The 72,089-nt window shown below is 34.1% G+C and overlaps 2 protein-coding genes and 1 pseudogene across 2 annotated transcripts; 1 reads left to right on the forward strand and 2 right to left on the reverse strand.

Moving 5' to 3' along the window:
* Window positions 1-20,417: 20,417 nt before the first annotated feature.
* LOC141656174 (AAA-ATPase At3g28580-like) lies at window positions 20,418-23,604 on the forward strand (annotated as a pseudogene).
* Window positions 23,605-29,626: 6,022 nt separating this feature from the next.
* On the reverse strand, window positions 29,627-32,063 carry LOC141655579 (uncharacterized). Its single transcript, XM_074462652.1, has 3 exons — window positions 31,395-32,063; window positions 30,170-31,291; window positions 29,627-29,992 (listed from the first exon to the last, which is right to left on the reverse strand). Exons 1-3 carry the CDS (start codon window positions 32,061-32,063, stop codon window positions 29,627-29,629), a joined length of 2,157 nt encoding a protein of 718 aa, XP_074318753.1.
* Window positions 32,064-37,877: 5,814 nt separating this feature from the next.
* On the reverse strand, window positions 37,878-50,249 carry LOC141655580 (uncharacterized). The gene is made up of 6 exons (XM_074462653.1): window positions 50,181-50,249; window positions 49,595-49,862; window positions 41,110-42,350; window positions 38,751-38,767; window positions 38,421-38,643; window positions 37,878-38,243 (listed from the first exon to the last, which is right to left on the reverse strand). Exons 1-6 carry the CDS (start codon window positions 50,247-50,249, stop codon window positions 37,878-37,880), a joined length of 2,184 nt encoding a protein of 727 aa, XP_074318754.1.
* Window positions 50,250-72,089: the final 21,840 nt, after the last annotated feature.

Consider the following 72,089-nt stretch of genomic DNA (forward strand, 5'->3'; position numbering starts at 1 on the left):
GATATGCGGGTTGTGTACGAGGCTACTCAAGCCTTGTCATTGAAGGTGCTTAATTTTGAGCGGTGTCTCACGGCACAAGCTAACCATGTCCGTTCATGCTTTGATCGTCTTGACTCTCTTGAGTTTAGGACCCGTCCCAGTTATGTCAACCCCAATGTCGTGAAACGTGACATTCCTTAAACCCTCTTTTCCTTGCCTTTTCTTTTGTTAGACTTTATATTTTGAATAATTGTCTAATTCGGCCCATTTTGGCTTGCTTTTCATTCGGCCCATTTGGCTTAAAACATTTGTTCCTATTCGGCCCAATTGGCAATTAGACTAGTTTGGTTTGTAGTACACTTATTTTCTATTTGGCGTGTTAATGTAGATTATTTTCTCGTTTTCTAATATTTCCTTGCATGCTTAATACGTGTCTCGACTCATATCATTCTAGTTGTTTTATGTCTTTTCTCGTCTTTTCGATGATGTCAAGAGGGGGAAGAAATCCTTGTGACTTAAGTATTTGCCTAAGCTTGCTCCTTGTCGGAATATTTAATCTCTTAAGGTCCTTAGATGCTATCCTTTGTATATAAGTGCTTGTTCTTGCGTTCAACTGTCTATGACTTTTATAGTATTATGTTGAGGGGGAACTTACACTTAGTCACAAATCTTAAGAGACTTGTCATCATCAAAAAGGGGGAATTTGTTGGACCATATATATGATCGAGTTTTGATAATGACAAGTATGTGCTTTGTTTTATATAAACTCTTGCCTGTAATCGTTTGTTTAGTCTTTGTTAGATTAACTTAGGTTTACAAGTTAGCAAGTGATGTTATAGCATTCTTAGCTATAACATTGAAGATTTGTGAGGCATCATTCAAGTAATGTTATAGCAGCTTGAGCTATAACATTAAAGATTCTTAAAGCGTCATAGCAACTGTAACAAGTTTCAAGTATGATGATCATTCAAGCAAAAGGCTAGATCAAGTCTTTAACAAAGTTCAAGATGAAGAGCTTTTGGTCAAGATAAAGAGAAGATCCTTTACTGAAGATCTCCAGGAAGATTAGTTAGTATAGGTCTTCATCTAATGACGGTATCTTAAGATAAGAGTATTGGGAAAGTAAAGTTATAGCTATTTCACCTATAACTTTACTAACCAAACTTAAAGTTATAGCTGTTTCTACTATAACTTTAGGTAGCATTTTAATGGCACGATTTTAATAGTTTTAAAATCATTTTTCAAAGGATAAAATTCTTTAAACGTATTTCGAAATCATTTGTGTATATAGTAGAGTTGAATTATGGGATGTTATTATAGGTGACTTGCATATCTCTATTGGTTAGTAAAACGACTTATGGGTCATCATGCTACCTAGGGTTTGGTAGTTTATTTAACCTAACCCTAATCCATGAAGATAGGTTTTTTATCCAAGATGGGCACGGGCCTAGGGTTTCAGCCGTGAGCTGCAAACCGTTGGGGCGTGTGAGGTTGTTATGGTTAAGTAAACTATCTAATCAAATCTAGCTTATATTTATATAAGATATTTTCCTATCTTTGTAATATATGATTTGATTTGTTTACTTATCCTAACATCTTAAAAGATATAGTTTTAGATAACAAATAAGATTTACTTTTATCTTATTTACCTAAACTATGATATCTTGGATTTAATTAGGAAAGAGATCAAGATTTATCTCTTGAAGTCTTTCCCGCCTATCTCACGGCATCCTAGGGTTTCGTGCAAACCCTAGTTCTCTCCTCTATTATAAATACAATTGATCATTCCTTATTTTAGCAAGCTTTTCGAAATACAACAATCTTTGCAAAACATATTTGAGTTTAAATCTTAATTGTCTTATTGTTTTGTTTTTGAAAATATTGCGAAAAGTCGTGCTCTTCAAATTGCTTATCTTTCTTAAGATTACGTCATAAGATAATAGTACTTCATATTGTTTCTTACTCGTTCAATTGTGTGAACACTTAGAAGAACAATCAAGTGCTTTCTTAGTAACTTAAGATAGTCAAATCGAATATCTAGTGATATTCAAATCGAGTTATAGTTAGAGTTAACTATACGAGTTGGGTTGATAATTTTGTAATCCGGAGTAAGGTACAAAAATTATTAATCGAGAATAGTGGACGTAGGCTTCGACGTGTGAAGCTGAACCACTTCAAATATCGTGTGTCCTTGCATCTTTTATTTCAGTCATTTCATTACGTTCATAATCATTTGATTAATTAGTTAAAGTTTAATCAATAAACTTTAAGTAATTAATTACCTTGATATAAAATAAAAAGTAGGCATAATTTTTAAATACTCAATTCACCCCCTCGGGTGTGATAGACTCTTCAAACTCCCACTTGTCCTCACAAGTGTATGTGCGATAACCGATTCTCATATCCTAAAATTTCTCCCACTCAATGTAAAACAATTTGCAAAATCTGTATTCACAAAGGTCGTATTTTACAAGCGATGCGTATCAAGAGTGGTTTTCCCGACTAGAGAGTAACTTAACTGATAAACGAATCAACATTCGAGCATGGCCATGCATTTCAGTTACAACTCCTCGAGTGGCCCTGAGAAATAACTATACCTGATAAGGGTTGGATATTTTCCTCAACTCGAATCGTGCAGATGTAAGCACAGTATGAAATGACCCAAAAAAAAATCTACTTAGCCTCCAGTTACGGCAGACCGTGAGAAAGAAACCAAAGTCACCCAAAAACCGCCTTAATCTCAAGAGACAGTCGATAGTCAAAAGAATCGACTCTAGGAACACAATGGATGTCCTATCCACGACCTGGCACCGAATGTTTTTAAACATTTAGGACTCCATTACGTTGTCACAAAAATTTGTCCTACGAGGTATCGTTATAATCTTGCATTTGTGATCGATCAGTCAACAGTTTGACTTATGGCTCGTTGAACCCACCATCAATCGACTACACAATATAATAACCAGAGTTATCAGCTCTTGTAGGCGATTACGGACCAAAATAAAATATAATGTAATTCAGTTCACTTTGTGGCGTTCAAAGTTGTCAGTACAATCCACATGAAAAACAAAATATTATAATAAAACGATGAAGTTATAAATAGTATATGAAAAAGATAATGTATCAAATTCATAATCGACTACTACAAATCAGGAACACGTTTAATTCCCATGGAAATAACGTGCCCTTCATGCTTATCCAAATTCAACGGTTTAGTGAGAGGGTCCGCGATGTTATCATCCGTCGCAATCTTGTCAATCACTATCTCTTCTTTGTCCACGTAATCACGGATCATGTGAGCTTTCCGATGTACATGTCTAGATTTATTGCTAGACTTTAGCTCCTTAGCCTGGAAGATGGCACCTCTATTATCACAATAGATGGTGATCGGGTCATTCGAACTAGGAACTATCGTAAGTCCTTGTAAGAATTGACGCATCCATATCGCTTCCTTAGCTGCTTCCGAAGCGGCATAGTACTCGGATTCAGTGGTAGAATCTGCTACAACACTCTGTTTGGAACTCGTCCAGCTGACCGCGGCACCATTAAGAGTGAAGACGAACCCGGACTGAGATTTTGAATCATCTCGATCCGTTTGGAAGCTAGCATCTGCGTAACCGATTGCGCATAGCTTAGTATCACCTCCATAAGTCAATACCCTATCCTTAGTCCTCCGTAGGTACTTGAGGATATTTTTAATGACTATCCGAGTGTGTTTCACCTGGATTCTTTTGGTACCGACTCGTCATACTCAATGCATATGCCACGTCTGGACATGTGCATATCATGGCATACATGATCGATCCTATTGCAGATGCATAAGGAACACGACTCATGCGCTCAATCCCTTCAGGCGTCGTGGGTGATTGAGACTTGCTCAACTGCATCCCAGACGTCATTGGAAGGTTCCCCTTCTTGGAGTTGGTCATGCTGAACTTCTCAAGAATCTTATCCAAATAAGACTCCTGACTAAGTGATAACGTCCGTCGTGATCTATCTCGGTAGATACGGATTCCCAAAATGCGTTGTGCCTCACCCAGATCTTTCATCTGGAAATGGTTCTTCAACCATTCTTTAACCGAAGATAGGAGAGGAATGTCATTCCCAATCAGGAGTATGTCATCGACATACAATATCAAGAATACAATCTTGCTCCCACTCGACTTGATATATAAGCATGGTTCTTCGACCGATCGAGTGAAACCATACTCTTTTATCACCTGGTCGAAACGATGATTCCAACTCCGAGAAGCTTGCTTAAGTCCATAAATGGAACGCTTAAGCTTGCATACTTTCTTAGGATGTTCAGGATCTATGAAACCTTCGGGTTGCACCATGTACAACTCTTCCTCCAAATAACCGTTTAAGAAGGCGGTTTTCACATCCATTTGCCAAATTTCATAATCATGAAAAGCGGCAATCGCTAAGATTATCCGAATGGAACGTAGCATGACTACAGGTGCAAAAATCTCATCATAATGCAATCCGTGCACTTGAGTGAAACCTTTTGCCACTAGTCGTGCCTTATAGGTATCTGGTTGCGCGTCTACATAATGCTTTATTTTGTAAAGCCATTTGCACTGTAGAGGTTCTACCTTATTAGGTAAATCAACAAGATCCCATACGTCATTCTCATACATAGAGTCCATCTCGGATTGCATGGCTTCGAGCCATAGCTTTGAGTCGGAACAGGCCATAGCACTTTTATAGGTAGCGGGTTCATTACTTTCTAGAAGTAAAACGTCATTCTCCTCGACCATACCAATGTATCTGTCCGGAGGATGAGAGACTCTACCCGACCTCCTAGGTTCCTCAGGAATATTAACCGTGTCATGAGTTGGAGGAACATCTTCCTCCATCCGTTCCTCGGTTGTTGGTTCTGGAATCTCCGACAGCTCGAAGGTTCTATTACTCGTCTTGTTCTCGAGAAATTCTTTCTCTAAGAACGTCGCACTAGCCGCAACAAAAACTCGATGTTCGGTAGGCGAATAGAAGTAATGACCAAATATTCCTTTTGGATAACCTATAAAGTATGTCTTGACCGATCGCGGGCCGAGCTTATCCTCGTGTCTCCACTTGACATAAGCGTCGCAGCCCCAAACCCGAATAAAGGACAAGTTAGGGACCGTTCCCTTCCACATTTCATATGGAGTCTTGTCGACAGCTTTAGTCGGACTTCGGTTAAGTATAAGAGCAACTGACAAAAGAGCAAAACCCCATAATGAATCAGGCACTACCGTGTGACTCATCATGGATCGAACCATATCAAGTAAGGTTCGATTTCTCCGTTCGGACACACCATTTAATTGAGGTGTTCCAGGTGGAGTTAACTGCAAAACGATTCCACAGTTTTTAAGGTGTTGATCAAACTCATTTGAAAGATATTCGCCACCCCGATCTGAACGAAGTGCTTTAACCTTTCTACCCAGTTGGTTTTCAACCCTGTTCTGGTATTCCTTGAATTTCTCAAAGGACTCACTTTTATGCTTCATTAAGTAGACATATCCGTATCTACTCAAATCGTCCGTGAAAGTGATAAATTATATATAGCCATCTCTAGCGGTAATTGACATAGGTCCACAAACATCAGTATGTATGAGTCCTAATAGGTCACTAGCACGCATTCCAACACCTTTGAAGGAAATTCGAGTCATTTTGCCAATGAGACATGATTCACACGTGCCATATGTAGAAAATTCGAATGCGGGAATAGTCACATTATCGACGAGTTTCTTTACGCGTTTCTCATTTATGTGTCCCATTCGACAATGCCATAGATAGGTTTTATCTTTGTCACCAACCTTTAATTTCTTATTATTCACGTGTAATACTTCCGTGGTTTGATCTAAGATGTAAATTCCATTCATGGAAACCGCTTTGCCATAAATCATTTCATTGAAAGAGAAAATACAGCTATTATCCTTTATTGAAAATGCAAAACCGTCTTTAGCAAGTACGGAAACAGAAATAATGTTCTTAGACAAACTGGGTACATAGTAACAGTTATTTAAAAATAACTCAAAACCACTATGGAGTTGGATTACATATGTTTCCTTCGAGACAGCAGCAACTCGTGCTCCATTCCCGACTCGCAGGTCCACATCACCTTTTTCGAGAGGTATGATGTTCTTTAGGCCCTGCAAATGATTACACAGATGAGAACCACAACCAGTATCAAGTACCCAAGTTCCGAAACTTGCATGGTTAATCTCAATCATATGAATATAAGATGACATACCAACAGGAACGACGCGGCCTGCTTTGATGTCCTCACGGTAGACGGGACAGTTCCTCCTCCAATGTCCAGTCTTGTGACAATGGTGGCACTCAATGTCACCGCCCTTGCTCTTTGCCTTGCCCTGTGAGCCACTAGTCTCACCAGGCCCACTCTTACCGTTTCCTGGCTTTTTAAACTTTGGCTTACCTACAGCTAGGTCGCCATGAGCCTTGCCCTTACCTTTACCCTTGTTGGAAATCGTGAGAACATCCTACTTCATGCTCCCACTCAATTTCATATCCTTCTCGATCTGTACGAGAAGGGAGTGTAGCTCATGAGGACTCTTTTTCAAGTCATTCATGTAGTAGTTCGCCCTGAAAAGGGCAAAACCATCATGAAGAGAATGAAGCATTCGGTCAATGACAATGCTCTCACTAATTTTGCAATCAAGTGCCTCCAGCTTCTCGACATTCTCAATCATGTGAAGAATGTGTGGGCTAACCGGTTGGCCCTTCTGGAGTTTCGCATCAAAGAAGCGACAGGTATGCTCATATGTAACGATTCTCGGTGCTTTTGAGAACTCGTTAGTGAGCGTGGTGAAAATCTTGTTCACACCTTCGGCAATGAAGCGTCTCTGCAAATTGGTTTCCATTGCAAAGATGAGTACGTTCTTTATCGCACCCGCTTCCATAACGAAGTCACTATAAGCGAGTGACTCGTTGACTCCTGCATTGGGGCCTGGGTTTATCGGTATTGGCTCGATTAAGTACCGAGCTTACCGTCAAGCAATGGAGCATTCCGTAGTCTTTGCCTCCCGATCCGCAAAGTTGGACCCGTCGTTTTTCAGACGTGTGAACTGATTCATTTGGTCCATGAATATTTTCAACCAGGACTCGCGTCCAAGTGTGGCACTAGGCATTTGAATTGCGTTATTTCCAGACATTTTGTTGTAACAGTATTATCAAAATAAACGTGTTCTACACTGCGAGAAGAAGAATAAAATAATAAGCATGTGCATCGTTTATATTTTTAAGTCTAATGAACTACTGTCATAACGCGAAGACTCAAAGCATTTATACAATTGACCTTCCTCAAGAATTATATAAATGATCCCAAGACTCAATTATCTGTAAATTGATAAGCCAACCTTTTGGCTAATTCTACTGTTAGAATTCTTGGTCGATAAATTTCTGTAAATTCTATCTTTAGTCCATCATAATCACGAGAAACTCTTCGGACTATAATGTTGAGATAAACTAAGTCAACACAAACTACTTACCCAACGTAGAAGGGGTCATATTATGCCTACCGACGAAGAAGAGATTCATAGTTGTTTGCCCTTATAAAGACTAATCTCAATTTCCGTTTTAGAGGAAGATCCCATCAACTTTATTTTAATTCATTTTAAGTGAACTAATATCTAGCATGCGAGAATGAATAAACTAAGGTGATGGCTTAAAAATATGTGACATCTGTATGTCCATGAAAACTAACATACAATCTATATGAGTCAATTTTCATGCGTTTTAGTAGTAGGTTGTTTGGTTTTAGGCGGAATATGATGCATAAACTATCATGTGAATGGAAAGCAATAGGAATGAAAAACGTAAAAGCAATAATAAAGTCCTAGTGTGGCCTATCCTATCAAAATGAACATTAAATACAAGTTTGGAATCCATCCTTGGACACGAGAAGCTTGTCTCGATGTTCCATCTTGATCCATGTAGCGGGAGTGAGCTCCAATCTCCATCTTTAGTCTTCTTCGAAAATTACAATAAATAAATTTACATAATAAACCTATTTATTACATTCTAATTTCAAAACCCAAAACTAAAGGAAAAATAAAGGAGATTCGAGATCTCATAATTACATAAAAATTATGTTTCCTTTCATTACGAAAACATAATTTGACTAAGGCCACACTAAGTATTACAAATTACAACCGATTGCAAAAAAAATACGTAAATAAATTCATTCAACAAAAATAAAATGCATCAACTAAAAATAAATTAAACATACATGACACAATTCCTTAATTATGTTGATTAATTTATCCAAACCACCTATTTAAATTAACAAATTAAGTGACAATTCCTCAATTAATCACATTAATTTCAAACTTAATTCATATTAAACTTGTAATATGAATTTAATCCATCAATATTTTAAACTGCTTTAAAATAATTAGGTATCTATTAATTATGAACCGCTTCACAATAATTAATTTGCCAAAACAAAACAAAATTAAAAACTCCCTTTGTTTAATTGTCTCGGCAAAACAAAAAACAAAATTTTTTTTTTATATATACTGCCCAGTCGTGAACAGTAACAGAAACGAAAAAAAAAAATTTTATCTTTTCTCGGCAAAACCAAGAGGAAAAGCAAAACAGCCCGTTTTTTTTTTCTTCTTGCGGTTTTTCTGTAAAAACCGTAACAAACAAAAAAAAAAATTTTTTATACGCTGCCCTCTGTGTACAGTAACCGTAACAGGAAACAAAAAATTTTCACGGCTTAAAATTAAAACAAGAACCCTAATCCCTCCTTTTTTTTTCTTTTGCGGCAAAAATGCCCGAAAACAAAAAATCGATGAAGAAAATTGTTTATAGTTGCTATTTAGAACATGATTAGCATATGAATTAATAAAACATGATTAATCGTATATGCCAAAAACTATATAGCAAAAACAAATTTTCATATCATCGACATTACGATTCCATTTATAATTTAAGTTAATCTTCATTAAATCAAAAACTACCAATTTATCATATGTTAATTTTAACTGATTAAACAACAATATGAAAAATTGAAATAGAAATAATCATCAAAACAAAGAAAAAAAAACAGAAAACAGGCGGCTAAAAAAATACCTCACGGCAAAAAAAAAAATTTCAGCCGAGACCTTTTTTTTTTCTTTTCGAAATTCCTAAAAATCGTTTACATCCAATTTTATGAAAATCATCAAAATTAAAATTCGTGGCCTTGGCTCTGATACCACTTGTGGGATTTATCTGTATGCATCCCTTTAAATTCAAGGATTATAACGAATAATAAAGTGATGATTACAAGTCATAAAACTAAAATGCATAAACAAAAGCATAAAGGATTAAGAAATAACCTTCGGTCCTAGCAAATACGGCCTAAGAACAATATCAAAGTTGATATTCGCCTATCAGTTGCACCCAAGACGATATGAGATATGCCCTTAACTTGTTGCTAGAATCGATCCCTCAAATTTTCTGTAAAATTAATTAGGGTTTATGTTTTTGTATTTTTAGATGAGAGGCAAGAATCGGAAAAGAATTAGGTTAAGAAAAAAAAAACCCTACTCTCCTCTTATTGTCACCGAAATTAGGGTGAAAGAGGGAGATATTTTTTTTCTCCTAAATTCGGCCCATCTGACCGAAATTAATAAGGAGTATAATTTCCTTATTTTCGGTTATTCCAAAATGTATAAAATGTGTTAAATATAAATTGTCATCTAGTGAGGATCGATCCCACAACCTCTTGGTTTGAGTACCCTCACTATTACCACTATGACACATTCATCTTGTTGATTAAATATAACCGATTACATTTAAGTACGAATTAACATATTAATTCGTCCAAGCTAACATTATATACATTAATTAAATATAACTTATTATATTCAATTTTACGAATTGACAGTTAATTCGTCTCAACTAATATTATTTAATCTTCATTAAATAATTGTCTCATCAACACATTGACTAACTGTTTAGTCATATAAGGCATCAATGTGATTATATTTTCATAACCACATCTCTCAAACACATCCTTTATGTGTGACCTTTAGGGACCAGTTGATCACCGCCATCTGTATGATAATAACGTTAAACTTTCTAGCAAGCCAACCGTTATTAGGTAATCGTTAATCAACTGATAAAATACGAAGTATACCCTTGTGAACCTATAAGAGATTTATAAATGTTATCACGCTAATTTGTGGAGGACACAAGCTCCAACAACCCCATTGTTGTTTTGTAAAATCTGTGGTGATCCATTCGGGCATGGTCAGCAGATTGTGACTGGTGATGATGGTCTTTAGCTTTGGGGACGAGATGGGGAGTCATCACTTCGAGTCTAGTTTCCGCTGTCATGAGATTAACTGTTTAAATTCAGTTGTTTTGAGAACTAGTGAATTTTGTTTTGGTTTTGCCTTTGGAACATGTAATCGTTAACTTTTATTACTTTAATAAATGTTGTGTTTTGGAATGATAACCTTGATATACTAGCCTCGGGGAACCGAGATGGTGACAGTCTCTCATGTTAAGGTGGTCCTTTTAAGGCATCTTAGTATGTGGGGTTGTCACACAGAAAACCCTAGTATTACAGAAGGGGCACACGATGGTTAGGGCTGGAGGAGAAGGGCGCGAGGTCGAAGGGAGTGGGGGTGGTGATGAGCATTCTGACTCGAATAAGGAGATTGTGTCGGTCCCTATGGATAATGCTGGTGTAGGAGAGGGGTTGAGCATGGTTGATGATTGAATCAGAAGGGGGAAGAGGGCTGATGTTGAGGAGCCGAGGAGGGGTTACTGTACTTAAGCATGTGAGGGGGGCAGTGGGGGTCAGGGGGTTAATGGAGGTACATAGACAAGGATAGAAAGAGTAGTCGAGGGCATAGGGGGGATGATGGAGGACAGCAGATTAGGGAAGAAAAGTAGGGAGGATGTGGTTGAGGTGGAGGTTGGTGTAGATAAGAAGGAAAAACTTCTCATGGGTGTCTATTCACATGAAGCGGAGGTTGAGATGACTCAACCCCACAGGGCCGAATGAGTATTTTAAGCCTTAACTGCAGGGGCTTGGGAAACCCCGATGCAGTATGAGGGTTAAGGAACCTTCTTAGGAGGGAGGCCTCTCCTATTGCTTTCTTCTGTGAGACGAAGCCTAGCAGTATGGAGTTGCGGAAGGTTAGGGCGTGCTTACATGGGTTCGAGGGGGTGGAAGTGGATAGTGTGGGGAGGTCGGGGGATCTTGCTTTGCTATGGAGGAAGGGGATGGACTACACGTTTAGATCGTCGTCTGTTCATCACATCAATATGGAGGTGTGTTTTAGTGACAAGAAATGACGGTTTCTGGGTTTTATGGGCTCCCATCGGTGAGTGATCGACATCTGTCTTGGCAACTTTTGAGGTTTCTAGGGGAGTATTATGAGGGTCCCTGGATGTGCATTAGGGACTTTAATGAGGTGTTGCATGCTACGGAAATGAAGGGCGGGGAGAGAGCGCAGTGGTAGATGAATAACTTTCGGGAAGCAGTAAATGAATGTGGGCTGCGGGATTTTATCTTTGATGGGTATGAATTTATGTATAACAATGGGCAATTGGTGAAGCTAATAGACAATGCAGGCTTGGTCGCGCTATGGGGAATGAGGCATGGTTTGACCTTTTTCCGTGTGCGAAACTGGAACATTTACCGCGGGAATGGTCGGACCATGCGCCGTTAAGTTACGGTTGAAGAGGGAGGATAATCAGCGGGGGGGGAGAAGTGATTTCGTTTTGAGAAGGTGTGGGTTGGCGAGGATGGGTGCGAAGCGGCCATTAGGAAAGCCTGGAATAGTGAGGGTAGGGATATGTTAGAAAAATTACATAACTGCGAGGATGAGCTTATGGCTTGGAAGGGGGGGTGAGTATAGGGAAGTTTTTACATGATATTCAACGGAAGAGGAGAAGATTAAATATTCTCAACGTGGGGGAGAGATCATCAGATAAAGTCAGGGAACGTCAAAAGTTAGTAAAAGGAATTGCGATGCTACTTAAGCAAGAAGAGATATTTTGGAAGCAACGTTCACAGGCTATGTGGCAGCGAGAGGGAGATAAGAATACTAAATATTTCCATAAGAAGGCGAGTCATAGACGCGAAAAAAATTTGATCTCTAAATTGATAGATGATGAGGGGAATTGTCGGGCTAGACCTGAGCATATTTAGGAAGTGGCCTGCAACTATTTTGCGACTTTATTCAAATCAGCGAGGCCTGGGGATTTTGAAGAAGTGCTCGATAGGGTGGACAATAGGGTTACAGCGAGGATGAATGGTGTGCTGTGGGGTGAGTATAGGGCAGTGGAAGTTGTGGAGGCGCTTGAACAAATGCATCCTCTTAAAGCTCTAGGGCCGGATGGGATGAACAACCTTTTTTATCAGACGTATTGGCATATTGTTGGTCCATTGGTAATTGAAACCGTTTTGGGGGTTCTAAGGGAGGTGCTTTGTCGGCTGGAAGTAATAAGACCTATATTATGCTGATTCCTAAGGTCAAAAATCCGGGGAAGATGAGTGAGTACCGGCCTATTAGTTTGTGTAACGTGGTCTACAAGTTAGTGTCGAAAGTTCTAGCTAATAGGCTTAAAGTTTTCCTAAGGGAGGTGGTGTTGGAGAATCAGAGTGCTTTTACACCAGGCCGTCTTATCACTGATAACGTTTTGGTTGCTTTTGAAATTTTTCATCATAGGAAAAATACTTGCAGTGGTGAAGGCCATATGGCGATTAAATTGGACATGGCAAAAGCCTATGATCGTGTGGAATGGGTTTTCCATGAGAGGGTCTTACTGCGTATGGGGTTTGATGTAGGATGGCTGAATAGAGTGATGATGTGTGTTCAGACGGCCTCTTTTGCTGCTCTTATTAATGGGAAACCGACAAGGGAGTTTAGGCCGGAGAAAGGGCTTCGACAGGGGGATCCTTTATCGCCGTACTTGTTTATTTTTTTTGCTGAGGTTCTTTCGGGCGTAATGAAGCAGGCTGTTGAAACACTTTGCAATTTATGGCATACGTAATACGAATAATGCGCCGGTGATTTCGGATTTACTGTTCGCCGACGATAGTCTGTTCTTTTTGCGGGCTAATGTGGAAGATGTGAGGGTTGTGAAAAATATCTTATGTTCTTACGAGATGACCTTCGGGTAGCTTGTTAACTATGACAAAACAACAACGTCATTTTGTCGTAGTACTAGTATTGGTAAAATAAATGTTGTTGCGGGGGAGCTGGGTGTTCGTGTAGTAGGGAATCCGGGAAAATACCTAGGGCTTTCAGTGGTTATAGGGTACTCGAAATAGGCTCTTACGGGTTTATTGCAGGACAAGTTGAGTAAGAAACTCCAAGGGTGGCGAGGGATGTTACTTTCAAAGGCCGGTAGAGAAGTTTTGATAAAGCTCGTGTCGCAATCAATCTCTACGTATGCAATGAGTGTCTTCAAACTCCCGAGTAATTTTTGTGAGGATCTGAGATCGCTTATCTCTAAATTTTGGTCGGGCACGGAGAATGGAAAGCGGAAAATATCGTGGATCTCTTGGCGAAAGTTGTGTGAACCGAAGAGCTTGGGGGGGGGGGGGGGTTGGGGTTAGGTTTTAGGGATTTCCATAATTTCAATATGGCTTTGTTGGGAAAACAAGTTTGGCGACTTGTTTCTAAACCAGATTGTTTACTAGCTCGGGTGTTGAGAGCTAAATATTTTCAGGGTAAGTCATTAATGAATTCTTATTTGGGGCATAATCCGAGTTTCACTTGGAAAGGGATCTGGGAAGCCAAGCAAGTAGTGCGTAAGGGGTCACTCAAAGGATATGGAATGGGATGGGGACGAAGGTGTGGGGTGACCCGTGGTTGAGGGAACGAGTTCGAGATGCGTGTTGTCACCGAGAGTGGTAGGGAGTGAGACTATGATGGTGGCTGATTTGATACAAGCTAATGGCAGAAGGTGGAATATGCAAAAGGTTCGTCAATTTCTTTTGCCTTTTGAGCACTAAAAATGTCTAATATTCGTTTTAGTTGTTTGAACATGGAGGACAGTTGATTGGAATTGGAAAAGGACGGAGTCTACTCGGTTAAAACGACATATCGGGCTCTCATGGAAGGGGAGGGAGATGAGCAGGGGTCGTCGGATTTTACGATGGAGAAGAGGCTATGGAAAAGACTATGGACTTCGAACTCAATTCCTCGTGTGAAGATGTTTTTTTGGCAGATTTGTAGTGAGGCGATTCCTACGAAGGAGAATATTGCTCGAAGAATTCGAGGTAGTGATTTTATGTGTCTTATTTGCCTCAGCGAGATGGAGACTTGTCTCTATTTGGTTAAGGGGTGTGGTTGGGTGGGTGGGGTTTGGGATGGGCTGGAGGTGGAGATAAAGAAGGAAGACAAGCATGAGAGGGTGAGGAGTGGGTGGAAGATGTGTGGAGGGAGATGGAGGAGGAGGAGCGAGGGAAGTTCATGTCGGGGGGTTAGGCAATTTGGGAGGCGAGAAATAAATGGGTGTTTGAAGGGAAAAAGGGTCAATGCGCTGGATGTTATTTGGTGTGTCGAGGAGCTAATAACGGAGATGGAGGCTATAGAGGAGGCTGGGTGGTATGTACCAAGGGTGCAAATGGAAAGGGAAGGAGCAAAGGAAGGCGAGAGAGCGGTGTGTTGGGTGAGGGATGGGTGAGGCTTATATGTGATGCGGGTGTGAAAGAAGGATGGGGGTATCGGGTTAGGGGTAGTTTACTGTGCTGATGAGGGCGCTGTTGTTTGGGCGTTGGCGAAGAGATGGAGGGGCTTAGAGGAAGTGGGAGAAGCATAGGCGGAAGCGGTGTTGGAGGGGATCAAGGAAGCGGTGTGGAGAGGTTAGCGAAGACTTGTGGTTGAGAGCGATAGCAAGACGGTCATCGACATTCTGCAAAGTAATAGGATGGGCAGGCTATATCGTTTCGATCATTGATGACATTCGAGTTCTTAGTTCTAGTCTAGATGATAATATTTGGTCTTTCGTTAGGCGTCAGCACTCTCGTTAAGCGTACAATTTAGCTCATTTCAAGGGTTTTAATAGTGGTAAGTGTGTTTAGGAAGGTTGCCTTTCGGATAACCTTGTACCTTTGGTTTTTAATGATAATATTATGACGTAATCCCTCTTTGGGGTGTTAAAAAAAAAATATTGACTAATAAAATTAACAATAATGATAATTATAAATAAATAAAGATAACCAAAGACTTTGTGCGATTTTGGTTCAACAATTCTGGTACATTTCTCATCTATTGCATAGTGTTTTTCTCATAGTAATTACTTTATGATCAGTGATTCCAAAGTATCACATAATCACACTGGTATCTTATACATTTAACTCCTAAATCCCTCCATAAACGTCAGAATATTTTGGCATTATGTTGTTGAATTGCTGCTATAAGCTAACCTTTTGGCTGGGGACATCTGTTTTTATTTTTCCGAGTTTGGTATTAGCTTGGCTTATTATTGGTGTTACTGTTATCATTAATCTTACTGTTGGGAATTGTAACCCCAACATTATTGATAAGCTAGTAACATACGAGTCTTTATTTGTTTAGAGTTATATATGTTATATGTAACTAGTATTTACACTTTAGATGTTAGAAGTCATTAGTAGTAAATATTAGGAGTTAGCTTTTGAATGGAATAAAGACTCTTTATGTAGCTAGATAAGTTAGGACTTAGGAACTTATATAAATAAGGGTCTTAGTCATTGTTGGAAAGTAGAGTGTGTGCTTAATATCCCGAGTTAAGCATAGATTGAAATCTTAGCTAGTTGCTAAGTGTTGGAAGATTGAGATTGTATTATTGTTAGTGTTTGAAGAATAATAATACAAGGTTGGGTTGTGGTTAAATGCATAACAAAATATTGCGAGTCTTTGCATTTTATATTATTTGTACGAAAAACCCCAACAAGTTGTATCAGAGCTACGGCTCGATGGAGAAAAGTTTTGGTACAAAGTTTGAGATGGAGTTGTTTAATGGCAAAAACAATTTCTCGTTATGGCAAAGCATGATAAAAGATGTTCTCATACAACACGGGTTGTATGCGACTCTTGAAGATAAAAGGCCCGATGATGTTCAAGTTCTCAAATGGGAGGACATGAAGTTGCGCGCGGTTAGTACAATCCGTTTAGCCCTTGCACCAGAAATCAAGTATAGTTTGTTAGAGGAGACAAATCCAAAGGAGTTGTGGACCAAGTTATGTAGCATTTATAATGCGAAATCCTTGGCTAACAAACTATTTTTGAAGAAAGATCTTTTCGAGCTCGAGATGGTAGATGACGGAGATTTGAGGGATCATCTAAACAAGTTTAATGGCTTGATCACCCAATTGGCGAGTTTGGATGAGACATTCAAAGAAGAAGACATGGCAATAATGTTGTTGGCGTCTCTCCCCAAAAAGTATAACACGGTTATCACTAGTTTACTTGTGGAGAAGACAACATTGGCTTTAGATGAGACCGTTGTAGTTTTGCTTGAGTCTGAAAAGTTGATGAAGCAAGGAAGTGGTGGCTCTTCATGTGATGGTGGAGCTTTTGTGAGTGAATATCGTGGCAAGAAGAAGGGCGGTTGGAAAAAGCATAATCCTAGTATTAAGTGCTTCTACTGCGATGAGTTAGGTCATATACAAACTGTATGTCCTAAGGCAAAAGAAGATTTGAAAGAGTTGAAAAAGACTCGTGCTAGTGGGGTTGTAGCTATGGCAAAAGTTGATGTTGGTGAGCTCTTAATGGTTCATGGTGAAAAGGAACCTAGTGAGAGTTGGGTGTTAAATTCGGGAACTTCCTATCACATATGTGGAAGAAGAGAGTGGTTCTCTTCTTATGAAGAATGTGAAGGAAAGATGGTTAGTTTGCCAAATCGTGATAAGGAAAAGATTGAAGGGATTGGTGAGGTGAAGGTAAGACTTCATGATGGTCAAGTTAGAAGGTTTGGTGATGTTAGATATATACCAAACATTAGTAGAAATTTAATCTCATTGGGTAGATTAGATGGATTAGGTTGTACCATTCATGTTAAGAGTGGTGTTTTGGAGGTCACTAAAAAGGGTAAGGTGATTCTCAAAGGTAGAAAAGGTAAAACTAACTTATTCACATTTGATGGAAGATGGGTTAGTTCAAGGGGAGGTACTCTCAAGTGAAGGGGAGGTGCTTCCAAGTAAAGGTTGGGTCGCTACGCTCGATGATTGACAAGTCCAAAGTAATGTTGGGCTTAAGGGGAGGTTTGTTGGGAATTGTAACCCCAACATTATTGATGAGCTAGTAACATATGAGTCTTTATTTGTTTAGAGTTATATATGTTATATGTAACTAGTATTTACACTTTAGATGTTAGAAGTCATTAGTAGTAAATATTAGGAGTTAGCTTTTGAATGGAATAAAGACTATTTATGTAGCTAGATAAGTTAGGACTTAGGAACTTATATAAATAAAGGTCTTAGTCATTGTTGGAAAGTAGAGTGTGTGCTTAATATCCCGAGTTAAGAATAGATTGAAATCTTAGCTAGTTGCTAAGTGTTGGAAGATTGAGATTGTATTATTGTTAGTGTTTGAAGAATAATAATACAAGGTTGGGTTGTGGTTAAGTGCATAATAAAATATTGCGAGTCTTTGCATTTTATATTATTTGTACCAAAAACCCCAACACTTATAATTCATCTTTAATTCATACAATTAAACATACCTTAATAGCTGAATATGCAATTAATAATACATATTTTGGAGGAAATTTCAGTAGAGTAATTGTCGTTTCACAATTGAATCCTCTTGTTGTTTTGTTATATTGATGAACGCATGAATGTATTATTTGATGAAGATAAACAAGAGTGTTTGTTATGATATTTATTGTTTTTATAATATTAGCTATATAGTCTAGTTTAAATTGTGAATTACAAGTTTATCCCGTCAATATTGGCGCAAAACGTAAACAACTTTTTAATTATTAACTAGTTTAGATCCCGCGCAATGAATGCGCGGTATTTATAGAATTTTTACTTTTATATTACTTAATAATGCTAAATTAATTCTTCATTAATTTTTCATATTTCATGTCATTATATTTTGATATGAGAAAAAAAAATTAAACTGTAAATTTATTCAAGAAAATCGAGTAAAATTGAACTACAAAATAATAGTGGTATCTAATTAATTGTTCATTTTCTAGTTATTGTATATTTTTTCGAGAAAAAAAAAATAAAACTGAATATTAGTCAAAGAGAATTGAGTAACGTGCTGAAATGTATTTTTTAAAAACTATTCCCTCCTATTCTCCATTTTGTTCACCTTTGTTGTGGGCACAAGATTTTAGGAGGGAAATAAAATATGAATTGTGAGTTGGGTGGGGTTTGGTGGTAGGAGAGAGGAATGAATAATTAGGAATTAAATAAGTATTTGTGAGTTAGGTGGGGTTTGGTGATAAAAGAGAGGAATGAATAAATAAGAATTAAATAAGGAATTGTGAGTTGGGTGGGGTTTGGTGATAGGAGAGATAAATGAATAAAATAAGAGTAAAAGTTTCCAAAAAAAAGAAAGGGAAAAAAATCTGAATAATCCGTTTAAGGAAATAGGGAAGAAAATGGTGAATATGAGGGAGTATTTTTTATACCACAAAGCTAATGATTCCAATTTATTAATTCTCTCATTTGTTTTTGTCATAAAAGTAATCAAAACGATTTATAGTTTTGTTTATACATAGTATGAGTCAAGTCATTCTCAAATAATAGCATCGATAAAAGATTTAGGGGATGTTTGGTTGGAGCTTTTGAAATGGATTGGAATTGATTCAAGCCATTCCAATGTTTGGTTGGAGCATTTTGGAATGGAGTTAGATCACGATGGATTCTAACTCCATTCCAACCCCTGGAATCCCATACCCATCATTCTCCCCAAGGTTCCAACTCCATTCCATCTCACACATTATTATTCCCATTCCCGGATTGAACCAAACAACTTTAAACAGGTATAGGGTTCTAACTCCATACCTCCTTGGAGTTAGAATCCATTCCATTCCATACCTAATGTTTGAACCAAACGCCCCCTTAATAGTTTATAGCTTTATATTATTTATATTTTAAATAAAATACTATGGTTTAGTGTTTAGTGAAAATTATAAAATTTGATGAAAAAGTTAATATTTAATGAAAAAAATTATATAATGAAATACATTATAATTATTAATTACCTTATTTAGTGAATACAATTAAATTATCAATAGTTTCCTTATTTATAAAGATGCTTTTTGGAGGGAAAATTTTGGAGTTCACCTATTCATTTAGTAAATAGGGGATTATTTTCTATTTTTTTGTTAGGGTGGTACCGAAACTCGGTAACACCCGGTGTCGCCCTAGCACTCCCCAAGAAGGAAAATAAGTTCTGAAACAAAATTGCTAAAGACCGCCTCTATATTACTCATCTCGTTCCTATTGTTAATTTCACTTTTCAACTTTGAATTTCACTCTTAAACACTCTCTAAATGAATTTTTATCGATAATTAAAAAAATAAGTGACGGTGACCTATTTTACGATAATTAATAACCAACTACGATTAAATTAAAAACAAAAATGACGATTAGAAACGTAAAACTAGTGGCGATCGTCAGCAAGTTACAAGCTTTCAGCCTAGTTCGGTACAACTGTACAAGTACTATTCAGTATTCGCCTGTTAATAGTCTATAAATGCATGACAGCATGAGCCGTGCATTGCCATTTTTAGTTACGGGTATTTTTTCAGCATTTTAACTGCTTTGAAAATTTGAAATATTGAATTATTGTCCTATGTTTTCTTCATTTCAGTTATTGTCCTTACACCTCTTCATTTAAATTATTGCCCAACCTCAAATTATCGTTTCCGTAAAACCTTAAACCGAGAAAAAAGCCTTCCAAAAACAAAACCAAAATCAACAAACTACAACTACAATATGATGATGATGATGATGATGATGATGATGATAATGATGAAATTGGGTTCATTCATAGCCACCATAGTATTTTTGAAGGCATTTTTTATGAGCAATGCATACCGTACCATTGGAGGGAAGAAATTAACTCTTTTTATAGAGACACTTACAAAGATCATGAATTTCTTCTCGAGATACCACAATATACCCGTAGAAGAGTATGTTGGAGAAAGGTTTAGTCGAAGCGAGGCTAACACAATAATTGAAAGTTACTTGAGTGAAAAAACGTCGGAGAAGGCGGGGGATTTGAAGGCAAGTTTTGTAGAAGATGGAAAAGCCTTGATGCTTGGTTTGGATAACAATCAAGAGGTGACTAGAGCTGATCAAATGGCCCAAGCCCATTGGCTCTACCCGGCCCGGCCCACAATTTTGAAGGGCTTGGGCCTTTAGTTTTGGCCCAAAAAAGCCCATGGGCCGACTTAAAAAGGCCCAAAATATTTTGGGTAGGGTTTGGCCAAGATTTACCCAAATTTTAATTTCTGGCCCGCCCATATTTATTAATTATGAATATGTTTTCTAATAAAACATATTAAAGTAGCGTTAAAGTTAGACCCAAGTCTTTACAAACTCAAGTATATTTTTTTAGATTTATAAAACAAAGTATACATAACATAAATCATATATACGAATGCATGATTAACAGATTAAGCATTCTAAAGTGGCGATGTTTGTCTTTATTTTATTTTAGAGAGCAATTCATATGCATTTCATCATATTTTGTACAATTTTATACACTATGTATATTTTAAAAGTTGTAGCTAAAGGTATTACGCTAATTATTTCCTAGAGTAAGTCGCAAATTTTAGGGCCCGAAAAAGCCCATTTAGGCCCATAAGCCCGCATTAGGCCATAAGGGTCGGGTTTGGGCTTGCTAAATAAGCCCACGCATTTGGCCCGATCTAACCCGATCCACACAAATGGGCCGCTTTTTTTAGAAAGGCCCGGCCAAAGCCCGCATGGCCCGGCCCATGATCACCTCTAGAGGTGACCAATGTTTTTTAGGGGGGTCGTTGTTTGGTGGACTTCTTGTAGTTACGCGCCTTCTGTCCTGGCGACGACAAGCTATGGTTACTGATTTTTTTGTCTCTACTGGTTTTTAGTGCTTCATTCAACTACTTCGTAGTTTTGTTTTATTTTAATTATTTAATTAGATGTGTTTATAGTTACCTATTTGTTGTAGTGGTGGGAATTAATACTATGTTTTTACCCATTTGTTAAATGTTACTCCATTCGTCCCAATTATTTGTTCATGTTTGTTTAAAATAATCCTCATAAAGATAAATGAATGGGACAGAAGGAGTACATAAAAGACTTGGTTTTCTCATCTCGTTATCTTTGTGCGAAGAATTAGAGGAGCAGACAGTAGAGCATCAGTCTACATATCTAATGACTGTTTTAGTGGTTCATTCAATTACTAAATTGACAATTTGTTTTATTTTAATTACTCCCTATTTGATTAGTTGTGTTCACAATTATTGTAGTTTTGTCATTAAACGTTTCAAAAAGACATGATTTAGGAGTATTATTTACTGAATTTAAGTTGACTTTGTCTACATATCTGGTGACTGTTTTAATAGTTGTTATTGCTTAGTAAATTCAACAGGTTTCCTCGACTAACCATTCACAACCGTGACAGAAAGTTTGTTATGAAAACATATGTCAATCACGTCTTAGAAAAAGGCAAATCAATTGCATTAAGAAAAGGCACAGAAGTTATTTACCAATGTAAAGGATGATGGATCATACTATCATAGAGGTATCTTGTGGAGCCATGTTGAGTTCAAACATCCTGCTAATTTTTCTACATTAGGTATATATGCACAATTCAGTTTCACTATATTGCCTTGCGCTTATTTTTTCTCAAAAATCGAGTAGCTAACCGTCAACATAAATTGCTACATACGTAATTTGCATTATGGGTCAACTAAGAAGAACTTTACAATACCACACCCCCATGCTTTATTGATATTGTTAATGTAGGTATGCACAAAATTAGTTTCACAATATTGACTTGTGCTTATTTGTTTTGTCAAAAATCAAGCAGTTAACCGTCAACATAAATTGCTGCGTTATTTGCATTATGGGCCATCTAAGAACAACCTTACCCCATGCTTTGTTAATATTGTTAATTTAGGTATGGCGAAATCTAAGAAGCAAGCAATTATTGATGACCTTCAACGCTTCAGCAAGGCAAAGCACTACTACAACAAAATCGGAAAACCGTGGAAACGAGGTTATCTACTGTACGAGCCTCCTGGAACCGGAATTTCTACTATGATCGCGGCCATGGCCAATTTGTTGGAGTATGATGTCTATGACCTTGAGCTAACTGCAGTCAAGGATTACACCCAATTAAGGAGGCTCTTAATTAACACAGACATTGACAAAGTCCATCATAGTCATCGAAGAAATTGATCGCTCACTTAATTTAACTGGCCAGAGATCAATCAAGGAGAAAGAGGTGAACAGTAAAGATGCTGGAGAAGCTGCAAAAGAAGCTGTAAAAAAGAAGTTGAAGGAAGAAGAGGATGAGAAGAAAAGTGAAGTTACCCTTTCGGGTTTGATCAACTTCATTGATGGAATATGGTTAGCTTGTGGCGAAGAGAGGCTAGTTGCTTTCACAACTAACCATAATGATAAGTTTGACCCTGCTCTCATTCGTCGAGGGAGAATGGACATGCATATTGAGTTATCATACTGTTGTTATGAGTCGTTTTTAGTGCTCGCTAAGAACTACTTTGATATTGATGAGCATCCTTTGTTCGATGAAATTAAGACTTTGCTAAGCAAAACTAATGCCTGCCCTGCGGATGTGGCAGAGAATTTGATGCCAAAATCACTTCATGTGGATGATGAGAGTATAGCGGAAATGTGTTTGAGAAACCTGATTATTGCTCTTGAAAGAGCCAAGGAGGATACTAAATTGAAAGCTCCAGAAGTAGAAAACTTGAAAGATGTTTTAGAAGAAACGAAAACAAAGAATGATGAGGTGAAACAAGGAAGTGATGAAAATAATGAAGTTAGTTGCTAGATTATTTATGTGCTGAACTATGGGTTGATTAGTATTTGGTTTTGGCAAAAATAATGTTGTTATTCTGCCGGAACACTAATGTCCATCAGGTATCAGAGTATTCACCTAATGTTATTATTAACCTCACTTACTTTTCTTAGTAATGCTTATAGTCTTATATTCTTGGTAAAAATAGGTGTTCACCTTAAAATGAGAGAGGGGACTACAATATGGCTGCAAATTTCCACTAAACTTGCGTAGCTGCCCGCTGTTCTATTTTAAAGTTTTGGTGCCGTTTGTTGGTTAAATTTACTGCTCCTATTAGCGCTCCAGTGCTGCAATTTTTTACCAGAATGCTGATGGTGGTTCAAGTGGTACGTGAGTTTGGGCAAACGGGTAGAGGAGCTGCAGGGGAGGGCAGAGGTGGCTCGATGGTCATAGTCGGGTTGCATCGAGTGGCCAGCATTCCGAATAAGTAGCTCCTTGACGGATTTAGGGGGCACAAATTCTAATTATAGAAGGTCACTATCCGTCTATAGTTATGGACGGGCTAAATATTCACCAAAGTATAAGACAAGCAACAAGTTGCATGGTGGAGCCCAAAAATGTCACCACTTTAAGCATATTTGATCCGTCTTTCACTTTAGACGGATATATCCGTCTAAAGTGAGACTAGTTATTTAGTGGGTGGTACCTGTTGTTTAATTTAATTTAATTTAATTAAAAAGTCCATATACGATCAGAACAATTCAACAGTTCACTAAACAACAATAGTAGCTTATATATGAATATGTCGAGCATTTTTAAATTAAAAATATAGATCTAATTTTTTCTCCACTAAATACCCATTTTAGAGCATTAATGAAACAAAATTGTTTCATTTTCATTTTTTGAAACAATATTGTTTCATTTTTGATTCATTTTAAGGCCAAAAGAAACAGTCCAAGGAATGGTTAACAATTGAAAGTGTTTCATCGCTTTTTGAAGTATTATTCCAGCAGGCCTGACTTCCAATCTCTATATCTCAAGTTCTAACGGTTCAAGTCATATGATTCCTATGCCATTGGAAAGCTTAAGGTCTTATCTAAATCAAGGATTTGGAATTACCATCATAGCTATTTTATATCTTGAGTTATGGTTGATGCAAACAGACTACGCATTTCGGAACAACCCATGACCTATGTGCACTAAAGGTTCAATATATCAATATTTACTCAATGATTAAGGTTGATTCCTTTTGGAGATGAAAGCTAACTCATTTAGCTTTCTAGTTAGCTATCATGAGCCCTTAAATTCATTGTGAGCTATGAGATATGCCCTCTACAAGATTCACCTGGTTTCCTGAGACTGCTGTCAAGCCCGGTTTTGGACATCATCACAATTCAAGGTCCAACTCCAAATACGTCTAACAAGATGTGCTATTTTATGACTCTAGACCCTTCTATGATGAGTTTAAGACATTTTTGAGTAAGGACCTTAATCTCAATAAGGTACCTACCAAGTATTAATTGAAGAATCAAAACTGAGCACAAGAGGGTCCCCGGTTTGGAGTAGCTTTGAGTATTGTGTTGAATGTCGCTTTCAACCTTCCCCTTTTGATCAAGCAAGCTTCATGACACCTTTTGCCTGTTATTTGGGTCTCTTCCTACTCTTGGACGAACCTCTTGGCATCCACAAAAGATGTCCACAAGATCCATAAATAAAGCTAGCAAACAAGGAAGCTTGACCATTTGTGACCACTCCTTTTCTATGTCTTTGTTTTTAGCCTTTTATTTTCAGAATTGTAAGGCTTTGTAAGCCCTATAATGTTATGTATTGTCTTGTTAGAATACTAATGTAAGCCCTTAGATCCTAGGTTAGATGGATGGCTAGGATGCTTTTGCTTGGCCTATAAAAACAAGGCTTTCCTCATGTAAAATTCAGATTGAGTGAATTAAAGAATGAGTAAGAAACCAAGTGTTTTCTTCATCAAAATCTATTCTTTGTTGAGTGCTTGAATAGTCCTCTTTGCTTAGTGCTTGAGGTTTGGGTAATTTCTTTGCTTAGTGCTTGAAATTTCCCTTAGGCTTAATCTAGTGGCTTAGTGCTTGGATTAAGTCATATCCCAATCACGCCTTTACTCTATTCGATTGTAGAGTTCTGGAAACCGTGGTTATAAACAGTTCTGTCGACTGTTCGATTGCAGTCCTCGGAGTTTCTGTTAAGTTTTTAGTCGTTTTATCACAATTAAACAGTCCCATTCACTGTCCAAATCGAGTCAGTTTTAACCAAAATCCGAGTCTTGAGCGTTTCACTTCAATTAAAGTTGCAGCTAAAATAAAAATAATTCCCCAAATTATGAATAAATTAAAATTAATAATGTTGAAAGCATATATTTATGTATTTATCCACTAAAAAAAGCAAAAAAAAAAAAAACGCTAAAATTGTTTTAAATTAAAATTTTAAAATGTGTATATCATACATCTTTGTCTTTGTCTACTAAAAACTCATGTATTTAAAAATCAAATTAATTTTATATTGTCGAAATAAAATTAGAATATATATTGTATGTTGTAAATATGCATAAATAAGATTTATTTATGGATTATGAATTGCATGTCATTAAAAGGAGTTCATTTTTTTTACCTAATAAATCTTTATCTTCATTTTTTTCGCAATTCTATTCCAAGCTTAGCTATTGATTGTCTAGAATAAAATTGTTTAAAAGGTAGATAATTAGATGTAATTCTCTGGAAATTGGGAGGGAGGCGAAGTCACGCACTTAGGGGGAAAATGAAGAGTGATTTCGGGTATGTAATAGTAAGATCTTTTTTTGCACAAATTGTTTAATAGGACGGTCTCTTAGCATAATACTAGCCCGTTAACTAGAAGCCCAGATAAAAAAAAGTTAAATAAATACAAAAATTAGATGAAAATGAGTATTTTTGGTAACTGGCTATAACTGATACATTCTAGTCTTCACCACCATACGTCCATATCACCTCCCCAAATTTACAGCTTCATCCCCTTCAACTACACCCTCCCTATGTCAATCTAAAACTCTGCACATACGCGGTTCAACTTCAGCAGCAAAGTCGACAGCATTCTCGCACAATTCCTCCACGTAAATATTCAGCTTTCAAACTAAAAATGCTAGTTGTCAATGTAAAACCATACTCTGTACTACATATTGAAAATAAACTAAATAAAAACCTGAGTTTTCATCATATAATATGAAGTTTCAAAAATAAAATTGAGGTTTTGAAATTCAAAGTTTTTGATTCTAACTTTATATATAGGCCAATTAAAATTGTGTACTAATTGAAACCCATAATTTTCAACTTAAAATTTAGAGTTATCAATATAAAAACACAAGAATTCATGTTATAATAATTGTTGAAGTTTAGAAGGATGGAAGTTCAATTTTAAAGTCGAAAACTTCTAAAATCAAATTCCAAACCTAAGTAGTTGACGTTGACAGAGATTCATCATTCTTCACCTTTGGTTTTAATTGATTGATGGAACCTTGGAAGGATATAAAAGACCGAACAATGGCGACGAAAGCAACGATGACGAAGTGACGAACGTGTGATGATGTGGATTTTAGAGAAGTGGAGCAAGGGGCGGTGGTGAGGATATGACGGCAGGGGCGGCGTAGGAGGCGGTGCTTACAACTGATGAAGACGTTAATTGTAGTTTAGGTAGATGGGTCTGAACTGCAAATTTGTAGTGGTAGCTTAGTAGGGGTTTTAATCTATTTTCATTGTAATTGGGCTGCTCTCTTTTATTGGGCCCGTCCTATGGTATAGGACGGTCCTATAGGAGAGTAGCTGCTTTTTTTGAGTGTTGAGTGGGACGCAGAATTTGAGAGTGAGGATGAGGGAGACGGATTAGTTTCGGGTTAGTGAGTGTGTGTTATATAAGGTTAAGTAGTGTTTAGGGCTTTACATGGATTTGTGTGGCTCGATTTGTAAATGAACTATTTTTTTATTTATGTGTTCGGCCCATGTGAAACATTCTGACCACGTTAGTCTTTGGCCCATTCAAAGGACATCATATATTATATTGTGGGTTTAAATTAGTTATTAATGTAATTGGGCCCGTATTAGCATATTCGGGTTTTTAATCCAACCTGCTAAACATCGTCGACATTTTACAAATTATCGTCGACATTTTTTAATAACTTTCTCAATCTACTCCTCACTCTAAACCTTCCATATTTTAACATTTTTTTTTCAAATACGACATTTCCATCACCACCGCTTCAATTCCGCCACCAAATTCAAGGAATCGACGACAAGTAATCTAAACTAGTTTCATTTTTTAAAAATTTGTAATTAGTTAGTAATTTTACGTGGTTTAGAATAGAATCGTTATTATTAGAACGGATTAGTAATATTATCGATTACCGCGGCAAAAATTAATCTAAGTCAGAAAAGGATTTTTTTTTTCAAAAAAAAATTAAAATAAAATTTCCGGACGAAAAACATTTTCGTCCAGACGAAAATATTTTTCGTCAAGACCTAGGTCCAGACGGAAAATATTTTCGTCAAGACCTAGGTCCAAACGAAAAATATTTTTCGTCCGGAATATTTTTTTTCCGGACGAAAAACATCTTCGTCCAGACGGAAAATATTTTCGTCCGGAAAAAAAAAATTTGGACGAAAATATTTTTAAAACCGTTACTAACTTGATCGTTGTTACCGTATGTTTAAAACCGTTTTAATCGAAAAGTTCGTAAATTAAATTACGATTTTTTTTTCCAAAAAAGCGTCTTTTTTTTGTTTTAGAAAGATGAGAGAGAGACAAGGGGAAGTTAATGGGGGGCAAAATTGGAAAGATGTGTTAATTGTCGACGATAATTAGTAAAAGTGTCGATGATATTTAACACGACCGCTTTTAATGTATATACGACTCATATTATATCCATGTTAATATATTCGGGTTGTAAATTTTCTTTCATATAATTTATCGTTCAACTATGATATCTATAGTTGATTCGAGCCAACAAACAAGACGGGTGATTGATGACTTAATGTAAACACGATCATTAAACAACACAGTTTAAATGACATTATGATGTTTTAAGAAGTGAGTTATCCATCTAGAGAAGAAAACATATTAATAATAAGAGGTACATCAGAAATTAGCGGTTTAAATATGTGTATTTTAATCTTTGAAAAAAGTAATCCAAGCACGCTATAATCAATTAAATATACTCCATCCGATCCAGACAGATGGTAACACTTACCTAAAATGGATGAACCACATCAATGGTAACATACCATATTTGGCATGAAAAATGCCTAAATTACCCTTACATCCACTGCTGATTTACAACTTTGATATCCATTCAACCACTCACCAAGTACTTATTTAATCCACCTAAACTCATGTGACCCCAATTAAATTTTCCTACTTTACCCTACACTTTTCCACATTTTCTTAAATAACCTATTTTTTCTATATTACCATTTGTCTGGATCTGAGGGAGTATAAATTATAAACATGACATTTATAACATCACAAATTCTCATTATTGATGGGGGGTATCCATCTATAGCTATAAACGGGCCAAACATGACATATATAACGTACATTACATATATTTTTAAAGATTTTTATAATAACAATGTTTTAAAAGTAACCCCGCGCAAAATTGCGCGGGTTGAAACAAGTAATTAATTATTTCTGAATGTTTCCAAGTCTAAATTTAGCTCAATGCAAGCCTGATTTAAATAGAGATATTTTGCTGCTTAAATTGAATTAAGTCATTAGCGCTAGTGCTAATTTGCTAACTTTAGAGAAAATTGATGCCTAGAATTGCTAGTTTCTAGAAATAGGATAAACTTGTTAAGTTAAATACATGAAGTTAATAAAATTCAGTCCGGATTGTCTGTCCCGTAATTGTGTCCCTTTTTCTGTCTCATTTATCCTATTGGACCACGTAGCATTAAAGAGAATTATTTTGATAACAAATTTGTCTTTCTTAAATTAATATCACTCTCCCTAAAGCGATTGAAAGCGCACGCGTTACTCTAAATATGCAAAGTAATTAACAGTAGCATGGTCTCCATGTGCCAAACTTTCTTTTCCTTCAGTCACCAACTCCAATAGTATTTGTCTTCTCTCAACCATGCGAGTAAGAATCATGTATCTCCAATTTTCCATGGATCTATGCTCTTCAACACACAAAAAACAAAACCGAATTCCATGGATCTATGCTCTTCAACACACAAAAAACAAAACCGAATTGAAGTTGCTGGGTTTTTCTTAAACACCAAATTCAAGGAACAATTTAGATTTTTAATTCCTCTTCATCTCCCTTGCATACCAACTACATAAATTCAAGACCATTTAAAAGTTCACATAATTTTTGTTCAAGATCTACAACTCTCAAACATTCTCATCAACAATGGTACTTTATTGAAATTACTTGCTTATAATTGGGATAATTCTTAGACTTTTCCTTCTATATTTCGATTTATACCACTGTTTTTTTTTTTTTTGAATTTCCCAGATGCCAATTCAACTGATTAGCATGAATAATTGGATACATCATACATATCATGGGTGAATGCAAAGAAAAAAAAAACAATTACAATGTACCGTGTGCAGGGGCGAGGCCAGGATTTTATTATTGGTGTAGCAAAATAGCACATAGATATAAAGTTGCCAAATTTTGGATTACATAAAACGTAGATTACAGTATTAAACTACACAATTCGACGAGTTCTCATATTCATAAACTCGTGCACAATTTCATCTACCGTTACTTTCAAAAACACATCACGTTCCACAAAAGTAACTAAAATATCATTCAACCATTCATCCCCCATGCTATTACGCAACTTATTTTTAATGAACGTCATAGCCGAAAACGCTCTTTCCATGGTTGCTGTCGCCACGGGAAGAACCAACACAAGCTTCAAAAGCAAGTAGACTTTGAAATGTGTCAAATGCTTCTTCGTCTCGACTAATTTCATGGAGAGCTCATTAAGACTTTTAAGACTCCAAAACCGATCATCACTTTGAACATCATACTTGAATGTATCAAGTTGACATTCAAAAAACAACAAGTCCTGTTCAGAAAATTCAGAAGGATAATATTCGGCGAGTCGAATGAGCTTCTTACTATCAAAGCAAGCAAATCGATCTTGAGGATTAAAGCATGACATACATACAAGTAATTCCTAACTTTTCTCATCAAATCGGTTACCAAATTCATGTAAAATTTCATCGATAAGGTATAAATAAACCTCCGCCTGAAAATGGTGAAGATTTTTCACTTCTCGTCGACCACGTCTATGTCTTCCAGGAATAACATATGAAGCATCCATACAAGGGACCTCAATATTATGCTTAGAGCAAAATTCACTAACCTTTTTCATGTGGCAATCCCATCCATTATCTCTCATATGCTGTAAAGATTTCTTTGTTGCATCCACAAGCCTAATAGCATTCACAATATCTAGTTCTTTCCTTTGTAAAGACAAGTTCAGTTCATTTGTTACGCCAAAAATTTTGACCATGAAATGAGCAACGAAAATAAAATCAAAGCTTCGCAAGGCATATGAAATTGATTCTGCCTTGACATTGTCAGCTCCTGTAGAAGACTCTCCAATAACATCAATGACCTCAAGAATAGCTGGGTACAATGTAAGCACACTTAAAATAGTTTTAAAGTGAGAATGCCAACGAGTATCACCAGGTCTACTCAAACCACGCTCTTGATTCAGACCACTTCCAGATTTAATTTCTCCTACTTGTAATTCTTTTAAAACCTGCTCAGCTTGTTTTACTCGAAGAATTTCTTTACGTTTAGGTGAGCTTCCAACCAAATTTAACAAATTAGTTAGCGTCTCAAGCAACCAACTACAATCATGATTCTTTTTAGCAACAACAACTACTATTAATTGGAGTTGATGAGCAAAACAATGAACACTATATGTAGAAGGAGATTCGTTCAAGATCAAAGTTTTTAGCCCATTTAGTGAACCTTGCATATTGGAAGCACCGTCATAACCTTGACCCCGGAGCCTCGAAAAAGTCAAAGAAAACTTCTTAAATACCTCAGCAATTGCCTTTTTAAGCGTTAAAGAAGTTGTATCACCGACATGTACAATGCTAAAAAATCTCTCCTTTAGTTGTCCTTTCTTATCAACATATCTCAAACAAAGAGCCATCTGTTCTTTATCGGCAATATCACCAGACTCATCAACAAGTATACTAAAAAAATCACCATCAAGTTCTTGAATGATTTTGGAAGTTGTCACCGTTGCACAAGCATTAGCAATTTCTTTTTGAATATCAGAACATGTTAAAATGCAATTTTTAGGAGCTTTGTCTAAGACAACTTTAGCTATTTTTTTCATCATGTTCTCCAAGTAATTTCAATAGTGCAATAAAATTTCCCCGATTTAATGAGGAAACTTTTTCATCATGGCCTCGGAAAGATAATCCTTGTAATAAAAGAAATCGTACTGTTTTGACAGAAGCTTCTAAGCGAGTGAGGTAGGCACTTTTAGTTGCCGCAGAATGATTTTCAAGCCTAGAAACAATAGAACTTTTCTGTTTTTTGAAGTTGTTGAGGTCTCTCATAGCTTTATTATGAGCACTCATATGATTGCCTTCATGAGTATCAAACGCACTAGTTCTACTCCAAGTTCTAAATCCATTATTAACAAATGCATCGCCCCCCACCGCATTTTCTTTCTTAAACAAGTAACAAGCAAAACAGTATGCAACATCTTTTTCTTTGCTATACTCAAGCCAAGACTCGTGATTTTTAAACCATTCAGCCTTAAACCTTCTTGATGACGTTTGGGGAAAATCATGATTTCTAGGTTGGCAAGGGCCTCTACGAATGTATTCTCTTTGTACTATTTCTCTATCGTTAGGATGATAATCGACTATTCTTTTCCTTAATCCAGGGTCTTGGGGAAAAGATAAAATGTCAAATTCAGTTAATCTTACCACACTAGGTTGAGTTGTTGAATTAAAATTACCTCTCTGATCATTTTGAGTTTCTTGATCGCTATTGTTAACTGGCGAAGAAGAACTTAACCCACTTGTCCTTTGGGATGGATTTGAACTTCCTTCCTCATTCAATTTTTGGGACTTTTTCTGGAAAAAAACTTGTAATTGCTCCATCTCTTATTCGTTTTGATTTGGTTTCTGTTTAGTCCCACACAAGAGTATAATTAATATATCAAGCAAATAAGAAAAAATACGAAAACTTGAAATATCCAACACAATTGAATGGCCGCATAAACTCTTTGTCAATATCAAACTTAAATTACCCAAAATCAATGTTTCACATATAAATTACTTTTTACCCAAATAACCAAATTCCCAAAATGAAAGCTTCACAGACTCATAGTTCACATAAACAAATGACAAAGAAAGCTTGAGAATCGGAATTCTATTTTCTAATCATTCACAAATTCACCATAATAGTTCCAGATTCAATAAATTAACATCAAAGAGACAAAGACCACTTGAAATTCAAAGAAAAGGAAAAATATTAAATAAAATATTAAATAAAATATTAAATAAAAGTACCTGCTTGAGGAGGAGATGATCCGGTACTAGTAGTGGTAGAGATCGGAGTACTTGACATTATGATTACAACTTGAGAATTTTGGGTAGAAAATCGTTTATGTGTAAATTGATTTTTCTAGAGGACATTAATTAAGAACTAATTTGAGTATTTTTTGGTAAATAAAGTATAAAGGGAGTTAGGAATAAAGAAGTTTTGGGAATAGAAAGAGTCGATCAAAGAAAGAATAAAGAAGGAATATTAATTATTTTAATATTATATATTTTATTGGGGAGTGTATTTATGGGAAGAGTTGATGTCAGTGCCAACAAAGTCAAGGAGAGCATTTATGGTAAGGCAATTATACACAATTTGGTGTAGCAAAGATTGAATTTTCTAATGGAATTTTTTTCTTTTGGTGTAGCACTTGCTACACCATAGCAATAGGTAGCCTCGCCCCTGACCGTGTGTACTCTAAGTTGATGATTGAATACGGAGTAAAAAAATAGACATACAATATACTTTAATCTTGAAGTACCTTACCATTTTGATCAAATGAGGGAGTTGAATTGAATTGTGCAGGTGTGATTTGACAGGGTAAGAGAGTAGCGCGTAACTTTCACGTCTTTTTATTGTTTTAGTTTGTGAAGGCCAATATCAATGAGCTGGATTCTTTTATGCTACGTGGTCCAATAGGATAAATGGGACAGGAAAAGGGACACAATTGCGGGACAGACGATCCGGACTGAATAAAATTCCTATACATATTCATTAACTATAAGGACCTAGATAAACAACCTTTACCATATTCCATATACACCACTCCTCATGTCCTCCATATAAACATAATTAAAAATTGCTAAATAATTAAACCCCATATGTCTCGTTTAAGATGAGAAGATGCTTATAGACTAAACATGTATACAAAGAGTGTATTTAATATTTACACTAAAGTGCAAATTCTATGCTATTAGTATAGAAGATACATGATCAAGAATTGATACAAAATGATTTTGAAACGGTTTTACAATAAATTTAATGTGAGACTATTTGATAATTTAAAGATAAAATAATAATATTATAATAAAAATGTACGACTCACGCTTAAAGTCAAGATAAATACGTTTATTATGAAAATAAATAAGAAATTTAAAAGTCATTTTAAGTCGCAATAAACGTTAAAAAGATCAAGAAAAACATATAAAGTGGTACCGAAAGACCGGGTCACCCAAGTTTTTTTTGCATTATGGTACTAGGAAAAATACTACGGTGTATAATGGACAAAATTGCTAAAGACCGCCCCTATATTAATCATCTCGCCCCTAATATTCATTTCACTTTCCAACTTTGCCCTTCACTCTAAAACACTCTATAAAGTAATTTTTATCGATAGTTAAAAAAAAAGCGACGGTGACCCATTTTACGATAATTAATAACCAACTACGATTAAATTAGAAAGAAAAATGGCTATTAGAAACGTAAAATTAGGGGAGGTCTTCAGCAAGGTAGAAGCTTTCAACTTAGTTAGGTACAACTGTACAAGCACTATTCAGTATTCAGTATTCACCTGTTGCATTGAAAATTTGAAATATTGAATTATTGTCTTGTGATCTCTTCATTTCAATTATTGTCCTCACACCTCTTCATTTTAAGCATTATCCAACCTCAAACTATCATTTCCGTAAAACCTTAAACGGAGAAAAAAGCCTTCCAAAAACAAAACCAAAATAAAAAAACAAACTACAACTACAATATGATGATGATGAAATTGGGTTCATTCTTTTTTAAACTTTTTTTTTTTTAAAATTTGAAAATCAAAATCGAAAATGAGAGAAAAGGAAGGTAGTGGATGGTATATGGGGTTTTAGTTATTAAAAGGTAAAAAGGTAACTTTTAGGGTGCGAGATGAGTAAAACTAAAATATAACAATATAAGGAAAATTTTGTATTACGAAATTTTATTTCTAGGTTCACCCTATAGAAAATGAATCGGGAATAGAAAATTTTTAAGCAATAATGAAAAATTGGAGGGAATATTTGACTTATTAAGTGTGAGAAGTAGAATCATTGTGGAAATTTATAAATATAATAAAAAAGCAAGACAATTAACCACATTACACCATTTCTTTTTTTTATGAGAGTTTTAAAAACTCACATCATCTTCATTTTATAAAAAAGAAAATGTTTAAGAAATTTGTAGCATTAAATACAAGTTAATGTACAACATTAAAATATCTTTTTTATTTTATTCTTAAAGCAAATTAAATAACAATTAAATATGAGCGTAAATTTTACATTTTAGATTTTTTCTTGTTATAATAATTTATATAAGACAAATAAAATCACGTCACATTATTCAAATTTTTACTTAATCTATACAATATAGTTAAAAGGTTACTTAAAATCTAAGAAAATTATTTTATGTGTCACTTTTACCATTAACTTGTATTTAGCATTTGATTATAATACAATATTGATGGATAATTTTTACTCTAATAAAAAAAATATATTGAATGATAATTGAATTAGTGACCCCACAAATAAGTAAAAGGCCTATTTATGCTATTTGTATTGGTGTTTGTCAATTATAAATCATTTTTTTTTTAAAAAAATACTATATTATCATGTATATATTTTTTCAATAAACAAAATTAAGGAAAAATGTTGAAACAAGAATTAAACATCAAAACAAATTAGTGAATATATTTTGAAATTTTATTTTTAGAATATATTTTATGGATAAAAACATCATTTATTTTATTTAGCGTTTATAGTTCTCACCATATTATTTCAAGATAATGCTAACCATTCAGTCTACCTTTAATTGTAGTTCGCTAATAAAAATATACAAATTTCTATTTTGAAAAACCTTTTTTAGGTTGAATTAAGTACATAACTCAACTCTTTTAATGAAAGAACAATAATAGGCAAAAAATGACCGAGATAGAGGGAGTATAATAAAATAGAATAAAAAATCGAAGATAATCACACCAACAACAATAACAATATTTGTGGCAAAATATTAATAAACATATCAATATTCATGACAAAATACTAATAATATATGGAAAAATTTTAATATATTGTGGACATATACATAACACAAATATAGTTTGAATTAAGTACATAACTCAACTCTTTTTAATGAAAGAACAATAATAGGCAAAAAGTGACGAGATAGAGGGAGTATAATAAAATAGAATAAAAAAAATCGAAGACAATCACAACAACAACAATAACAATATTTGTGGCAAAATATTAATAAACATATCAATATTCATGACAAAATACTAATAATCTGTTGAAAATTTTTAATATATTGTGGACATATACATGCCACAAATATAGTTTGACAATATAGTATGGCAATATATGCATGTATTGATTAATACTTTTTTTTACGAGAGCATTTTGTCCTCATAGGCCAATGCGATCGGGCTTGCATAACAGCACTAATGTGAAAACATAGTTAACCCAATTCATGGATTATACAACCAGTTGTAGAATCATTGTGGGAATTTGCTCTTTAAACAGACAATAATAGTTATTATGTCAAAGGGAGTTAATTACGTACTAAATAAAATGGTGTATAACATGTCTCTTGTAACTACATAACAAAATGAGGGTTAATAAACACTAAATCCGTAGTTTTGAACAAATGATGATAGTATGGATTAGTAACATTCATCCAATAATAATAGTACGAACATGATTACATAAAAAATAAACATTGGAGGGAGCATGCTATTGAGAATAGTGAACACCTGCACTTAAGCTAATCTCAAGTGTTTTATTACTGAAATTTAAAACATAGCTTAACTAAATAAATCCTAAATACTTGAACCAATTAAACGACGAAGATAATAACATGATCCAATAATTGATACTCTTTATCACTTGGTTTTATTTGGGAATCCATGACTATTGCTAGAACCTCCGCCTTTGCCTCTGTCTTTCGCATTGTCATTCAAAGACTGATGCAGCTGTTTATCCACATCAGATTTTGCAAAAAAAAAAAATATAAAAAGAAGAAAAGCATTAAAGTTAAACATAATAAAAAAAGATTGAAGTTTTGCATGCTCTCTAAGGTAACAATCACAACCACACAGACACAATCAAAAGTAAGCTAAGCTAAGCTAATTCCCAACCGTGGACGATCTTGGAAAATTTTACAAGGGGGCAAGAAATTGATGCGATCAATTTTTTCAGAATTACTATTTTCATTAGGTAAAGGCGGAGTAGGATTTTAGTTGTACATGGCTATAAACCTATAACATGTCTAAACCTAAAAAAACGAAAATGAAAAGAAAAAACAACTAAACTCTCTCACAAATTCAAAGAGAAAAAAATCACAAATTTTAAAAAATTTGTTGGAGATCGAAAATAAATGAAACAAATACATACTGTTGTAGTCCACAGTAACCGTTTGATTATTTTTCACTGGGTAAGTAGTCTTATTATCCATTTGTTTGCGTAGAGCGCATATACAATATGTCTGATGTGGGATGTGCTCTTAAATTTACCGAGTATATATAGAACAAATCAACAAAGACTATACGGACAAGAAAACCAAAGTAAAATAAATAAAAGGAAATGTCACGTGTTCATGGCACTCTTCTTTCTTCATCAGTTTTGGATTAGGCAAAAATTCATTTTCACTTTGATCACCATTTCATTTCTCATTTCGTAAGAAACCAGTAATATGACCCAATTTTCAACCCTTTTTTTATCCTTTCACCCATTTTCATGAAAGTGAGTGAATGGACCATTATGGACAGTAGCGGAGCCAGGATTTAAACTTGAGGGGAGGGGGGACGAATAATTTCATAAGGCACCCACGAAAAAATTTCGAAAAATTTAACTAAAAATTGAACTCATCTACATCATTAGACGGATATACCCGTCAACAATGAGACTAATTGATTTAATAAATTTACATCAAGTTAGTTAGTATCATGTGATCTTTATGTAAATTATCTTTGGTCATTTTGTGAAGTTGTTACACAAAAACTGTTACATATAATTACACAACTAGTTTAGAACCCGTGCAAAATTGCACGGGCATATGAATAAAGAACCTTTTTTTACAATTGTATATAGCACTGTAATTATTCATTATATTAGTTTGAGTGTAAAATTTTGCACAAACGAACTACGTTAGCAGAAGTTTTCATTTTAAAATCAACACAAAAAAAACTATGAAATATATTATTATAAACCTCAATGGTCTTAACCTGATTTAATAGTCGATATTTGAATTACCACTGTTAAATTTTTTTCTCATAAAGTCATCATATACAATATTCTTAATCGTTAGAATTGTATACAGGGGCGAGGCCAGGATTTTATTATTGGTGTAGCAAAATAGCACATAGATATAAAGTTGCCAAATTTTGGATTACATAAAACGTAGATTACAGTTTTAAACTACACAATTCGACGAGTTCTCATATTCATAAACTCGTGTACAATTTCATCTACCGTTACTTTCAAAAATACATCACGTTCCACAAAAGTAACTAAAATATCATTCAACCATTCATCCCCCATGCTATTACGCAACTTATTTTTAATGAACGTCATAGCCGAAAACGCTCTTTCCACGGTTGCTGTCGCCACGGGAAGAACCAACACAAGCTTCAAAAGCAAGTAGACTTTGAAATGTGTCAAATGCTTCTTCGTCTCGACTAATTTCATGGAGCGCTCATTAAGACTTTTAAGATTCCAAAACCGATCATCACTTTGAACATCATACTTGAATGTATCAAGTTGACATTCAAAAAACAACAAGTCCTGTTCAGAAAATTCAGAAGGATAATATTCGGCGAGTCGAACGAGCTTCTTACTATCAAAGCAAGCAAATCGATCTTGAGGATTAAAGCATGACATACATACAAGTAATTCCTTACTTTTCTCATCAAATCAGTTACCAAATTCATGTAAAATTTCATCGATAAGGTATAAATAAACCTCCGCCTGAAAATGGTGAAGATTTTTCACTTCTCGTCGACCACGTCTATGTCTTCCAGGAATAACATATGAAGCATCCATACAAGGGACCTCAATATTATGCTTAGAGCAAAATTCACTAACTTTTTTCATGTGGCAATCCCATCCATTATCTCTCATATGCTGTAAAGATTTCTTTGTTGCATCCACAAGCCTAATAGCATTCACAATATCTAGTTCTTTCCTTTGTAAAGACAAGTTCAGTTCATTTGTTACGCCAAAAATTTTGACCATGAAATGAGCAACGAAAATAAAATCAAAGCTTCGCAAGGCATATGAAATTGATTATGCCTTGACATTGTCAGCTCCTGTAGAAGACTCTCCAATAACATCAATGACCTCAAGAATAGTTGGGTACAATGTAAGCACACTTAAAATAGTTTTAAAGTGAGAATGCCAACGAGTATCACCAGGTCTACTCAAACCACGCTCTTGATTCAGACCACTTCCAGATTTAATTTCTCCTACTTGTAATTCTTTTAAAACCCGCCTTTCAGCTTGTTTTACTCAAGAATTTCTTTACGTTTAGGTGAGCTTCCAACCAAATTTAACAAATTAGTTAGCGTCTCAAGCAACCAACTACAATCATGATTCTTTTTAGCAACAACAACTACTATTAATTGGAGTTGATGAGCAAAACAATGAACACTATATGTACACTACAAGAAAACACGATAAAAGCGACAGACATACTACAGTCGCCAAATTGGCGACAGGAAAAAAAAAACGGGCGACCACTATCCGTCGCCAATTTGGCGACTATACCTTTTTATCCAAAATCCGTATGAAATCCACGGGCGACGCAATATTATCCAAATTGGCGACCGAAATCGATCGCCAATTTTGGCGACCAAAACCGTCGCCAATTTGGCGACCAAAAACGGTCGCCAACCCTCTGTTTATTTTTTTTCGCCAATTTCTTCACCCCGTCCCCTTCATTCACTTCAATCAACTTAAAAAAAAAAAAACGCCCCAGTTTGTCCGACGATCCGACGCCACCACCAACTACAACCACCGGACGCCACCACTCGCCGCCGCCATCCGCACACTACATCCCTACCGACCCTTTGTTTATAATAAAGGTTTGTTTTCGACTCAAATCGATTTAATTACTTCAATCCTTCATATTTTGTTTAAGTTGTGATGTTTATTTAGTATCTAGTTGTAATTTATACATTAGTGATGCTTATTATTGTATGTAGTTGTAATTTAATTAGCATTTTTGTTAATTAATTTGAGTTAGGGTTAGAAATTAGCATTTTTGACAACTTGTATAATTAACCAAATTAATTAAGTTAGAATGATTTAATTAGCATTTTTGTTAATTAATTAGCATTTTTCTTGAATAGAATGAGCATGATGTATAAATTTGTTAAATTAGTAATGTCATTTGATTAGGGAATTGTATAAATTTGCCTTATAATTTTGACAACTTGTTTAATGACCTAGTACCCGTTCAAGAATTACTCATTAGGAGCAATTCTTGAATAGTCCCCATTTTGGGATTTGTCTTTGTAACGTTTCAAGTCACTTAGGTAGTAAACACATAGTTGTGATTTTATTAATGAGAAAAGAATTTGGTTGCAAATTTCTCCAATGTTCTCTGAATACATATGTGGAATATGTATCTTTTCCACATTGTGTATTTGGAGAACTAAGGGGAATTTCACGAATTTTTTTCTCATTAATAATTCACAAATGTGTGTTTGCTAGTGACTTGAAACGTACATTGATGGGTTTAGGTTGGAGTGATAAGGACCCAATTGAAATCTTGAAATTAGCATAAAATGGAGGATGAGATAACCATTGCTTTTTTTGTTGAAATTAAATATTATTATTTAAAATGGTTAGTTTGCTATATATTGCTTATAGATTAAAATGAAGAGATCTCAACGTATTTGGATGTACGAAGAAAGAGTAGATAAGAAGAAACGTCCTATCGCTAGATTTGTAAAGGGAGTTCGTGGATTTATTGAATTTGCTAGATGTCAAGATTCATATGATTTGGAACAACATAAACTTAGGTGTCCTTGTACTAAATGTAAAAACTTAAAATATTTATTTGACATTGAAGTAGAAGAGCATCTTGTTACAAATGGTTTTTTTCCAAACTACTACAATTGGATCTCCCATGGAGAAAAATATTATCCCGAAGAGCCTCAAATCCAACAAAATGAGAACCCATATAGAGAAATGGTACTTGATGCCTTTCAGTCTAATGATTTCATTAATGACGACCGTGTACCAATGATTGATGAAGAACAACCAAACCCAAGAGCAAAAGCCTTTTATTTTATGGGCATTGGCGACGGAAAACAGTAGTTTTGGCGACCACAATCTGTCGCCAAAATGGCGACCAACAACTGTCGCCAAAATGGCGACCAACATCCGTCGCCTTTTTTAAGAATATGGAGATGACGTGGATTTTAGTAAAGCGACTAATAGCAGTCGCCTTTTTAGCGACTAATGACAGTCGCCAATTTTGGCGGCAATTTGTCGCCCGCTTTAAAAAATTCGATCGCCAAAATTGGCGATTTAACGCTCGTCGCCAAAAGCGACCAAACCCAGCTACGAAGTGCGGGCGACGGGTCTTAGTCGCTTTATTCTTAATGGCGACTGTTCTCAGTCGCCTTATATGGTCGCCAATTACCTTATTTGTTGTAGTGGTAGAAGGAGATTCGTTCAAGATCAAAGTTTTTAGCCCATTTAGTGAACCTTGCATATTGGAAGCACCGTCATAACCTTGACCCCGGAGCCTCGAAAAAGTCAAAGAAAACTTCTTAAATACCTCAGCAATTGCCTTTTTAAGCGTTAAAGAAGTTGTATCACCGACATGTACAATGCTAAAAAATCTCTCCTTTAGCTGTCCTTTCTTATCAACATATCTCAAACAAAGAGCCATCTGTTCTTTATCGGCAATATCACCAGACTCATCAACAAGTATACTAAAAAAATCACCATCAAGTTCTTGAATGATTTTGGAAGTTGTCACCGTTGCACAAGCATTAGCAATTTCTTTTTGAATATCAGAACATGTTAAAATGCAATTTTTAGGAGCTTTGTCTAAGACAACTTTAGCTATTTTTTCATCATGTTCTCCAAGTAATTTCAATAGTGCAATAAAATTTCCCCGATTTAATGAGGAAACTTTTTCATCATGGCCTCGGAAAGATAATCCTTGTAATAAAAGAAATCGTACTGTTTTGACAGAAGCTTCTAAGCGAGTGAGGTAGGCACTTTTAGTTGCCGCAGAATGATTTTCAAGCCTAGAAACAATAGAACTTTTCTGTTTTTTGAAGTTGTCGAGGTCTCTCGTAGCTTTATTATGAGCACTCATATGATTGCCTTCATGAGTATCAAACGCACTAGTTCTACTCCAAGTTCTAAATCCATTATTAACAAATGCATCGCCCCCCACCGCATTTTCTTTCTTAAACAAGTAACAAGCAAAACAGTATGCATCATCTTTTTCTTCGCTATACTCAAGCCAAGACTCGTGATTTTTAAACCATTCAGCCTTAAACCTTCTTGATGACGTTTGGGGAAAATCATGATTTCTAGGTTGGCAAGGGCCTCTACGAATGTATTCTCTTTGTACTATTTCTCTATCGTTAGGATGATAATCGACTATTCTTTTCCTTAATCCAGGGTCTTGGGGAAAAGATAAAATGTCAAATTCAGTTAATCTTACCACACTAGGTTGAGTTGTTGAATTAAAATTACCTCCCTGATCATTTTGAGTTTCTTGATCGCTATTGTTAACTGGCGAAGAAGAACTTAACCCACTTGTCCTTTGGGATGGATTTGAACTTCCTTCCTCATTCAATTTTTGGGACTTTTTCTGGAAAAAACTTGTAATTGCTCCATCTCTTATTCGTTTTGATTTGGTTTCTGTTTAGTCCCACACAAGAGTATAATTAATATATCAAGCAAATAAGAAAAAAATACGAAAACTTGAAATATCCAACACAATTGAATGGCCGCATAAACTCTTTGTCAATATCAAACTTAAATTACCCAAAATCAATGTTTCACATATAAATTACTTTTTATCCAAATAACCAAATTCCGAAAATGAAAGCTTCAAAGACTCATAGTTCACATAAACAAATGACAAAGAAAGCTTGAGAATCGGAATTCTATTTTCTAATCATTCACAAATTCACCATAATAGTTCCAGGTTCAATAAATTAACATCAAAGAGACAAAGACCACTTAAAATTTAAAGAAAAGGAAAAATATTAAATAAAATATTAAATAAAATAAAATAAAAGTACCTGCTTGAGGAGGAGATGATCCGGTACTAGTAGTGGTAGAGATCGGAGTACTTGACATTATGATTACAACTTGAGAATTTTGGGTAGAAAATCGTTTATGTGTAAATTGATTTTTCTAGAGGACATTAATTAAGAACTAATTTGAGTATTTTTTGGTAAATAAAGTATAAAGGGAGTTAGGAATAAAGAATTTTTGGGAATAGAAAGAGTCGATCAAAGAAAGAATAAAGAAGGAATATTAATTATTTTAATATTATATATTTTATTGGGGAGTGTATTTATGGGAAGAGTTGATGTCAGTGCCAACAAAGTCAAGGAGAGCATTTATGGTAAGGCAATTATACACAATTTGGTGTAGCAAAGATTGAATTTTCTAATGGAATTTTTTTTCTTTTGGTGTAGCACTTGCTACACCATAGCAATAGGTAGCCTCGCCCCTGATTGTATATATCCATGTCTTATATCATGGTCACGCACTTACCCCTATGTCCCATATCTTACACTAATGAATCGGTGGCATATTTGATACATGTATTCATAAGCCGCAAAGTCATCTTACCATGTTCATGATTTCAAATATGAGAATCCATCCGTTCCATTGTAAATTTGTTTTGACTAAGTGTGGAAGATAGTGCAAAAATCGGAAGGATTTCACAAAGGTCAAGTGACATTATGCCCTGATGTAAAGATGGAAATTATGAATTACACAAATATATGATTGATATTTTTCGCCATGAAACCAGGAGCGGATCCAGGATTCAAATGTACGGTGGGCTAGAAACTTTACTCATTGATAATTTTTTTTCTTCTAAAATGCTATAGAAGATTTGGAGTTGGTAATTTTACGCGCTTTACCCTAAACGGCTACATTTTAGCGTATTTTTCGTGATACTTGAATTAAAAATATTAAGTTATGAATTATGAAATTTTAGAGATATTATACTACGAATTACTTTAGTATTTGTGCAATAAATAAGTTTATCCCCTCCGCCCAAGTTAATAAAAACCAATGAAAGAGTAAGAGCCAATTATTAGATTACAATTTGATCAAATTGAGTGTGTAAGCAAATTGTCAATAAAAAACATTCCTAAAATATAAAGAAGAACAATTGACTTAGACACCCCAAAATGGTAAACAATGGACCGGGACGGAGGGAGCATAAAACTATTTTGAATCATTTCGCCGATGAACCATTAAAGATATATTATGTCGAGATTGTATTTTATGCATCACTTTTCGTGAAATTTGAGCCAAGTCATATATTTTAGGTACAAAGGCCTCGACAAAGTATAAATATGCACCCCAAAAATAATATTTTATTAGGTAAATATTTGAATATGAGTATGGGACTATGGGTATTGAGATGGACAGTATGCTGTAGGCCTAGGATACAACTAATGGAGTAAGGAATGCGTGTAAAATTAAGTGAGTACAATAAAAATAAAAGAAGTTTACAAATTCTTTTTGCTGGGATTCGAACTCGCGAACAAAAAATCAGCGGACAACTACTCTGGCACTAGACCAAGTGTGGTCTCCTGCTATAATGTTACACGTTGTAATATATAGGATTTTTCTTCAGAAAAGAGGTTGGGCTCAAGCCCATATAGCCTTTCGGCTGGATCCGCCCCTGCATGAAACCAAATGTGTTTGGTGTGCCGGTATGGTGTGGTTACTCACTTATCTCTAAACCATGAGGTCAGAGGTTCGATCCTTTCCATGATAAGGGACCAAACTCTTTAGCCAGCCATTTACCTTTTTGTGAGAGCACCCGATGCGAGGGGATTGTACACTGTTTACGATGGTCACTCCAAGTTACACCAAAAAAAAAATCGCCAAGAAAAATCACTTTAGTAGACACGTTGCAAATCATATAAATTAGTCTTTTGTAAAACTATTTTATATAAATGTTTTCTAAAACGAATCCAATCGTAGAAATCATGATCTTTATTTGTGGGCAAGTAGTGAAGATTTACTTGTGTATTACAAATCTCTAGTTTTTTTTATGAGTTAGTATTGTGTAAGGCGGTTTTAAAGTAATATAGTTATAAAATGAATTCAATTACAATTCTATTAGTGAGTAAAAGTGTTGCTAAAAATCCCGTTTTACGATTAATGAAAAATTCTTATGTCCTCCCGGAGGACTATTAATGTGTCCTCCCTAAACAATAAGAAGTCTTTATCACGATTAATTTGTGTATAACGTCTCCCACAAGTATTTCTGCTTAAAAAAGTAACCTTGAATTAAACGGAAGTCCACAAAATCCTTAGCGACAATATCAGTAATACAATCAACACGTATCCAACCAAACACGATTAGAGTACTCAATCAGACATTATGAGCCATGTGAGCCACCTAGTTCCCATTCCGTCTCAAAAAACTAAAACACAAGTGAATCAAAAGACCTTATAAATGGAGAATGTCCCGCAAAAAATTGTATCCTTCAAATAGGACACCAGCCGCGTAGAGTCCGACTCGAGAATCACATAACCGACACTCATTTGGCATGACATCTCCAAACCAAACAACGTAGCCGTCGCTTCAGCAATTTCCGTAGGCGAACAATGTCGCACCTGAAGAACATCCGACCCACCAACAAAGCCCATATGGTTCAAAAGTAGCTCTCCTATTTCCAATACTTGTATCACCCATCACCACACCATCTACGTTAACTTTCCACACCCACGGATACTCTGCTCAAGACTCGTAAAATTTTAATGATATTTCAGGATGAGGGATCCGTCCTCCTGGTCTCCCGTATGAAGCACTTTATTACGATCGTTCCACATAGCCCAAGCAATCATGACATATCTGCCTGTCACAACCATCTCCTTCATACTTATTCTAAAGCTTCCCCCACACAGTTTCAACATCAATACCCTCCCAAACTGGCTGCACCATTGGGCAATGAAGAATGGCATAACAATCAATACTCTCCCAAACCACTGCCGGATGAGTATTGTATCACCTAATAGCTACTCCGTATTACACTTTCAGCATAAATTTTAACAACAATATGACAGTACCTCTATTTTTCTCTTGGTCATCACATGTGATACTCGTCTTCCTAGATCATTCCTTACATTGGCATAAAATATAAATTTTTCCCTTGGCATGCATTCCCGCTAATAAAGACTTTCACGGCTGCAAATATCCAAACTTGATCAAAATATGGTTGTTAGGGCCTAGGGGAGACCATTTAAAACCAAATGTCTTTGACAATAAAATCATATAGGCAATATGTTACATATAGTATAGTTCATGTTTTATATGCGGACTCTGATACTTTTAGGTACGACAAAACAAAATAAACAAATGCAAAATTTGTGAAAAGATGATTTTCGAAAACTGAACAACCATACATTTAACTGTACCATGAATAAAAGACAACAAATAGTTGATAACAATTTAGGAAACTGAAATCTTAAAGAGATAAAACTTTGCGGGGCATGGTGGTGTCTACTTTAGACTTTGAGAGTCAACTACAATTGGTACAAACTCACTAACAAAGTCCGCTCTATTGTATACTAGTTTGAATGCTCGTGCGTTGCAACGGGGTAATTAACTTATTTATAATGCAAAAAAAAAATTTTATAAGGTTTAATATTTACATAATTACATTATATGTCTTATTACTTGTTTACATATTATTAAAATATCTCTTTCAAAAAAAAATAAAAGATTAATATATACGTGGGTTAACTCTTATTTATAATCATATAATCACCCCACCTTATACTAATCTTTCGATGTGGGACAATTCTGCTATTTATAAGTAATATATTCACAAAACTTGGATTTTTTTCTGATGTGGGACAATTCTACTATTTATACGTAATATATATTCATCAAACCTGCATTGTTTTTCAATGTGGGACAAATAACATATTCAAAATTACACCATCTTTTTTGCACTTAGTTCGACATCCAACCAGATCTCGAATACCGAATACAGACAATTGTTACTCATTATATCTAATAGTTATATTTAAATATATATATATATATAAAAGAGAGTTTTTTCGAGCGATCTGAGAGCGTCCACATCATCAAAAATAAATTTAGGAAAGTATAATTTTTGATGTAAAAAATAAAGTGGAGAATCTTTTAATTATTATAATATGTATATTTCCTAAATTATATTCAAGTGATATTTCCAATTTTATATCAAACTTTTACATTTCATTTGTCGAAAAAAATATGTGGAGTCTATTGATCGAATACGAAAGAGGGGGAGGGGGGTGAATTGAGTATTAAAAAAACGATGACCGCTTTTTCGAAATATATGATATAAATTAATTACTTGATTTTATTGATTCAAATCAACTAATTAAATTATTAACAATAAATGCAAAATCGAAATAACAATAATAAAGAAAGAGAGAAAGAGAGACACACAGGATTTTGAAGTGGTTCAGTTTCACAAGTCGAAACCTACGTCCACTATTCTCGATTAATAATTTTTAGTACCTTTCTCCGGATTACAAAAATTATCAATCCACTCGTATAATCAACTATATGATTATAACTCAGATTGAGTATCGCTAAATACTCTAGGTTGCTCTTACGTTAATAAGAAAAATACAACGACAAATACTAATCTCACGTTATGCGAGTGAGTATACTATCCTTGTGTATTTAGTATCCTATAACGATTTTTCTTCGAGTGATTGACAAAATTGATGCGTAATTTTTGTATAAGCAAATTTGGAAAATAAGAATTAAAGCTCAAATGATTTATCTTAAAATATTTTTCTCTCTTGAGATTTGTAGATGTGTGTGTCAACAATTAATGTTGAATGAATGAGAGTATTTATAGTAGAGTGAATTAGGGTTTGCAATGTTCTGGAATTAGGGCATAGGAATGTTCTGGAAAGATAAATTCCTAACAACTTGATGAACAAGTAAGAAGCAAAAGGAAGGAAGAGTTTGGCCTCCCTAGGGTTTCGGCCTCCTAGGGTTCGGCCCACCTAGGGTTCGGCCACCTAGGGTTTGGCCGGCCTCTAGGGCTCCTTCGGTCCACTTCTTGTTTCTATAGCCCACAACAAATCGAGATAGAATTTAGTTAAAGCCCTAGGTTGCATGACGATATAAATATCGTGTTACAAACCAATAGTTTATTTAACTTAAATTATTATTAATTAATTCCAATTAAAATAAATACTCTCTTATTTTATAAACCATTAAAAATATATTTTCCAAAAATTAACGCATCATTTTTGTCTAGCAATGAAGTTATGGCTATTAGGTCATAACTTCACTAACCTTTAAATCAAACAAAGTAAAACCATTACCGGATGACGACCTATACTAACTAATCTTCAGTAGATCTTCAGTAAACGAATCGTCTCTTGACAAGTCTCTCATCTTGAGTCTCGTGGTTGATTTCCAATCTTGATCTTGCTTGAATGCATCGATCAAATGTATTTGAAGTTGTACCTCCTTGGTCCAAACTTCAAGCTTGCGTCATTGTAATTGTTCCTTTCTAAATTAAAACTTAAGCACACAATTACATGCATATGTTTATATATTAAGTCCACATACAAATCATTACTGTCATTATCAAAACAATTAATTAGGACTAAAGGTCCAACAAATTCCCCCTTTTTGACGATGACAAGTCTCCTATGATTTGTATCTAAGTCTAGTTCCCCCTCAACATAATACTTCCCAAATTATAGAACAGTTGAGCGTAGAAACTAATAATCTCTTCAAAGTTATAACTATAGAACGCCATGAGAGAATTAACTTTGAGACGGTCGCAAATCATAAAAACAATTCCCCCTCTTGGCATCATTGAAAAGATAAGAACAAACATAAAACGACCAGAATAATATATTATGAGACAATAATTAATCATGAAAAACATATTATATTAAACGCAATCTAGTTCTTAATTAGCATAATAATATTATAAACTGAAATCACACAAGGAATAATGCGGAATTGAAAAAGCTAATATCCATAAGAATGGATTTTTATTGTGAGCAAAAGAATTAAAAAGATAAGGCTAGGTTGAATGGATTAGGGCAAGATGGTCAAGGGTAACGTGGGCTCGGCGGGTTGGACCTAGGACGGGTTCGATATTCCAAGTCCTCGAGTCGCGCATGACAATGGTCTAGGAGTGCAGCTTGGGCAGTCAATTGAGTATCAAAGTTACCAATCCTCAAAGTCATAGCTTTAACTGCTTCATAAATAGTTTGCATCTCAGACCTCATCTCCTTCCCAGATTGCAAAAGCTCATCACCAAACTTAACCAAACTAGCCATACCTTCCTTTATTTGAGTAGACTCGGAGTGAGTTCGTACGGCAGCCTTAAAAACGCTGTCGAGTCGTGTATCAAACCGTGACAACACGGTGTTTATACGAGCCGCGCTCACTTCACTCGGTCCACTAGTATCAACTCTCCTTTCCCTTTTAATTAGGTCAAACAATTCTTCTAATTTCTTGTCTTGTTCATTAATCCGTCCAAGAATAGAAGTAAAGTTTGAATCCATCTTTGAATCCAACATATCAAAACTCACATTGCTTTTTCCTCCTTTTTTTCCTTTTTCTCCTTTTGTCTCAAAATCTAATTCGTTGCCATTAATAACGAGCTTCATATAAGATAGATAAAGATCGCTCATCTCGTCATTTGTGATAACTCCATAACTATGCTTCCCAATTACTCCTTTCTTCTCTAAAATTCGTGAGATCCAATTCCCATAAGGCAAACTTAAAGTAGAAGCTAAATCATCCATCTTAGCCGTTACACTAGCTTGTATAATTTTATGAAACACAAGCAAGGGTAGACTAACCTTTTCTCTTTCAAGCCAAGCCTTCATCATAATCATCTCATGTGCCCCGAATTTATCTCTACCTTCTTTTCGAGGGACAATAGTATTCCAAAGAAAGTTCAAAAAGAACCTCAATTTTGGCGACAACTTCGCAGTTAAGATAGTCTCAAACGAAGTTGCATCTTGTTTGAAATACCGTTTCACAATCAACCTCTTTTCGGGTGTCAGACCTCCCCATTCTATGCTTGGATTGATTTCGATTCCTCCTCCAGGAACTCGAGCCAAGTCGCAGAAATCACCAGGTGAGACTTTTATTGAAGTCTCATTAACCACAGCAAACAAATTTCCTTCCTTAAGATGAACAGAAGAATAAAATTGATATACCTCAATAGGAAAGACAGGACCACTTACAGCAACAATATTTTCCTATCCTTGATCCTTAAGAAAATTTCTGAAGAACCCAAGTGCTTTGTATTTCTTTAACCAATCAATCGAATATATTCGTCCTGCGTGAATGCGATATTGAGCAACTTGATTGACATCTCTTCGTTCTACTTGAGTTAATCTAAGATTATTCAGTCCATTGTTGGTGTAATCATCCATATGCTGTGCGTAAAGAACTCGTGAAGAACCATCTTGAAGTATATAATTTTCAGTCTTTGAACTTACCTCAATTTCCGAAACCAACTTTCCCTTACCCTTAAACAATTTCCGTCGCTTCTTGTCGTTGTCGGGCATGTCGGCGGTGGTCCGTGGGGAACGGGGGTTGTCGGCCGGTGAGGTGGAGCGAGTTCTTGGCGGTGATTGGGTTACTTTCTTTCTAATAACAACATGTTTCTTGGATTGAAAACGGGTTGTAGGTTGATTAGTCATTATTAACAATAAAAGATAGTAGCAAAAAGTATTTAGGGTTTAGATGATTTGAATTGATGAGAATTATGGAGAGATTAAAGGGGTATATATAGCATAAGGAATTCGAGTTTAGGTAAGAATAGGATTCCTTAAAGATAGAGAATAATACCAATTTTCTTATTTCTTTAATGCCTTTCCCTTTTTTTCCGGCACTTTCCTTTTTTTTTTTCTCGTGCCTTTTTTTTTTCACGGCACTTTCCTTTTTTTTTTTTTTTCACGGCACCCTTTTTTTTCGTGCTTTTTTTTTTTTTTTTTTTTTTTTTTTGGTATTATCTCCTATTTGATGTAAGATTAGGAAGGAATCTTTTGTATTGGAGTTTAGGCAGGATTTGTGTAGGAATATAATAAGATAGAAATATCTTTATTATATTTAGGCAATTTATTGTAGATTTTGTCGAATTTTTGTAAGGAAATGTGATTATGCAGAATATAAAATATTACCATACACATAAGCAAGATATAACACGTAAAATAAACATTATTTAACATAATTAAACTTGCAACAAAAATATACGGACACAATCGTACAATCTCATCTTCCTAGCCAGTCATTCAGGTTCCCAGACATAATTATGACGGATTTAATTATCACTAATTAAACCAATCTCAAGTCTCAATAACTCAAAGCGTTTTCTAGCTAATGCCTTAGTCAAGATATCAGCCCATTGCCTTTCGGTACTACAAAATTCAAGTGAAATGTTGCCTTTCTCTACATGATCCCGTAGAAAATGGTGTCGAATATCTATATGTTTGGTCCTCGAGTGCTGGGCAGGGTTCTTAGAAATTACTATAGCACTCGTATTGTCACACGTAATAGGCATACGACCTACATTAATACCATAATCACATAGTTGTTGCTTTAACCAAAGTAATTGAGAACATACCAGTCCTGCAGATACTATACATACTCAGCTTCAGCAGTAGACATTGCAACTGAATTTTGCTTCTTTGATCCCCATGTGATAATACAAGGTCCAACAAATGTAGCAAACCCAAAAGTGCTTTTCCTATCTAAAGAACATCCTGCGTAATCTGCATCTGAATATCCTACTAGATCGAAATTACACTCAAGTGGGTACCATAAGTATAAATTAGATGTACCAATTAAATATCTCAAGATACGTTTAACTGCAATCATATGTGACTCTTTAGGACACGATTGATATCGCGCCTGCAACACATACGCTAAACATTATATCGGGACGACTTGCGAGTTAAATATAAAAGTGAACCAATCATACCTCGATATGTAGTCTCATCGACACACTTACCATGTTCATCTATAGTCATCTTCTTTTCAGGTACCATAGGTGTATCGTATGATTTTGCATTTTCCATACCGAATTTTCGAATCAGTTCCTTGATATATTTCTGTTGGTGTATCTTTATACCATCCTTTGTTTGTTGAATTTGTAAGCCTAAAAAGTACTTTAATTCTCCCATCATGCTCATTTCAAACTCAGAAGTCATTAGATCAGAAAAATACTTGCACAATTTTTCATTAGTAGAACCGAATATAATATCGTCTACATAAATTTGCACAACAAGTAGATTCGAACCCTCGGATTTTAGGAACAAGGTTTTATCGACAGATCCTCTTGTAAAATTATTTTGTAACAAAAACTTGGATAATCTGTCATACCATGCCCTTGGAGCTTGTTTCAAACCATATAAGGCTTTGTCAAATTTATAAACGTGGTTTTGAAACTTGCTATCTAAAAATCCGGGAGGTTGTTCTACATAAACTTCTTCCTCCAAATAACCATTAAGAAATGCTGTCTTAACGTCCATTTGGAATAATTTCATTCCTTTATGAGCAGCAAAGGCAATAATGAGGCGAATAGCCTCAAGTCTTGCTACAGGTGCAAAGGTCTCGTCATAGTCGATCCCTTCTTGTTGATTATAGCCTTGGACAACTAGTCGTACCTTGTTTCTTGTAATAAGTCCTGTATCGTCCAATTTGTTTCTAAACACCCATCTCGTACCAATAACAGTTCGATCACTAGGTCGTGGCACCAAGTGCCATACCTTATTGCGTTCGAATTGTTGAAGCTCATCTTGCATAGCAATTATCCAATCAAGTTCCGCAAGAGCTTCTTTAATATTGGTAGGTTCGATGGTTGATAGAAATGAAAAGAACGAGCATAAATTATTCAAGGACCTTCTAGTTTTAATGCCTTGCTCTAGATTCCCTAGTTTTTTGTCCAAAGGGTGGGAGCTTTGATGTTTCCACTTTTTGAGAACTCTAGGCTCATTATCATTTGATGGACTAGCATCATCTGCAGACGGAGAATCATGATTTATTCCCCCTGAGTTGGACTCGGGATTCTCTTCAGAAGTATCACTAACTTCATTAGAAATATCATGATTTGGATCGGAAGTTACAACATCATTAGGTATAACTTCAAGATCTTTTTCTTTATCTAAGGAAGGGTCAATAGTATCATTAACTATGGACTCATCACTTCTCTTAGGATCGTTTGCAGAATTCTCTAGTTCATCATTGATACCTTGAATATCTTCTTCTTCATTTAAGGGCTCATTTCTTGCTAGAAAGAAATCGGGCTCATCTGGATCCTCTTCTTCCTGTTCAACTTTATCAAACACATTATCTTCGTCAAAGCGAACATGAACACTTTCTTCTATGCGCAAGGTTCTTTTATTGAACACTTTGTAAGCTTTACTATGATCCGAATATCCCAGAAAAACAGCTTCATCACTTCGGGGGTCAAATTTTCCTAAATTTTCTTTTCCATTATTGTGAACAAAGCATTTGCTCCCGAAGCAACGGAGATGTGATATATTGGGTTTTATCCCTCTTAAAAGTTCATAGGGAGTCTTTTTCAAAATAGGTCGGATCATAGCTCTATTATGCACATAGCATGCGGTACTAACAGCTTCTGCCCAAAAGCTTCTAGGAAGGCCACTACACAAAAGCATAGTACGAGCCATATCCTCTAGGGTTCGATTTATACGTTCCACGACACCATTTTATTGTGGGGTACGTGGTGCGGAGAAGTTATGCCCCACACCATGTTCCCTACAAAATTCTATAAATAATTGATTATCAAATTCCGTGCCGTGATCCGTCCGAATCGAAACAAGCTTATTATCATATCTATTTTGGGCAAGCTTCATTAATACCACAAATTCATCGAAAGTTTCATCTTTAGAGGAAAGAAAGATTGGCCAGACATACCTTGAGTAATCATCGACTAGAACAAATACATACTTTGATCCACCACGGCTTCTAACTCTCATAGGTCCACATAAATCCATGTGTACTATCTCAAGTGGTCGTTTAGTGCTAACTATTCTCTTAGGTTTAAAAGAGGATCTAACATGTTTGCAGCGGGCACATGAGTCACACATTGTCTCTTGCTCGAATTTAATTGAGGGCAAGCCTTCAACTAAATCCATGGACTTAAGTTTCTTTAAAATAGTTGGACTAATGTGTGCAAACCTCTTGTGCTACAAGCAAGACTCATCTGAGGTTGTTTTCATACACGTAAAGGAATTTGTATTGACAACATTTAAGTCAATCATATATACATTCCTCATACGGTGACCCGCAAGTAAAACATTACTAGTACCTTCAATTATGATACGACAAACATCGGCATGAAAAACAACTCTGTTTCCTTTGTCACATAATTGAGAAATACTAAGTAAATTATGTTTAAGACCACTTACCAGATATACTTTATCGATTGAATGAGAGGTTGAAATTCCAATTTTTCCTACTCCAATAATCGTACCCTTCTTGTTATCTCCAAAGGTAACCTTGCCACCAAAGAAGGGCTCTAGTGAAAGAAAAAGATTTATGTCTCCTGTCATGTGTCTCGAGCATCCACTGTCGAGATACCATAGATTATTTTCTTTCACTTCTACCTGCAAATGAATCAAATACAACTTTTAGGTACCCAAGCTAAGTTGGGTCCTTTATGGTTAGTAATTCTATATATTTGATCCTTTCTAACCCATACTTGTCTTATTATTCTTTTGGCTTTAACATTGGGTTTTCTTGGTCTTTGTCTAACAAACGGAACATGAGGTACTCTAGGTTTTGTTCTATCGAAAGTAGCTTTAGGTCTAGTACCTTCATGAGACGCTCTAGGTTTAGAGTTATGAACTTTAGGCTTGAATGTATGCTTTTGATTCTCATTCATTTTGTTTGATTTTGAAGGAACAGATGAGTAATCAAAAGCCATATCATAAGTCCATCTAAACTCATTATTGCGTTCTTCATTGTCGTTAGGTTCATCTATAGTGGAGACATCATCTTCCACTATGAAATCACAAGTCTTAACAGTTTCAACATTCTTTTTCTTATCCCAAGCAAGTTTGACACAATTGACTTGTATATGTCCAGTAGAGCCACAATAATTGCAAATCAAGTATTCTGGAAGATTAACGTATTTTCTTTTTCTGAAATCATTTTCAGAAGAATTGGATTTGCATTTATCATGGTCTCTACGGCTATAGCATTCATGACCAAGTCCCATCTTCATGTTATTGTCAGATTGTTTAGTAAGGAAGTTTAGAACCTTTGTGCTTCCTTCCCATTTATCATGAACTTTTCGAGCATGTAAAAGTAATTCTTTCAAGGACTCAATTTCTTTTTCACATTTTGAATGATCTACACTTGAATCCTTGGAAGAGTTACCTTTCTCAAAGTCTTCACGAAATTTATCAAAACGTTCATTCAAGACACGTTTCTCATTTTCATGTTGTTCCTTAAGTTTGAACATACTATCACTAGCTTCTTCCAATTGCTTAGAGAGAAATACAATTTCTCTCTTTTGTTCGGAAACCACACTATCTTTGCCATTAAGCTCATCTTTTAAAATCTCATTGACTTTCTTCAACTCAGAAGTTATAGCATCACTAGCTGTAACTTTAGCTTGAAGATGCTTAATGTTGAGTTTAAGCTCTGAAGTTATGGCATCACTAGCCGTAACTTTAGCTTGAAGATTCTTAATGTTAAGTTTAAGCTCTGAAGTTATGGCATCACTAGCCTTAACTTTAGATTCAAGAGCGTTCTTCTTAGCATTCGTCATGTCTGAAGTTATAGCTGGAGTAGCCATAACTTTAGATTTGAGCTTTTTGGCGTTGGCTTTCAGAAGTTGGTTTTCCTCAGCAATATCTAAAATCTGTTCCTTAAGGTCTCTTAACTCTAGACTTTGTTCATGACAATGATCAAGGGAATGTTCACAACACTTAATTAAATTATCCTTAGAAAGTTTCTTAACACGCTTTTTAAGTTCAAGATAATTTACCTCTTCATCCTCTGAATCTGAATCTGAATTTCCAACAAGACACTTCTCAGCATTTGAAGCATTGCTTTCATTGTCGCTTTCGTAGAATAGGTCAAGGCTGACGCTACTTAGACAGACGTTGGCAGTTTCTTCTTCATCTTCGGATTCGCCATCTTCAGAGTCCAAGTCTCCCCAGCAATATGCCATCATAACTTGCTTGAATTCTCTCTTTGTTTTGTCACGTTGATTTTTGTCTTTAATTTTCTTCCATGTAGGGCAATCTTTGATCATGTGATCATTATCACCACATTTGAAGCATCCACGATTAGAGAAGGACCCTTTTGACTCAAAAGTTTTCTTAGGGGTTTGCTTTGCTTTGTTATTTGTCTTATTTTGATTTTGAAAGAAAGGCTTTTTCCTAAGACGTTTAACAAACAATACAGTTTCATCTTCAACATCTGAAGAGTCATCAACCTTGCTAGACTCAGCTTGTAAGGCCATCTTTTTGCTTGTGCTAACTTCCTCCTCATCCTGATTCAGAGTAATCTCGTGAGCCATTAAGGTTCCGAGTAGCTCCTGATAGGATAATGAAGTTAGGTCCTTACATTCTTCTATGACAGATACTTTATGTCTCCATCTGCGAGACATACTTCTGAGTATTTTTCTAGCAATTTCCTCGGAGTCAAAAGTTCTTCCTAAATTCTTTAGCTCATTGATGATGCTAGAAAAGCGAGAGGACATGCTATCAACTGACTCGTTTTGCTCCATGGCAAACAGCTCGTATTTTCGCATTAGTAATGCCATACGTTGCTTTTTGACAACAGTGGTTCCCTCATAGGCTAATTCTAGACCATCCTATATTTCCTTGGCAGATGAACTGGTTGAGAAACGATCGAATTCAGTGGCAATCATACCGTTTTTAAATAAGCTTATTGCTTTTGAATTCTTCTCAGCCTTTTTATAATCCGCCTCAATATAGTCTTCTTCTTTCTTTTCGACGGTAGTGCCATTACTGGTTGCAAGTAGGATCTTATTCGGACCATTCTTGATAATCAACCAACACTCCCAGTCGTTTCCCTTAATGAAGTGGGTCATCATATTTTTCCATAAACCATAGTTCTTCCCATTGAATATAGGACACTTTAGGTGTTTGGAATCCATTTGATAAAAAATAAATGCAGCGGAAAAGACGATAAATAGACTACAAAAAAAACGATCAACTCTAGCTGTTAGGCTATCAAGAGCACGAGGCTCTGATACCAATTGTGGAGTCTATTGATCGAATACGAAAGAGGGGGGGGGGGGTGAATTGAGTATTAAAAAAACGATGACCGCTTTTTCGAAATATATGATATAAATTAATTACTTGATTTTATTGATTCAAATCAACTAATTAAATTATTAACAATAAATGCAAAATCGAAATAACAATAATAAAGAGAGAGAGAAAGAGAGACACACAGGATTTTGAAGTGGTTCAGTTTCACAAGTCGAAACCTACGTCCACTATTCTCGATTAATAATTTTTAGTACCTTTCTCTGGATTACAAAACTTATCAATCCACTCGTATAATCAACTATATGATTATAACTCAGATTGAGTATCGCTAAATACTCTAGGTTGCTCTTACGTTAATAAGAAAAATACAACGACAAATACTAATCTCACGTTATGCGAGTGAGTATACTATCCTTGTGTATTTAGTATCCTATAACGATTTTTCTTCGAGTGATTGACAAAATTGATGCGTAATTTTTGTATAAGCAAATTTGGAAAATAAGAATTAAAGCTCAAATGATTTTGCTTAAAATATTTTTCTCTCTTGAAATTTGTAGATGTGTGTGTCAACAATTAATGTTGAATGAATGAGAGTATTTATAGTAGAGTGAATTAGGGTTTGGAATGTTCTGGAATTAGGGCATAGGAATGTTCTGGAAAGATAAATTCCTAACAACTTGATGAACAAGTAAGAAGCAAAAGGAAGGAAGAGTTTGGCCTCCCTAGGGTTTCGGCCTCCCTAGGGTTTCGGCCTCCTAGGGTTCGGCCCACCTAGGGTTCGGCCACCTAGGGTTTGGCCGGCCTCTAGGGCTCCTTCGGTCCACTTCTTGTTTCTATAGCCCACAACAAATCGAGATAGAATTTAGTTAAAGCCCTAGGTTGCATGACGATATAAATATCGTGTTACAAACCAATAGTTTATTTAACTTAAATTCTTATTAATTAATTCCAATTAAAATAAATACTCTCTTATTTTATAAACCATTAAAAATATATTTTCCAAAAATTAACGCATCATTTTTGTCTAGCAATGAAGTTATGGCTATTAGGTCATAACTTCACTAACCTTTAAATCAAACAAAGTAAAACCATTACCAGATGACGACCTATACTAACTAATCTTTAGTAGATCTTCAGTAAACGAATCGTCTCTTGACAAGTCTCTCATCTTGAGTCTCGTGGTTGATTTCCAATCTTGATCTTGCTTGAATGCATCGATCAAATGTATTTGAAGTTGTACCTCATTGGTCCAAACTTCAAGCTTGCGTCATTGTAATTGTTCCTTTCTAAATTAAAACTTAAGCACACAATTACACGCATATGTTTATATATTAAGTCCACATACAAATCATTACTGTCATTATCAAAACAATTAATTAGGACTAAAGGTCCAACAAAATATCGCTAAAAAAATTATGAAAATAATATAATTAGCTTTGTGGTAAAAAAATGCTATCATTAGAGTATAAATTTCATATTATTTGCACATATTAAAGATGGTGTACTTCTTAGTATGTAAAATTGTGTACTTTTTAGTATGTTTTCTCCCACATTGGAAAATAAGTAGGCGTGGTGAACATACTACATATAAATAGTAGAATTGTCCCACATTGAAAGATTAGTATAAGGTGGTTGATTCTATAATTATAAATAGGATGCATACTTGGAACTTATGCATCAACCCAAAATCTTTTGAGTTTCTTAAGTATTGTCTTGGAGAGTTCTTAAAAGTTTATATCATTATATTTTCTACCTATAGATTTTATATGTTTCACATTGAAAAATAATGTAGGTATGGTAAATATACTACGTTTAAATAATATAATTAGAATTGTGTTAAAAAAATAATGTAGGTTTGGTAAATATACTACGTTTAAATAATTAATTAAAATTGTGTTAAAAAAATGCTATCATTAGGGTATAAGTTCATATCATTTGCACGTATTTTAATTATGATAAAAAAAACAAAAAAACGTATGAATATTAATAGATGTATTTGCTTATTATTAAATCGGGTTGGATGTCGAATTAGGTTCAAAAAATATGGTGTACTTTTAAATATGTTATTTATTTCACATTGAAAAATAATATACGTGTGATAAATATATACTACGTATAAATAATTGAATTGTCCCACACCATAAGATTATCATAGGTGGGTTGATCCCATGATTATAAATAGGATTTATTCTTGGAACTTAGGTATCACCCAAATATATTGAATCTCTTAAAGTATACTTATTATATAAGAGACTTTAAACATAATCTTGAATTAAATGTTTAATTTTTAAAGTTGCAACATTTTTTTAGGTGGGAGAAAGATCGATAAAATGGTTAATATTATAGCAGAAATTTTTCATGTTACCCTCGAATTTTGTTAGATGACACATAATACCCCTAATTTTAAATTTGTACATATAATACCCTTGTGTTTACTTTTTTTCATAACGTCGTTACTCCTATGAGTAACTAGATGAGTAATTGAGCATGCCATGCTATTTGTGTTTTGTTATCTAGGTATTAAATGTTAGTTTATTAAATAAAATATGGATTTAAGAATTAGATGATGAAATGTTTGTGTAATAGACGATAACAAAAGAAAAAGGCGTCAAAAGTCATAGGAGTAATGACATTATGACGGAAGTTGTCTAATGGTATTCTAGGAAAGAAAAGGTGAACACAGGGGGTACCATTTGTAGAAACTCAAAAATTAGGGGTACCACTTGTAATCTATCAAAGTTCAAGGTTACCATGAGAAATTTCCAATATTATAATGATATAGTTAACTAAATTTTCATTTAAAAGAGAGAGATATCTGTACCAATAAAATAATAAAGGGGGTATTATTTTTTAATTGTTACTCGTATTTTATTGTCACGCCATCAAACTTAACGTCCATTTAACAGCCTTTATATGGGGGTACCATGGGCAAAAAAATGGAACATCAAGGATACTATAGGCAGATTCTTAAAAGTAGGGGCAACATGGAAAATTTGACAAAATTAAGGAGTACCACAAGAAATTTCCATATCTCAATTATGATAAAAAAAAATGAAGAAAAACAACGACAAATATTTATGGAGAGTACTTGATCATATTATTAAATTTAAATATAACTATTAGATATAATGAGTAACAATTAACCGTATTCGGTATTCGGGATCTGTGAATGTCGAACTAAGTGCAAAGAAGATGGTGTAATTCTGAGTATGTTATTTGTCCCACATTGAAAAACAATGCAAGTTTGATGATATACTACGTATAAATGGTAGAATTGTCACACATCAGAAAAATAATCCAAGTTTGGTGAATATATTCATTATAAATAGTAGAATTGTCCCACATCGAAAGATTAGTATAAGGTGGGGGTGATTATATGATTATAAATAAGAGTTAACTCACGTATATATTAATCTTTTATTTTTTTTGAAAGAGATATTTTAATAATATGTAAATAAATCATTAGACATAGAATGTAAACATTAACTTTTGTGTTTTTTTTTGCATTATAAATAAGTTAATTACCCCGTTGCAACGCACGGGCATTCAAACTAGTTTAATAATATGATCAAGTACTCTCCATTAATATTTGTACGTTGTTTTTCTTCAAAAAAAATTTAACTACTTGAGATATGGAAATTTCCCGTGGTACCCCTTAATTTTGTCAGATTTTCCATGTTACCCCTACTTTTAAGAATCTGCCTATGGTACCCTTGAGGTTCCATTTTTTTGCCCATGGTGCCCCCTAATGTAAAGGCTGTTAAATGGACGTTATGTTTGATGTCGTGGCAATAAAATAACAATTAAAAAATAATACCCCATTTATTATTTTATTGGTACGGATATCTCTCTCTTTTAAATGAAAATTTAATTAACTATATCATTATAATATTGGAAATTTCTCATGGTAACCTTGAACTTTGATAGATTACACATGCTACCATGGACGTTTATTTTCTATTTTTTTTTTTACCATAATTAAAATATGTGCAAATGATAGGAACCTATACTCTAATGATAGAATTTTTTTAACACAATTCTAATTATATTATTTAAAAGTAGTATATTTACCACACCTACATTATTTTTCAATATGTGACATATAAAATCTATAGGTAGAAAATATAATGATATAATCTTCTAAGAGCTCTCTAAGACAATACTTAAGAGACTCAAAAGATTTTGGGTTGATGCCTAAGTTCCAAAGATGCCTATTATTTATAATCATAGAATCACCCACCTTATGCTATATTTCGATGTGAGAAAATTCTATTTTTTATATGTAGTATATTTATCACACTTATATTATTTTTCAATGTGAGACATATAACATACTATGAAATACACCATCTTTAATATGTGCAAATTATATGAAATCTATATATACTCTAATGATATCATTTCTTACCATGAATCTAATAATATTATTTTCATAATTTTTTTACTGACATTATTTTGCCAAATGAAATGTAAAAGTTTTTATATAAAAATTAGAAACATCACTTGAATATAAAATAAGAAATACAGAGTATATATTATAATAACTAAAAGATTTTCTAAAGATTAACTTAGGTTAGAAATCATTATTGTAGAGACAGTAATACAAACTCTTTTAAGAGCTCTCTCTGACAATACTTAAGAAAATCAAAAGATTTTAGGTTATGACTTCTATTTATAATCATAAGATGACCCTGTCTTATGGTAATCTTCCGATGTGAGTTAATTCTAATATTTATACATAGTATATTCACCACTTACATTACTTTTCAATGTAGGACAAATAACATACTAAGTACACCATTTTTTATGCACCTACTTTGACATCAACCCGATTTAATAATGAGAAAATACAATACAATCTACACTCTAATGATAACATTTTTTTGTCACAATCTAATTATATAATTTTCATACGATACTTATTTGTCAAATGAAATATAAAGTTTTGATATCAAAATTATAAACATCACTTATATATAATATAGAAAATGTATATATATGGGACAGTTCTATTATTTATACATAATATATTCACCACACCTACATTATTTTTCAATGTAGGACATATAACATACTAAAAAGTACATATCTTTTATATTTATAGAATGGACTTATGGGGTGGGAGGGGACGAGCAGATGCCAGCCTATTGTATTTTGTATACTTTGCTTGCCATAGAATTTTTGTATCTTTAGGTTATTGTATTGCCTCTCCTATATATGTACGTTATTGTTAATTAATGAAATACACACCAATTACACAACTTCTACATATTTAACTAACTCGTGGTCTCGTGGACGGGTTATCTAGCTCACTTCTACACAACTTCTACATATTGTATTACTCGTAATATTTTGTAATAGTTTAATGATGAACAATTGTATGTGCAATTCTAAATAATTAGTATTGCTCCTTATTGTTATAGTGTAATGAGACGATGATTGAATGAAATGTTCTTCTATTTTACCTTAAAATTTTGGGTTCATACTTAAGTTTCAAGGATGCCTCCTATTTATATTTATAGAATCACCTTACCGTATGCTATTATTTCAATGTGAGATACATAATTTAATTATTTAGACGTATTATGTTCATCATGCCTACATTATTTTTCAATATGAAAGATATAACATACCAAGAAATACATGTCTCTTCTTAAAAAAAACCACTATTGTATACATATTATTTTTCTTTGAAGGTAAAACCACTTAATCTCGATCATTAGATAGAAATTTCTACACCGTACATATAACTACTCATTAACGCTCTATTACTGCATTCAGAAGACAACCATTAGTAAATTTTTTATTTTTATTTTTTATATCATATCGTAGATAATGATAGAAAATCTTAAGAGCTCTTTAAAACAATATTTATGAGACTCAAAAAATTTTGGGTGGATACATAAGTTCCAAATATGCCTCCTATTTATAATCATAGGATCACATCAACTTATACTAATCTTTCGATGTGGGACAATTCAACTATTTATATGTAGTATATTCACCACAATTACTTATTTTCCAATGTGGGACAAAACGTACTAAAAAGTACACAATTTTACATATTAAGAAGTACACAATCTTTAATATGTGCAAATAATATGAAATCTATACTCTAATGATAGCATTTTTTTACCACAAAGCTAATTATATTATTTTCATAATTTTTTTAACAATATTTTTTTGCCAAATGAAATGTAAAAGTTTGATATAAAAATTGGAAATATCACTTGAATATAATTTAGGAAATATACATATTATAATAATTAAAAGATTTTACATATTATAAAAATTGGAAATATTACTTGAATATAATTGGAAATATCACTTGAATAAAATTATACTTTCCTAAATTGATTTTGGATGATGTGGACGCTCTAAGATCGCTCGAAAAAACTCTCTTTTATATATATACTAGATTTAATGCCCGTGCGATGCACGGGCCTAAATGTAAAATTCTATAAAGTATGTTCTTACATGTAATTGACCCCTTCCATATTAACACAAACTTACAAAACAATTATTTATGAATCAAGCTTATGCCTCAAGCTAGCCTATCTTATAGTGTAGCGGATCAAATACTCTAACATAAGTTAACCTTAAATCTTGAGCTTGATAATCAAATGTGTTGGTGTGATGGTTGCTCACCTCATCCCTTAACCATGAAGTCTGAATTTCGATCCTGCCCATGTGAATATAGCAAACTCTTTGGCCATTCGTTTACCTCTTCCCGAGAGCATCCGCGGCAAGGGATTATACACTGTTGTCGACGGTAAACAACCCTATTTACACCAAAATAAAAATCTTGAGCTTGATTCAGTACCCGCAAAGTGTCTAACTTCTCGAAGACTTACATGTTACCCGTAACGTTTTAAACGTTTGATACTTTCCCCATTCGGTATTTATAATTATTGAATAATAAAGTTTTGTATTTAGAGTATATTAGGATGTTTATCTTTCTTATATTAATCTTTAATGAAACTGCTTTTAATAATGTACAACTTTAAGATACAATAAGTTATAAATAAGTTATGTATTCTAGAATTGGAAGAGTATTACTAAGAGAAGAGGCAATGCTATCAATCTAAATCCATATGAAACACTAATGATAATTTTACGAAATTTGTCACATAATAGGTAGTTTCGTTATGTTTCACCAATTTTTTTTTAATTTATAACGTCTCGTATGATTTTTTTCACATTAAAATATGTAAAACGGTTAAATGAAATTTCAAACTGCGTATTTAATATTTAAATAATATTGCTTTCTTCCTTTTCATGTTGTCTTCACATTATACCAATGTATCTCAGTATTATATTAGTGTTATGTACTCATATCTTTTTACTTCTCACTTTTATGATGCTTTGTTTCCCTCGAGTCTTACACTTCAATAAGACATGTTTGATGGATTGATGTACCCATTAGACTTGGCTAACGGGTTGGATTCAGGTATCGGGTCAGTTCGGGGCTTTCATTGATCTCGGGTTAATTCAGCTCGTGTCAGGTCATTTCGGGTTTTAGGTCTATTTCGGGTTGGTTGGTCGGGTCAGTTTCAGGTTAAACGGGTATGGTTATTTCGGGTCGGGTCAATGAATAAGAGAGAAAAAGTCATTTCAAATCTTTTCGGTTCAGTTAAAGTTATGTTTTGTCGGGTCATATTCGGGTTGAGTGGTTTCGGATCGGATCGGGTCGGTTACGGGTCAAGAAAGCTCCGGTCATTTTCGGGCCGAGTCATGTTAATTCGGGTTTCGAGTCACATTTGAGTGATGTAGTTCGGGCCAATTTCGGGTTTCGGGCAAGTTTTTTCGGGTCACATTTGGGTGATGTAGTTTCGGGTCATTTGTAACATAATACTTTTCATCTTCCCATTTTTTTTTCTGAAGCTCGTTAATGATCTAATAATTCTAATCTTAAAGGGTGCAGTATATAAAAGAAACAGAAAATCCTTATTTGAGTTATAATGGTTGAGTACGTAGTGTGGAATATCTTGTTTTTAGATTTTGATTATGATTTGAAAAATATCTGGATAAAGTTATGCATCATTACCGTATTAGAAGTTTGGTTATACATGTTAACATAGTCCATTAAATACGTACACTATACACGATTGAACACTGCATCAAGGATTCGCCGGTAATAGCTTTTTATTGTTGGTATTGCAAATATTCTTACTTGTGTCTTCCTAATGGTTAAATGTTTACTGAAAAATCATAAAAGTTACAATAAAAAATATAATCTCATTGTATAATAAAAGTATGTTTTCCTGATGGTTAAATTTCTACTGTTTCCTCAAAAATCATAAAAAGTACAATACAAAATTATACCCAAAGATTATACCCAAAGATGATAAAAAGTAAAATAAAAAATCATAAAAAGTACAATACAAAATTATACAATATATACAAAACGTGACAAAATATTTAACGTGATGCATCACCCAAAGATTAGGTTCACATTTTGGGGATGGGGAAATTGGAAATTAATGGATAGATATTCATAGTAGGATTTATATACACTTTCTATATGGTTGATTTATGATTATGATATGATAAAATATTTTCTTCTCCATCATATAATCAATTTTACATCTTATTATTATCTCTAAAAATTTTTCATTAGAAAATTATAATAGCAATTAGTATCATACTTTGCATTTAAAAGTACACACATAGTTTAATCTGATGGTAAATTCACGGTGAAATCAAATAAATCATACGCAGTAGTAAGCAATATTTTAATCTGATTGTAAATTCACGCTGAAATCGAATAAATCATAGTAAGCAATAATTTTTAATCTGATGGTCAATTTACGTGAAATCGAATAAATAATAGTAAGTACTAAGCAATAAGCCCTAAATACCTTAATTGGACATGGTCACGTTGAGATCAACTTCTAGGTCGACAACAATTAATGTGCAATAATCTCGATGTGAAAATGCTTAATTCCTGAAACAAAATAAAAAAGTAAACGTCATAACAAAAAAAATGCATTCAAATTTCAAAAACTGTATAACAATAATGATCAAACATAACTGGAAAAAAACTATACAATCACAATTTAGGGAGTAAAGTGGGAAAGCAACTAATGATAAAAAATTACATTGAATTGCAATTATTAAGGACTATATATATATACACTGATACACACAAACAAATAAGAAGTCTAATGTATACATGATTCTATTGTAGCAGTGATTTTTTGGAGGGTGAGATACGTAGTAAATCAAACTTGAGGATTGCTTAGAGACTTAGTTGTACTAATTTACAAATAAGAAGTCTAATAGAAGTCTAATGTTATCTCGTATAACTAATTTACTGTGTATTTATTTATTACTTGTATTTTCAAAAAGTTGGACTCTCTGTAATCGCTCGAAAAAAGCTTCCTTTATTAATATAGATAGATATAGATATAGATATGTTGTATACGTTTGCCCAATTTTCAATTCAATTCGAGTCCTCTCCATTTCCTTCTACCTAAATAGATAGGAAATGGAGATGATCTTGACACCCTCTTAAATAACAGATAGCTTTCACGGAGTAACTCACTCCATTTCACTACTTTGATACAGACTCCACACACTCATTAATAATCATGCACATTCTAGTAATTGATTCCATCTTCCATATCCTAGTACCTAAAGTTGTAGCATGTAACTATGAAGCAGACCTACGAAAATACAGGGTAAGTGGGTAACAATATGACTTGTGGATAAATGATACCCATTCCGTCTTAATCATTTGTTTATCTTTGACTAAATATCCCTCACTATGAATATCCTATCTATTAAAAGAATAACCACAGTGCTGAGTTGTCAGCCTGTGGTTGAAAGTACAATTTATTTTTTAAAAACTTATTTTTGTTCAATTAATCACCCCATGTTCCCCACGTTCAGTTTATACATTTAATATATGAACATCACTCTGATTAATCTATGTGATTTTCTCTCATTAATGATCTTAATTAATACTGGATGTTTAATAAAAATAATTTGTTAACTTGATAATGACAAAAATTAATAAAATCAATAAATGAGAAATTTCAGTAAAGCAAAAACATACAGTAAAAAACATAGTTATTTGGTCAATAGAACTCCTCCATATTACGAGTGAAGAAAGTATGATCACTTTGAAGATTTAAGAAGAAAAGACTTCGTAGATTTTAAGAATAATACTACCATAATCATTTATTGTGTAAAAACTTAAAATTAATCAGATCATCTAAAATCTAAAAAGAGTGTAAAACGTAACAAAAATGATGTTTAAAAATAATTTCACAAAACAGCCAATTCAATCGATCCAAAATTTTAAGTCGAGCCGATTAGTTAAGATTTTTAAAATTAAAATGATCCTTTAAGAGGTGCATCGCTCTACTCTTATCAAGCCCCCAAAAAAAATAAACAATAAAGGTTTCTCAACTAGAAAAAACATACAGGAATACAGGATAGTATTCTTCATATCTCAAACTTCTACATAGTCATGCATGATGTATGGTCATGGTCATGGTCATGAGGGAGCTCGAAACATCTAATTGAAGCTAAGTTGATGGATAAGCTCATTTGCCGTTGATAAGATAAGATTATGCTTTAAATTTTTAAAAAAATGATTTGAATGAAATAATTTGAGGATTTTAAATTTCCTGAGGAGTGTGATATTATAAAGAGATTCAAAGATGACGGCTTTCAGGATAGTTAATGTAAAGACTTGTGTTAGGGTTTTTTGCTTTATTGTCAATCCGAATAAGGGATGTTTATTTTATGGGTTGAGTCGTTTAACTTTGGTTTATTATTTGTCGGGATTTATTTTTGTTTTATGGGCAACAGTCAACAGATTTATTTTAATTAAGATTTTTTGAGAGACGGTTTCTCAGTAAATTTATTTAGGAAATAATTACAATTTGAAATAAAGATGGGTTAAATAAAACAAGTAAAATGACTACATTTAATATGGAAATGGGGTAGCAATAAACATGGCTAAACCGTATAATCTTATTTATTAAAGCAACAACCAAAAAGCTGGGTACATACGAGTTCATTCATTTTTTGTCTGGGTCAGATATGGGTCAGGTCAATTTCGGATTTGTAAATTACGGATTTATACGAGTTCAATCATTTTGAGTTCGGGTCAATATCGGGTTTTTATGGATTTTGGGTCGAGTAAGGGTCATAAACAGGTTATATTAACGAAAATTTTAAAATGTTTATTTCTTTAATTTTTATAGTTATGTAGTTTAATATGAGAAGTTAGTAATTAGAATAATCATTTTTCGTCTAATATATTCAATGTTGTAAGGCTATATAAAGTACGAGTAGTAAACTTATCAGTTGTTACACGCATGTAATCATTTGAATAATTAATAATTTGGTAAAATTATGCTTTAAAACATATTTTAAAACATATATAAGCATGCTTTATTCCAAAATTTGAAAATTTTATATTATTTTATTTCCTTTAAATACAAATTTTCAATACATTTGCTTAATTCCTACTTTTCTATTAACTCAAATATTTCAATTGTATTTTTATTAATTTTCATGCAAATAGTTTAATAGCATCTTATATAAGTCGGGTTTTTGTACCCTGTTCGGGTGACAGGACAAGGTAACATTATATTTGTAAGCGGCCAAGTAAAAACATAAGGAGAATATTAAGTAATATGATTTTTTCAAAAGTCATCATTATATTTTACATTATTTGATGATAACCAAATATGAAAAAGCAACCCGTGCAATTTTGCACGGGTTTAAGACTAGTATAAAAGGGAAACAAATGACTGAGATGGAAAAAGTACATTCAAATCACATTCTAAGGGGATGAAATATGGTATAATCCCAGCTTAATTATATATATAAGTTTTCAGTAGGAAACTCTATGGAGCGCGCTAAAAATAAAACTTTGTATCTAGCATTATATAAGGATGTTTTATAGAATTAAAGAGTAAGTTTTTAGTGTGAAGAAAATGAATTATTGTAACTAAATTAGCAAAAAGTTCAGACTATTTGTATCCTGGAGCTAAATGTAAAACATCTGCAACTCCAACTATAAGATGATAGCCTAAGAACTTAATGAATAAGATACTAAACCATTAAAGGGGGGTGAAAAAAATCCGTATAAACATTATGGCGCAAAGGTCATTAGTCGTAGAAGGCAATATGAAAAATAAAACTGAGATGGCGCCACCGGTTTGGTACCCAATCTCGGCGCCATCTCGGTACAACCCTCTCACTTGCCTACATGCCTTATAATGCAATCATTTCATTTAATGTACAGTAATGGAAAATACTCCCATCCCCATTTAAATCCAACAGAACAATCACACCTCAATAGAACATCAAAGATGTCTATCATAGATAAATAGTTACACATATAATAAAGGCAAATTTAACAAAAATAACCCAACATTTGTCAAGTATTTTGAAAATAACCCAATCTTTTGATTTTAACAAGTATAATCCAACATTTGCTTTTATGTTACAAAAATATCCCAACACCTTACTTACATATATATATTTCCTAAATGATAATTTACTCATATATTAATTAATTCATTAACTTATTGACCATATATTAAGTAATTATATAAAATTATGAAAAAAAATTAGAAAATAAAAAAAAAAGTTGAAAATATTTCTAGTATACTGTTCAAAATCGTAAAAGACGTAAATTATATGGTTTTACAAATTTTTGGATTCCTCAAAATTGTGGGTTTATTAAAAAAATTATATCTCTCATAAATATTTCTACTAATTTAAATCTATCTTATTTCTTTTCAAAAAATTATATATTTGTCTTATTAATGAATTTTTCATTGTTTAATTAAGAAATTTATTTTTTCCATCTTTTTGGTTATCAATTTTTTTGTATTTATAATCACAAAATAGACTTTAAATATTTATGAAACTATTTTACAAAATATCCTTTCTCAATATTTGGTAAAAAATTGTGTAGGTGAGCTTTTCGGATATTTTTGTGACAAAAATGCAAATGTTGGATTATTAATGTTCAAGTAAAAAGTTGAGTTATTTTTGGAAGACTTATCAAAGGTTGGGTTATTTTTGTTAAATTCGCCTATAATAAAACAAAACACTTTCATAATTTTAAGAAGAAAATGAAAGGAAAATAGAGAGAATGACTTACTGGTAAATATTGTGAAACTCAGATTCTCCAATCGGTTGAACAAATGTAATACTACTGAAAGATGATATTTTTAAGAACAGTACGCGAAGACAGACAATGTGATGCTGATGATCTGAAAGTCATGTGCATATGATGTGATTAGATTAGTTACAGAAATAAAATAGAAGTACCCTATAAAATTGAAAGACAAAACCAAGGTAAATTATGAAAATCTCAGAGTAATTGGCAAATGAATTAATAAGCGATTGACAGGAAAGTACTTGCCTCTTTGTTTCCAGAAATATAATCTATCAACAATTGTCAAAAATGTTGATAGTTTGCTTCATCAACAAAAAAATTGTGTTAGAATATGAAGAGATTCTAGTGATTTGGAGAGGCAGTAATTTAGGGTTTTAACTCTTGACATGGGGACTACTCAGTAGGCAAGAAAAAAATGCAAGGAGAATAGGACACGTGTCAGTTTAGTGTGTGGTGGTTCTTGTATTATAGTTTTACTAGTATTGGTGCCCGGCTTCGCCCGGGCTACTTTTCATTAAATAAAATTATTTAAAGTTACATAACCCATAAATTTATCATTAATATATTTTTCTACGACATATCCTAAAATTACGATTAAATAAATATTGATAATTTCACTACTCCCGGAGTAATTATTTTTACTTTCACTATTACCGCATTAATATTGACTAGATTTTATGCCCGTGTGTTGCACGGTATGTAAAAATGTCCCATTTTAATGTGAAGCTATTTATTTTAATGTGTCAAGTTGTTTTAGTAGCACCAAATATTCTGATTTGTAAAGTTACATTTTGATTGAAAAAACAATTTTCTGATGAACATTTCATTAATTTGCCTTCAGTACTATTGGAGGGAGCTTTTCAGTTTTGCCGTACTCGCACCGAGATGTCAATAATTCATTCTTGTCTAGAGTTTGACTTGATTTTTATCCTTTATCGAAGAACCAAGTCAGACCACATTTTATTTTAAGAAAGGAAATATAGGAATTGGTAAAATCAGTGTCCTACGAAAGGAAAGAGTTGCGGTAGAGATAAGATTAGGATTGTTTAATATTGCTTTAACTATACATAAACTTTAACTATATTTGTATTCTTGATTTATTATTATTAAAACAACTCTATTTAATCTATAATTTTTATCATTTTAATTTCTCTTTTAAATATTTTGAAGTGTTCTATAAAAGTGTGAATTTCTTATTATACTTTGACGAATTAATGTCAAAATACTTAAAATGACGAATTAATGTCAAAATTGTGAAATGTGTTAAATTTTCATTATATGTGCAAATCATTTTTTTATTTTGCTTTAAAAAATATCTTGTTCTGCTTTGCTTTATCTTATTTATGTACTATAAGATAATTCTTAATATTAAAGTGTGTGATGCACGAGGTCTAAAATATATATCTTCTTACTTTTTCTTGATAAATGTTTAGATCCTCCGTCCCATTCAATAGTTTACCCTTTCTTTTTGTTGGGTGTTTCAATCAATATTTCCTCACTTTGTACCTTGGTCTTATGTATAAAATATACTCCCTCCCATTCATCATAATCTTCCCTTTTTGTTTTGGCACAATACTTTAGAAAAAGTATTAAAATAGAAGTAAAAGAGTTGTGTGGGGTTGGTGATAGGAGATAGGGATGAATTATTAGTAGTTAAATAAAGAATTGTGGGGCCAAAACATAAAGGAAAGTAATAAAATAGGAGTAAGGGGGTGTTTGGTTCGCGCGTGGGTATGGGTTTGGAATCAGGAATCATACCCGGGTGGTATGGGTTTGGAACTTGATTCCTCATACCATGTGTTTGTTTCAATTTTGGGTGGGATGAGATCGAACTTCATCAAAGTTAAAAAAATCTAGAATACAACATTAAAAATAATTATTTTTTATACTAAAAAATCGTGAAAATGAAGAATTGATCAAATAAATGTAAAAAAAATTCATTTAAAATATTCCATTTAAGTTTTTTTCATGTTTTT

Source organism: Silene latifolia, chromosome 5 (genome assembly GCF_048544455.1).
Source record: "Silene latifolia isolate original U9 population chromosome 5, ASM4854445v1, whole genome shotgun sequence".
Classification (NCBI taxonomy): Eukaryota; Viridiplantae; Streptophyta; class Magnoliopsida; order Caryophyllales; family Caryophyllaceae; genus Silene; species Silene latifolia.

Excerpts from the sequence above, each read along its gene's own strand:
- LOC141655579 (XM_074462652.1), bottom strand. The coding sequence starts at position 32,063 with ATGGAGCAATTACAAGTTTTTTTCCAGAAAAAGTCCCAAAAATTGAAT. Across the intron at positions 31,292-31,394 it reads TAGAAGCTTCTGTCAAAACA|AACATGATGAAAAAAATAGC; the intron begins GTACGATTTCTT and ends AATTACTTGGAG. Across the intron at positions 29,993-30,169 it reads TTCACCATTTTCAGGCGGAG|GACTTGTTGTTTTTTGAATG; the intron begins GTTTATTTATAC and ends TTTTCTGAACAG.
- LOC141655580 (XM_074462653.1), bottom strand. The coding sequence starts at position 50,249 with ATGCCCGACAACGACAAGAAGCGACGGAAATTGTTTAAGGGTAAGGGA. Across the intron at positions 49,863-50,180 it reads AGTTGGTTTCGGAAATTGAG|GAAGGAAATTTGTTTGCTGT; the intron begins GTAAGTTCAAAG and ends GTTCATCTTAAG. Across the intron at positions 38,244-38,420 it reads TTCACCATTTTCAGGCGGAG|GACTTGTTGTTTTTTGAATG; the intron begins GTTTATTTATAC and ends TTTTCTGAACAG.